Source organism: Hevea brasiliensis, chromosome 11, assembly GCF_030052815.1.
Source record: "Hevea brasiliensis isolate MT/VB/25A 57/8 chromosome 11, ASM3005281v1, whole genome shotgun sequence".
NCBI classification, from domain to species: Eukaryota; Viridiplantae; Streptophyta; class Magnoliopsida; order Malpighiales; family Euphorbiaceae; genus Hevea; species Hevea brasiliensis.
This window is the reverse complement of record NC_079503.1, coordinates 9,618,518-9,690,606: the sequence shown is the minus strand read 5'-3', so window position 1 is coordinate 9,690,606 and position 72,089 is coordinate 9,618,518. Positions and strand designations below refer to the sequence as shown.

The window sequence follows — 72,089 nt, the reverse complement described above, 5'->3', positions numbered from 1 at the left end:
ACTAGATTTAGAGGACTATAGCAATAGATCAATGGACTAGCATTTTCTAATGCACAGGATCTACTTAAGAGTGGCAAGTGTAAATCATACTCATGCCTTAGTAGAGAATTATATGAATAAGATAGAATTTTTTACTTTCAAGAGAGGAAGAGAAATTTAGAAAACTATAAGACAAAAAAACTGGAATGTTATTTCTTGGTAACTCTTATCACAAATGAAACCAAAGCTACCTTTACATAGGAGGAGAGCAGGAACTATTACAACCACTTTTACATAAAAACACATGTTTACCTAATAGTTAGGTAAATATATCTAACAATATAAGAACTAGTTAGGTGGACACATGACTCATACATAACTAAGTCATACATGAAGACAAATAACTTATCTGACTAAAATTAATTATACAGATATATATTTTTCTCTAGCTTCAAGGGGACAATCTGCTGTCAATTCGTATGGAGTTTTGACTTGGACTCAGATTATAATTATAATAGTATGAGCCATCAGAGTCATATTCCTTGTCATACAGGCTCTTGTATCAGGGACATGGACCATTTTTCTGTTCAGGAACAGATGCACTCTTGTTGGTTTCTTATTTTTCTGACTCAGTGAGGACTTGAGAACCTTGCCATATTATATTAGTATAATCAAGAAGAAAATCTGAAACTTTTTTTGGTTGGGCCTTTGGTTCGATACTAGTGGAAGTCATCATCTAGGCCTTGGGCTTGTAGTTGTTAATTTCACAGAGATGGGTAATAATTTCTTTTCGCAGTGTGAGGCTTTGTCCTGTCCTGATTGTTTTGGAATAGGTCTTTCATTCGTAGAATTGGTTTTAAGTCCATAACAATCCTTCTAAATTCCTGGAAAAAGGCCTGTGTAAGATGAAAAGAGAGCAGGCTGCTATGGTTTTTGATAGAGGCTTACGGTGGAGATTATGGTTCTCACTGGCTATCTTTAATCTTCTACACCATGATGAAGCAGGAGAAAACCATTCAAGGAAGCGCCATATCAGGCTTTGTTGATTTTTCATATCTCTAAGGAAATTATAGAGCCTTAGGGTAGAAACTTCAAAAGTGATGGCGTACAGGATGACCATGCACCATAAAAACAAAATTTTTTCATAAAGCAAATCTTCTTGGAGGTCTAGACAAAAGGTGGTGAGGAATGGAGCATCTAGTTGGAACATAGAGTGTATCTCTTACTTTTGTCTAAGAACATTGGCAAGGTTTTAAAAATAGAAGAGGTGATTTTTTTGTAAATTCAGTGATTGGGCTGAGTGTTATTGATGTATTGCATCTTGCTAGAAAACTTTTCAATTTAGGAATAAAAAATGAAGTAGTTTTAGAGCTAGAGTGTTTGGAGGAGCTAGCCAAACCAGTGTCTTATGAGATGGAATTTAAATTTTTTTATTTCATTTTTAATTGTTAGGATTTCTTTATATATTGTGTGGTATAAAATTTTAGATTTATTTAATTAAAAATAAAATAAAATTAGGCTTATTTAAACGTGAGGAAAAGTTGTCGGACTTGAGACTTTTAGCCGTTTAATATAATCTTACTTAAATATTAAAGACCCAATTAACTTTTTGCCAAAAATGACCATTAATCCCTTCTCTTTTTAACCTCATGTTCTCTGCAAAGTGCAAAGGAAGTCAAAGAGAAGATAACGCCATTGCTATAGCTTTAGTTCCTAGTAGCATAAACTCCTGAAAATGAAGGGCTTAATTCAGCTACCTTACGATGCTTCTGTGCGGCTTGCATTAGCTTCACTGGAACGAAATTTGCTGCCAGACACTGTCATTAGAAGCCTTACTCGACTGCTCTTGGCCTCCCGTCTTCGTTCTGGCTACAAGCCTTCCTCTGAGCTCCAGCTCTCTGACCTCCTCTACTTCGTTCATTGTAATGCTTTCTATAGCTATCAGGACGGAGGAGCCCAAAGCTCAACATTATGAATTGCCTACTTCTTTCTTCAAGTTGGTTCTTGGCAAAAATTTAAAGTACAGGTATTTTTTATTTTTAACGCATTGCAAACACAGTGGAATTAATCTATTTCCCTTTTCTCTTTGTGAATAGACACAAGTACTTTGTTTATTAGCAATTAGCAGTTCTATGGCCATGAATCATGCTAGTCTCCCCCCTCTTTTGGGATTTTTTTGGTTTGGGTGAAGAAATGAACAATAACAGCACAATCAAGGAAAAATAACAATGGGATTGAACTTTAAGACCTTTTGATTTCTAAGGAACTAGCTTTGGCTAGTTTACCACTAGATTAAGGTATTGGACATGTTTGGTTCACTTAGAAACGGAATGGAAATGAAAAACAAAAATTTGCTTGGATCTCCTAGTCTGGTCATACTCTAATTTTAATATTAAATTTAATGAAAATCTTAAAAAATTATTTTTATACTTAAAGGTCATTTTCACCTAAATTTAAGTTATTCTAATATAAAAATTTTGTAAAATGTCTAAAGTTGCTGTGTACCGAATAATAAGAAAATGGAATGTTGTTACAAGGACTGCATTTCATTATCATTTCTAATCAAAAGCTACTTTGTTTTGATGGAGCCCCTGATTACTCTCTCCATTTATGACTGCTATTTTTCTGGAAATTAGCTTTTGTTCAAATAAATTCAAGACTTAGCCCTCAACTATTGGTGGTGCTATGCAAGTACACAACAGAAGATCTCTTTATACATCTTCTCCTCAACATATTTATCACACGGTATTATTGTTTCTTTTGAAATCTTCAACATTTCTCATGTTATGTGAAAACTCATAGGCATTAGGCAGTCAACATTTCCACTGATATTAGTTTTTGGATGAACATTGGTCTTATAAAAAGCCTTTTGCTTTGCTATTATATGAAGTGATTTTGTTCATATGTGAACAAATGCAGTTGTTGTTATTTTTCTGATAAATCAAACACCTTAGAGGATGCTGAGAAAGCAATGTTGGAGCTCTACTGTGAAAGGTCACAACTAAAAGATGGCCACACTGTCCTTGATGTTGGATGTGGCTGGGGGTCACTTTCCTTATACATTGCCAAAAAGTACAGCAATTGCAGGATTACTGGGATTTGCAACTCAACAACCCAGAAAGCATTCATTGAGGAGCAGTGTCGGTATAATGCTTGATACATTAACAATATATCATTCACTTCAAATGGTAGATTTTGAGCCAGATATATAGCATTAATTATCTAATATAAAAAAAAATAAAAAAAATAAAAAAATTAAAAAAAACACATTGACCATTTTCTATTAATAAAGTAGCGTATTCTTGGTTTCTTCACAAATTAGTAGCTGAGGGTCAGCAGATGATCCAAACCATTTAATCACCCTTTTCTGTAGGGAACATCAGCTGAAGAATGTAGAAATCATTGTTGCAGATATTAGCACATTAGAAATGGTGGCATCCTATGATCGTATATTCTCCATTGAAATGTTTGAGGTCAGTGCTTTTCATGTCACACTACAGATGCTAAGATTAAAGTTGATATGATTTGATAATTGGTTTTGTGCTCTAATAGCATATGAAAAACTACAAAGATCTTCTTCAGAAGATATCCAAGTGGATGAAACAGGATAGTCTTCTTTTCGTGCATCATTTCTGCCACAAGGCATTCGCTTACCACTTTGAGGTATGGCTATTTGTTGAGCACCTGCACATGTATGTTTGATCTACTTGGTTTATTTGAAAGGCTAGCTCTAGCATATCCAATAACATACATTCCATCTTCTGTTTCTATTCAGCATATAAATGAAGATGACTGGATTACTAGGTATTTCTTCACTGGAGGAACAATGCCTGCTGCAAATCTGTTGCTTCATTTCCAGGTCAGCTCTGCATCTCTTATCAGCAAACATATCTTTTCCTTCTAAAGCATAAATTAATATAGGTTCAAATAGCGATGACTAGTCATGTGCCAGTGGATAAGAATACTAAAGCTAAAGAATTCATAAATAAAGATGTACAGCAAAGCCAAATCAGATCTTATCAAGACTGGCTTGCGAATGGGAAACATTATGCACAGACAAGGTGAGGATGGATAGTAATCCTGCAATTTATTGTACTTTTCAGATTTATCGTTCTCCTATCTTGAGGCAATAGACGTGCCTAATTTAATTTTATGATTTACTGAAAACTTGTAGTGAGGCATGGCTCAAAAGAATGGACGAAAACATGGCTTTGATTAAGCCAATAATAGAATCAACTTACGGCAAGGATCAAGCTATCAAGTGGACCGTCTGCTGGAGAACATTCTTTATCGCAGTTGCAGAACTTTTCGGATACAACAATGGGGAGGAATGGATGGTTGCACTATTCCTATTTAAGAAAAAATGAGCTTGAAAAAGCTCCTTTTAAAGTTTCTCTTGTTTGAATGAAATAAGCCACATTTGATGGTCAATTAAATAAGGCAAATTTGTGCGTAACTATCACTATTATTATTGTATAATTTCTAATATATTTTGACAAGTTTTTAACTTGGTCAAACCAATTCAATTTCAAATCCATAGCAATTACGGGTGCTATCGAAATGATTGTAGTTCTGGTTTTCCTTTTTTTCACTGCTTTTTCTTTTTTTCTTTTTTTTTTTTTGTCACCTAGAACAATGAGCATGGGTTGATTTTTTTTGGGAAAAATAACACACTAATGTGATTTTGCAGTCCAAGTGCTTGAAGTTAGTTTTTCAAGCAGCAAAAACCAAAAATGTGAAGTGTTACAAGAACAAGCCCTAAATTAATATGGAACAAAGTTTCTCAACATTACTCGAGGATTTCCTTGAACTAAAAATCTCACTTACCATAAATGAAACAATTCTACCATACCCATCTACAAAGAATCAACTGTAGGCTTCAATCTCCATCAACGCTACTCCAGGACACTTTCCTGCCTCACAAATTGCAGATAAGAACAGAACCAGGGGTAGCTTAGATGGACATACTGCTACGCAAAGCAAGCATAGGTAATTATCTGCAGCCAAATGTAAACATGATAACTCCAATAAGCTTTGCTAAATACTTTGAATTACCTAAAGAAAACATAGCAGTTATTACCAATCAATCGCAATCATTACCTAGTTTCACATAGCTATACATATAACAGAACTGTTGCTCAGGTGTCTCACTAATACCCTTGTTATGAGTTTCAAGATGCAAAAAATTGGGCAGACACAGCCAATCAAGAAGTAGTTTGGTTGGTTTCCCTCCACCTTTAAAGGTGCAGGAGTAAGAAGGTTTCAACTTTGAATGTTCCCATCTACTTATTCTAAGATTTATCACCTTCATGGTGAGAGTTGTTAAAAGGAGAGGGCCACCTCCTATATTGTGTAACTCATCCGTTATTCTTTGGCCCATTAGACCTCCACTGAATTAAAAAAACTTGGATAAACACAAAATACACGTACCATCACAATAAAGTTTCCAAGTATACAGGTGCAAGAGGACATATTAAACATGTAAGAGATATCAGAAGTCCACCTAAACATGTGAAAGAGATATAAAGTCATTGTTGGGCTCTTGCCAAAAAGCTTAAACTTTTAAGCCAAGTAGTTATTACACAGAGTACCAAAGCATACATTAGGTTTCTAAACTCTACAGCCATTCACCTTCTTTGTCATTCATTAGAAAGTGCTTCTTATCTTATTGTTCTCTTCTTTGTAGCCCAATAATATTATATTCAGCAAAAGATGGAAGTAAGCTTTTCTTTGTTTATACTTCAACCCATTGGCTTTTGCATAATGGGTGTCTTAGAGATATTTAAATCAATTCTTGAGCGTTCACCTACATGCTTTAGCCTTTAGGTTGAATGGATATTTTACAATGTGATATATTGCTCATGATTTTAAGTTGATGCTGAGTATGATCCCTTAGTCTAGACATACTTCAATTTGCAGTTACAAAGTATCTGTAACCAAGAAATATGGAAGAAATACAAGGGATCATCACACTTAACTTCAAATTAAGGATCTGTAACCATGAAATATGGAATGAAAATGCAGAAACCCAATGATTACATACACACAAACAGAAAGAATTTGTTCTGCGTGCAGTAAAGATTGACAACTAAACTTCCAAACCACTAGATGAGAGAAAAGACGAAATGGGACACCAACTCTTACAAAGTGTGACCAAATCAACCATGCTGAATTTGGAACAAAGAAGAGCATTAGACCTAATGGTAAAAAGAAATAGGCAGAAAACCTGCAACTACAATATATAGTCATAAGACAAATGTTCTACACTTCTATTAACCATCAATCCTCAAGGATTCCCCTGATGTTATGATTTTATGCACCAGGTAAAGCCCCCAACCTCTTGATTGTGCTTCTTATTATTATACTGACATCAAGAGAACATCATGCTGAATTCAAAATGAAGCAGACGATTAGACCTAATGGAGAAAACACATAGGCAGCAAGCCTGCAACTAAATTATATAGTCCTAACAGTTTCTCTACTATCCACAACCCTCAATGATTCCCTCAGTTACAACTTTATGATTTTATCCACCATGTAAAGCCCCAGACCTCTTGATTTATATTTCTTAAGCTTACACTGACATCCTGAGATTCTCTTGATATAAGGGCTAAGACATGGCAATTTGGCCAAGTGGCAACTCAACCTCTATTCATGTAGAAGAGAAAGCTTCCACCAGTTACCCAACATATTACACCTCAGCAACATGTAATGATCTAGAGCACAGCAGGCAAAGTGGTCCATTATTTTTTAGAGAATTGCTAGTATATCATGAAATAACATCGTTAAAAACAGCAAATTTCATATTAGATTTATCTTATTCTTTCAAAACCAGCTGATACTACAAATATCAAGACTTCAAGTTCCTTTCAGCTTTTATAGATAGTCATGAATAAACCAAGAAAGAAGAAGAGAAAGAAAGAAATGACCATCAAAGAGTAATGTTGTATGAATTACATACACAACCAACTGTAATCATCACAAGAACTTAATCCTATGCCGCACGAACCATAGCAAGCAGGAACCAAGAAGAATGATCAAAGGTGGGTGGGGGGTGGGGAGAAGGGAATTATGTTCCTTTTAACTTACAAGCTGTGCATCCTCTATGCATCTTAACGTGTCCCCTGTGGTAGCAGCATTATGCTAAAAAACAAATCCATGAGGGGGAAAAAAGACATAACTAAAACTAAAACTTTGACTTAAACAGGAGCCAAGAGGTACTAAACATGGAGCAACAGAACGAAGACAACAGTGCAACTGGACTGGGTACTAATATGAACCCAAAGAGAAATAAGTAAAAAATAATCAACCAGAACCGCAGCATGTTGCTTTTTTCTATGTTGTAGTCAATACACAGCTACATTTCCATTAACTGTTAGAGAAAAGTTTAAATCTTCAACCCATGCCGGGCATCAACAAACATTTCATTTAGAATCTTCATCACTTACCAGCTTGAAATTATTATTATTATTATTGTTTTGAAAAAAAGCTTGAAATTAATTAATCATTTGCAAATAAAATATCTAAGCGTTCTTTACAATGTCCCAATGAAACCACTCGCTCTTTTAAGTACCAGGTCAAGAAAATATATATAAAACGTAGTTTTAAAGACACCAGGTTAATCAAAGGCCAAAGACGTATGTGACCGAAAATTTAACCACTGAATCAATAAATTCATAAAAAGCTAAAGTAGTCACCTTTAATTTGTTCTATAGTTTACTACTTAGAGATAGAACAATGTAAGTTACTGGGGAACACCAGCAGCAGCACCATCAACTGGATTTGCCAAATCAGCTGGAATGATTTCAGCTTCCAAGAAGCGACTCAGATGTTTATCATCCAAATGTTCCTGAAGGAAAACTTTATCAAATTGCCAAGAATTACGTTCAAATGAAATCAAAAGAAGTAAAGGGGAATAGAATATACAGAGAGGCATGCTCTATATTTCTGCCACTCAGAAACGCATTCCTCCTTTTCCCATTTACCCTTCACAAACTTCTCTGAGTACCACCTGCACAACCCATACGAACAGGACATTTTAGAAAGAAAGATAACGAGTGCTAGGGTTTTAAAAAAAGGACGAGCCTAGATAATAAAAGGGGAAAAGACCGACCTGTTGAAGCAATTGTAGTAAGCAGCTCTGAGATGAGCACATGGCGATGTTGAAGAAGAAGAAGAAGAAGATGGAGCTTTCTTTTCTCTCTTAATAAAACCCATCTCGCATCGTTTCTTCAAAATTCTTCCGTTATCACAGCTCTTGGCCCGTCACGCCAATTGACCCGTCGCAGAGCTGATTTTGTACGTAATTAAGTTTGGGCAAATTAGTATTTAATTTTTAAATATTAATTTTATGTATAAATCTGTCTAGATATTTTTAAAAATTACATCAAATAGTCTCTAAAAATAGAAATGATAATAGGTGGATCGGGTTGGGGATTGCCCTACAAAGGTTCGGAGTAGGTGGGTCAGACCCATTTTTTTACAAAATTTTTTATTTTTATTTTTTATTTTATAATATAGATTTATTTATTTAAAATAAAGTATGAATTAAAAATATAAATTTTAAATATAATTTTAATAAAAAATTTATATTTTTTAAAATTATAATATTTAAATAATTAAAATATAATAATATATTAGTGTATTGAATAAATTACTAGAATTCGAAACAAAGAAAAAGATTTTTCTATTCTTGCCTGTACAAAATAGAGATGAAGAAATTGAACTAAATTTCAGAAGAGTCATATCGAATTTGAAAACTTTTACCATCCGTATCTAAAATTAGATTCCATCAATCATATAATTTTTCTCTTTAAATTTATTAGTCACATATTAATAATATAATCTCTCTATTACTCTCCTTTATATTTATCTTCTAATTTTTTTTCTCTTTCTCTATTTATGTCTCTCTTCATATCTCTATTTTATTCCTCCTCCAATTTCTTTCCATATCTTAGATTCATCAATCTATTCAAATCAATAAATTTCAACCTAATACTCCATTTCCATTGTTAATTGATGCACCATCGTTAGAACTTAAATTGAAGTTAGACAAAAGCATTGAGACATTTTGATGCTCTCAAACATAACCCAAATCACCTCATAAAAAAACAAAAACCAAAAAAATCTTCCTATGCTACCTTTTCCTTCTATATTTTCGCTATTGATAATAGGGCTGCAACCATGAAGAATCCGTTCAATTTTCCAACACTTGCATGGCTCTTTCACTAAACAATAACGATACATAGCGAGGGACAAATGGTTCACTTAACTTCCATGTTAGAGTTTAAGTCTAATCGGAATTAAAAAATATAATTAATTTAGAAAGTTTAGTAGAATTTAAATTAAAAAATTTAATAATTAGAATCTCAAAATAATTAGGTTTTAGTTGATTATATATATGATTAGCTGGTTAGTATTGTATTGTATTGTAGAGAGCTCACGATGTAAAGAGGTGCATTGAATTTCATAAACTTTGTTTGAGTGATTCTGAGGGTGAGAAAAGTAATTAGTAATTGTATAATTATTTTTTGTTGATAGTGGATTTATTGATGGAGTAGACTTACGCCGAACCACATTAAATTTGGCGCAGGTGTGAATTTCATAACAAGTGGTATCAAAGCTGTGATTTAAGATGTTAAAGATGATGAGCACAAAATTTGAGATGGAGTCATTTGATGAGAAAAATAATTTTAGTTTGTGATAAAGCACCGTGAAAGATGTCCTTGTATAATAAAGATTAATTAAAATATTAAAAGAGAAGCAACTGGCAACTACGAAAGATGATGATTGGGAGTAGCTTAAACAAAGGTGGTAAGTATGATTAGATTGACGTTAGCCCCTGATGTTCAGTATAATATTTTGGAGGAGACTTCGCCATTGTTTTGTGAAAGAAATTAAGGAGTTTAACATGTCAAAGTCACTCACAAATTATTTGTACTTGAAGGAGTTGTACTAACTTAGAATAGATGAAGATACTGATGTGAGGGATTACCTTAATATTTTCAATAAATTAATTACCCAATTAGTTAGTGTTGGTGTGAAGGTAGGTGATGAAGATAAAGTCCTCTTGGTTTTAATCTCTCTCTCATAATCTTATAAAAGTTTGGTAACAATTCTAACAATTGATAAGCGGATTTTGAAGGTAAAGGAGACTTCCGCAGTTATCTTGGGTGTTGTTAAGTTCAAGAAAATAAGTAGTAGCAATGAAGGTGAAGTTTTTATTGCTGGTTCTAGTCATAGTGGAATCAATTCATGTAAAAACAATTAGAGAAGGAATAGTAGATCTAACTCGAGACCATGAGTAGACCTTGAAAATAGAGAATGCTACTACTATCATGAGAAGGGTCACATTTAATACCATTGTATGAAGATGGAGTAAGATATTGCAAAGTTTAAGCAAATCAAGAAGAATAGCGAAAAAGAAAAAAAAAAGAACTGTTGCAATTGCAATTGATGATGGTATTGACAGTGAATGTTTGAATATAGGTGATGATAAGGAAAAGGCAAAAAATCCATTACAAGATGAGTGGTTAATGGATTTTATTTGCCCATTCCATATTTGCTCAAAAAAGTAGTGGTTTGATATGATTGACGAAAACGAATGAGAGAAAGTGAAGCTAGCCAATGAGAATAAGATGAAGATTGAAGGTGTTGGAAGAGTGGAGATCAAACTGCATGGTGATTGTGTGAAACTATTAGATAAAGTAAGGTATGTTCCTAAATTTAAAAGGAACTTAATTTCCTTAGGTAAGTTAGATTCTTTGTATTATAGGTGTTTGATTCATGGTGAAGTCATAAGAGTTAGTTGAGGTACTCTTATGATCGTGAAGGGTGAGAAGATTAGTACAAATAATCTCTACAAATTTGAAGGAAACACATTAATTAGAAAAATGCAAGTTGAAGTAAGAGACAATATCAACAATCAAACATGCAAGGAAGTATCTAAGAGGAAATTGACGTTTGCAGAAATTGTGAAGACTAATTCTATTTAACTTGGAGGTGGAGATTATTAGAGTTTAAGTCCAATTAAAACTAAGAAGTATAATTAGTTTAGAAAGTTTAATAGAATTTAAATTAAAAAGTTTAATAATTAGAGTTCCAAAAGACTAGGTTTTAGTTATCTATATATATGATTAGTTGGTTAACATTATATTATATTGTGGAGAGCTCACAAAGTAGAGAGGTGCATTGAATTCCATAAGTTTTGTTTGGGTGATTTTAAAGATGAGAAAAATAATTAGTGGTTGTATAATTATTTTTTTTTTATAATGAATTTATTTATTGAGTAGACTTACACTAAATAATGTTAAATTTTATATTCTTTATTTTATACGAGTATGATTTTCATAACATTCCAAAATATGGAGTTTGAATTATAATCTAACGATATATGTACTTGTTTAATTTGACTATTTAAACTTATAAGTAAAAAAAGTCATAAGTATATTGTATATTAATAGTCAATTGAGATTATAAGTTACAAAACTACCTTAAATAATTTAGAAGTAAGATATTCCTTATTTATAACTTATTACTTACTTTAAAATTACTCTTTGATCAAGTAAAATACTATATTATTCTAATAATTTTTAAAAATATCAATATTATCCTCATTTTAACAAATACAGCATTCAATTACATATATTTTTTCATCATTTTAATAAATAAAATTACTTTTAATCATTTTTAACAAAAAAAATTAAATTATTTAAAAGTTATTTTTAAATAATTTTATTAGGTAATTAACTATTTATTTTTAAATTAATTTATAAATTAAAAAATATATTTTAAATAAAAAATTAAAAATAAGTAATTAAATCAAATGCTTTCTAAATAATAACTTACCATAAAGGTAATAAGATGTTTTCATTAAGCACTATCTATAAATTATGAATTTTTAGATAAGGGACTCATTAGTTATTCGTTTATGAAATCAAACCTCATATTACCGATTATTGTAATTTTCAAAATATAATAAACTGACTCATGAATAATAGCAAAATTCAAAAATTAAATAACAATTCATCTTTGTAACACCCCTGATTTTTTATATATTATTATGGGGTTTCGTGTAGGTATCATCAATTCGCGGAAATTCGACAGTTGTCCGGATCTGTGAATTTCCGGCCAGACAGACCAGCTACCGGAAAAGTCTCCGAATTGGATCGAGGTTTTGGCTACCCCGCCATTGTCAGGCATCCCGAGCACGTGCCTGAAGTCGGAATCGGCAAAGGTAAACCCGAACTTTGCTTTTTCGTAATTTTCTAGTGCTTAAATAGGATTAAAAATCCATAAAATATTCGTGGTAACTTAGAAAATTACGATTCTTTTTGCAATAGCTTAGTAATATTTCTAAGGACCGCGGCGCAAAGTTTTATAATTTTTAGAGCCTGTTTGGGCAGTTTTTGCAAAAATGATCAATAATAAGGACTAAATTGAAATTTTGCGTATTGTGATGGATGACTGATTTGATGGGCCCAGGAGGGGCTGTGTGATATGATTGAACTGTGGATATATGGATTGTGAATATAGAAGTGTGTTTTGAGCCATTTTGCTGGTTGGGTAGGTCCTAGATATAGGGGAGACTCTGCCGGATTTTCGGCACGACTTAGGACGTATTGGTCTTTTTCTTTGTTTGTATTGAGTCAAATTTATTAAATGATTGTAATAAAATTGTCAGGTGAGCCGGGACAGCCTTCTTCCTCCGCCCAGCCTCCTCAGTGACCATCGTCAAGTCTGTGAGTAGAATATTAATTTTAATTGTAATTTCGATATTATTATATGTTCAAGCATGCCCATGCATCACTTATATGCATATATTTATGTAGTTAAACTCTAGGCACGATTTATGTTGCATTCATAACTGTTGATGTGCCATGGATGTTGTTGTGGTAATTTAGAGCAGTGTGCGTGCGTTGGAGTGCGTGTGATGTGGTGTGGACTATGGATAGGACGGGGTAGTCACGGCTTGAGTAATTCGCTGGGACCCGATCCTTCGAGGGGTAGTCACGGCTTGAGTAATTCGCTGGGACCCTCGATTTGGTTATTAAGTGGAAGTCCGAGCTTGAGTAATTCGCTGGCACCAGGTTGGATTTAAGAGAGCTGTATAGGGGATCAGCTCCCATATGTTATGATTGATACTACAGGGTGTGTGAGTGCTCCAAATTACCTTTTTGATGTTATGATGTGAAAATGTTGTTGATGTTGCATTTCACTCTACAGGGTGCATTAGTTTTAGATAGTTATAGGGATTATGGTTAAAATTGATATTTTACTCTCTGAGTCGAACGCTCACTCCTGTTCAAAAATTTTTACAGGCCACAGGAGGATATTTTTTTGAGGTTAACCTGCTTTCTCCCTCGCAGGTCAATTATTACTGTTTGTATAAACTTGTTAAATTTTAGAATTTCCGCATGTGTTAGAAATGTTTATTTGATTTAGGTCTGTAAACTAAATTATTATTTTGGACCTGTAAACTTAATATTCTATGCATGTTGATGGATTGGATGAGGGAGCTGAGCTCCCATTTATTTTTTTTTTTTTTTGCTGATGAGTATGTGGAGGGTGAGCTGAGCTCCCCAATTGAGTATTTATTGTGTTTACAGGTTGGGTGAGTCGAAAACTCCCCGTTGGAAAGTCCATTTTATGGCCGGACTCTGTCCGTTTGTTTTCTTGAATTTGGGCTCAAACGGGCCTTAGAGTTGGGTTAATGAACAGTTAGGCTTACTACGGGCCTCGGGGGCTTTAGGCTGGCCCAGGTCCTAGTGCCGGTCCGGCCCATAGGTTGGGTCGTGACAGATGTGGTATCAGAGCTTAGGCTCTAGATTCATGGGAAATAAAATACTTAGGAGTGTAAAAGGAGTCTTGTTAGGATGTTACATGCGGAGTATAGGATTCTGTTTTGTCTTTTTCTGTAATTCCTTGCTTCTAGATTCTGCGTTATACCTCGGGAAATATAAAAGTGCCTCAATTAGTGTCTTGATTTTCGTGGAGTACACAGAAATGTGAAATAGAGTTAGTAGACATGTGAGGTCTATCATGAGGATACGTACTCCAAGAAATGCTATGTTTCTGTCTGTATGGGTTTAAATGGTGTGCCCATTTCGTGCAAGGCACGAGTACAGAAAGGTGAGTCTTGAAAGTACAGTTGCCCTAGATAAGGATGAGGATACCACTGCAGGCAGTCATCAGTGGATGACCCCGTCAGAATAAGTTTATGATAATAGAAGATTCGAGAGAGATAAGAAATTAGGAGGCCTAGTCGGTCCGGACGTATTGTAGTAACTATACAATGTTCTCGATGTCTGCTCTGTAAGCTGCAGATTACAGTACCGACATGAGATTATTGTATAGAGCTGCGTGCATCCCCGTGGAGCTCCATAATGAGGGTGTTTGCAGATGGCTTCTGTTTTGGTACAATTATGCCAGAACAGAGTTCTATATCTGCAGAGGAGTTGGGAACTCCTGGTTAAGAGTCTAGAGCTAGAATATCGAAAGGTCACAGTTGGGTGGTAACTAGAGTTAGTGACTCGATTACCTAGCATGAGCTAGAGTTACTGAAGAGTTGCCATCGGACTGCAGGTTTCGGACTAGTTGCAAAGTAAAGTTGATACCTATAGAGTGAGACCATCTAGTCTTCGGTATGGAATTTTGGATGGTTTTTGCAGAACGATAGACGTTTTGCTTAGAACTTAGTGAGAATAGAATACCTTGTGTGTATTAGCAAGGTGTAAAGTGCAACCCTACTACCTAGGGAAGGTCGAAACTATGAATTGATGATTCACAGAGATATGATATGATAGGAGAGTCATTAATTTGACATGGTTTGGGCAAGGTGGTAAATGTAGTACCTTTGATGCAGCAAGTTAGGGTCAGTCCTATCTTTTCAGAAGGGATCGAAAGTTATTACTAATAATGGTGACCAACCAAATAGTGCCCAGATGGGACTGTAGAGTGTGGTAGAGAGTAGTTAGCTAGGGTATCCTGCAGATGATACAAGTTCCATTATAGGAATCATATATAATCAGATCATGATGGATGTAAATCCTTTGAATTGGATGACGGGTTTGGGTACCCGGAATCTTAAGTTTTGGCTAGTTGAGTAAACATGGAAAATAATAATAATAATAACAAATAAATAAAATTACTGCAGAATCAGTTCTCGAGGTAGTAAGGGTATTATGTAAGCTAAGAATATAAATCATACAAAAAAAGTATGACTGTAATTTCCTGAGTTCCTTTCTAACTTCATATCGTTCAAAACAATAGTATAATCTAATTATAATAGTGTCAAGAGTAATAAATTAGCAAAGATAAATTATAGAAGGCCAATGGATAGAGAAAGTGCAGAATGAAAGTTTGGACAATTGATTGCAGATGCAATATAATCTAAATGCTAGTGGAAGTACTAGCTAGAGTGGTCAAAGGACCAAATCTGAGTAGCATAGACATGTGATAACGTGGTAGAAACTCTGAAAGATATAGTTTGCAGGTACAGCTGTCATGTTAGGAAGAAGAATGGAACCAGGGATAGAATAGTTAAGTTCTATTTTGGGTAAGACAAAGGAGATAAACGGAAGGACAACCTGAAGAGCGCATAATAAAAGGAACAAAGTTAAGATATAGGGTAGGCTAAGTGTTATTCTTGGCAAGGTGAATGACAAGGATGGAAAACCCAAAATGGGACCACATTAGTGAGAATAGTGATGGAGGTATGGAATAACATAATAATGAGTAAATGCTAGAAGGTATGCGATGGTATTGCGGACTACCTAATTAGGTAGAGAAAACGAAGTTAGTAAGTAGTAAGTTGAATAAAGGTCAATCTAAGGGATCAAATAGGTATGATGAGTGGAAAGAATTATAGATAATGACACATAAGCTTTAGGTTAGACTTTTGAGATAGTAAGAAGGTAGTTAGAGGTTCGTTATGAATGTTAGGCAAACATTTTTAGTGTGATCAACCGAATCACTTTGCAGTGAAGCAATAACGACAGAACAACAGTAGGAGTAGAACGAAAAGTGACAAGTCTGGGTGGTTATAAATCACTAGAAAGTTCAAGGATCAAATTAATGACCATAGATAAGGGTGGAATTGGTGTTGGAAGAATTTATTAGTGAGAGAAATCTTTCAGGAATCAACAAAAGTTAATGGCACAATATAAACGATGATAGATATGAATCATTAGTCGAGTATAAGTAAAGTTAATAAATTATAAAATATTATGTCAGGAAGGACAATGGTACGGTAAAGTGTTCATGCAGATGATATCTTATAGGTAGAGCACAATTGTGCTAAGAGATGATGAAATTTGAAGAGAAATACCAAGAAACATAGGTTAAACGTTATTATATGGACAATTGGCGTAGTTGAATATAAGAGGATATTTTTCTTTCTTTTCAAGTTTAGCTTGTGCTTTTGGTTTTAGAAGGTTATATAAGGAATGCAATGAGTCAAGGAGACCTAGTTATTGAGAGTTTGGTAGGCACAAATTCATACATAATTTCTGATATGAGAATAAGATAAGTGCATACCTAGTATTAAGTATGAAAGGACGAGCAGTAATGACATAAGTTAAATTGAGTTAGCTACTAAGGCTTGCAAATTTGTTTTAAACTATGAAATTTGGAGGAAATACTAATTGTGGATGAGTTTCAATAGATGAAATTATTGCTAATGGGTAATTTGAGGTTGAAGTTTGGAAAGTTGTGGGCAGTATATGTGATTATATTAAGGAGAATAAACACGTGAAGTATCTTATTTAGAATTAAGGCATGACACACATTTCCCACAGCCGTGTTAGTTCAGATGGAACTTATAGTTTCTGAAGCTCCTATCCATCCAGGATGAGCAATTTCCTACTAAGGCTGGTAGGGAATGATAATGTTCTGATAGTTAAGTTGGGAAAGGGGTTACAAAAACGAATTTTCTATGGTTAATTATAAGTGTTACAAAAGGTGAAGAATGTGCTGGTAGGAGAAAATCGTAAGGTTAGAATTCCCGAAGTAATGGAACTAGTAATCAAGATAAGACTAAGAAATAAAAAGAAAGTTAAAGTTGATGATGGGATAGACATCTTCGAAGGAAAAGGTGTAAGGATGAGATAGGACTAAAATTAAGGAATAAATACAACAGGTTGAAAAGATACCAACAATACCAAAAATAGGAAAAGGGAAGTGGATAAGATGCAAAGGACAGGAAGAGAGCTCGATAGAGTCAGTTATAATGATGAGGATAAGGAGTGTCTAACCACTGCCCCTGTGTTGGCACTACCTGTGAGTGGTGAAGGATACACCGTGTATTGTGACGCCTCCAGAGTTGGCCTTGGGTGTGTTTTGATGCAGAATGGAAAGGTAGTGGCTTATGCTTCAAGGCAGCTGAAGAGGCATGAGCAGAACTACCCCACCCATGATTTGGAAATGGCGGCTGTAGTCTTTGCACTGAAAATCTGGAGACACTACCTGTATGGTGAAGTGTGCGAGATATACACCGACCACAAGAGTTTGAAGTATATCTTCCAACAGAGGGATTTAAACTTGAGACAGAGAAGATGGATGGAGCTTCTGAAAGACTATGATTGCACCATCGGTACCACCACAGGAAGGCCAATGTTGTAGCAGATGCCTTGAGCAGGAAATCTTCTGGCAGTTTGGCGCACATTTCAGCAGAGAAGAGACGGTTGATTCAGGAAGTACATGAGTTGATGGATCAAGGTTTAATCCTAGATCTTTCAGATGAGGGGGTATTGTTGGCTCGTTTTTCAGTGAGGCCAGACTTGAGGGATAGAGTTAGAGTTTCCCAGCACAGAGACCAACAATTGATGAAGATTATAGAAAGAGTACAGCAAGGTGAAGGTGGTGAGTTTGGATTTGCCAATGATGGTGCCCTAGTGCAAGGTTCTAGGATATGTGTGTTCGATGTGGATAATCTCAGAGATGAAATCATGCGAGAGGCACACTATACACTGTACAATGTCCACCCAGGTTCCACCAAGATGTACCATGATGTGAAAGATAGCTATTGGTGGAATGGCATGAAGAGAGACATAGCAGACTTTGTGTCCAAGTGCTTGACTTGTCAGAAGGTGAAGTTTGAACACCAGAGACCGTCAGGGAAGTTGCAAGAGCTCCCTATCCCAGAATGGAAGTGGGAAATGATTTCTATGGATTTTGTGACTGGGTTACCTCGTACCACGCGAGGATATGATTCGATATGGGTAATTGTAGACCGCCTAACCAAATCAGCTCACTTCTTGCTTGTGAAGACTATATATTCTGTGGCACAGTACGCCCGGCTCTACATTCGAGAAATAGTCAGATTGCATGGAGTTCCGGCTTCCATAATATCTGACAGAGGGCCGATTCACTTCTCGGTTTTGGAGAAAGTTGCGAGAGGCACTTGGCACCTGATTGAACTTCGATGCGGCTTTTCACCCTCGCATGACGGACAGTCCGAAAGGACAATCCAAACACTGGAAGACATGCTTCGCATGAGTGTTTTGGATTTTGGAGGTCAATGGGAAGAGCGGCTAGCTTTGGTGGAGTTTGCCTACAACAACAGTTATCACTCCAGCATAGGGATGCCACCCTATGAGGCACTATATTGAAGAAAGTGTAGGTCTCCTCTGTGTTGGACGGAAATGGGGGAAGCGAAGGTGCATGATGTAGACCTAGTGCGGTACACTTGAGGTAGTTCCTTTAATCGAGAGCAGAAAACAACTTTCGAGGCGTAAGAGTTATGCGGACCCAGACGGAGGGATGTGGAGTTTGCGATGGCGACTATGTATTTACGAAGGTTTCTCCAATGAAGGAGTCATGAGATTTGGAAAGAAGGGCAAGTTGGCACCTCGGTATATTGGACCTTTTGAGGTTACGGATAGAGTTGGAGCGATTGCCTACCGGTTGGAGCTACCACCCAACCTTTCTCACGTTCATCCGTGTTTCACATCTCCATGCTCAGAAATACATTCCCGATCCTTCTCATGTACTTTGCAAGGATGTGATAGAGCTAAAAGAGAATTTGACATTTGAGGAGCGACTGTAGCCATAGTGGACTACCAAGTGAGACAGTGAGATCAAAAGCAGTCCCTATGGTTAAGGTTTTGTGGAGAGTCGATCAGTGGAAGAGTGCACCTGGGAGTCAGAACGGGACATGCGTAGCAAGTACCCTTATTTGTTCAATGTATAGTCATGTGCTTTATTCTGCCTTGTGTAAAATTCGAGGACGAATTTTCTGTAAGGGGGGAAGAATGTAACACCCCTGATTTTTTATATATTATTATGGGGCTTCGTGTAGGTATCATCAATTTGCGGAAATTCGACAGTTGTCCGGATCTGTGAATTTCCGGCCAGACAGACCAGCTATCGGAAAAGTCTCCGAATTGGATCGAGGTTTTGGCTACCCCGCCATTGTCAGGCATCCCGAGCACGTGCCTGAAGTCGGAATCGGCAAAGGTAAACCCGAACTTTGCTTTTTCGTAATTTTCTAGTGCTTAAATAGGATTAAAAATCCATAAAATATTCGTGGTAACTTAGAAAATTACGATTCTTTTTGCAATAGCTTAGTAATATTTCTAAGGACCGCGGGGCAAAGTTTTATAATTTTTAGAGCCTGTTTGGGCAGTTTTTGCAAAAATGATCAATAATAAGGACTAAATTGAAATTTTGCGTATTGTGATGGATGACTGATTTGATGGGCCCAGGAGGGGCTGTGTGATATGATTGAACTGTGGATATATGGATTGTGAATATAGAAGTGTGTTTTGAGCCATTTTGCAGGTTGGGTAGGTCCTAGGTATAGGGGAGACTCTGCCGGATTTTAAACGACTTAGGACGTATTGGTCTTTTTCTTTGTTTGTATTGAGTCAAATTTATTAAATGATTGTAATAAAATTGTCAGGTGAGCCGGGACAGCCTTCTTACTCCGCCCAGCCGCCTCAGTGACCATCGTCAAGTCTGTGAGTAGAATATTAATTTTAATTGTAATTTCGATATTATTATATGTTCAAGCATGCCCATGCATCACTTATATGCATATATTTATGTAGTTAAACTCTAGGCACGATTTATGTTGCATTCATAACTGTTGATGTGCCATGGATGTTGTTGTGGTAATTTGGAGCAGTGTGCGTGCGTTGGAGTGCGTGTGATGTGGTGTGGACTATGGATAGGACGGGGTAGTCACGGCTTGAGTAATTCGCTGGGACCCTCGATTTGGTTATTAAGTGGAAGTCCGAGCTTGAGTAATTCGCTGGCACCAAGTTGGATTTAAGAGAGCTGTATAGGGGATCAGCTCCCATATGTTATGATTGATACTACAGGGTGTGTGAGTGCTCCAAATTACCTTTTTGATGTTATGATATGAAAATGTTGTTGATGTTGCATTTCACTCTACAGGGTGCATTAGTTTTAGATAGTTATAGGGATTATGGTTAAAATTGATATTTTACTCTCTGAGTCGAACGCTCACTCCTGTTCAAAAATTTTTACAGGCCACAGGAGGATATTTTTTTGAGGTTAACCTGCTTTCTCCCTCGCAGGTCAATTATTACTGTTTGTATAAACTTGTTAAATTTTAGAATTTCCGCATGTGTTAGAAATGTTTATTTGATTTAGGTCTGTAAACTAAATTATTATTTTGGACCTGTAAACTTAATATTCTATGCATGTTGATGGATTGGATGAGGGAGCTGAGCTCCCATTTATTTATTTTTTTTTTGCTGATGAGTATGTGGAGGGTGAGCTGAGCTCCCCAATTGAGTATTTATTGTGTTTACAGGTCGGGTGAGTCGAAAACTCCCCGTTGGAAAGTCCATTTTATGGCCGGACTCTGTCCGTTTGTTTTCTTGAATTTGGGCTCAAACGGGCCTTAGAGTTGGGTTAATGAACAGTTAGGCTTACTACGGGCCTCGGGGGCTTTAGGCTGGCCCAGGTCCTAGTGCCGGTCCGGCCCATAGGTTGGGTCGTGACAATCTTAAAAGTTAATTCTTATATTTTTAAAACCTCACTATTACATTCTGAAATTTGATGATTTTGTTTATTAAAAGGTTCTTCAATCCAAAATCAGTTGATTTTGCAGCTGGCTACAATGGAAAATGACAAAAATTGTTAAAATTGTTCATTTTAAAAGGATATATTATAATAATGAAAAATAAATGATTTCCAAATCTCTATTTAAAAATTATGATAGTTTGCATACAAATTTTTTTTCTTTATTTTCTTAAAATATTTGCTATAAAACAAGTCCAACTTTCTATAAATAAACCTATTTTTACACTAATTCTAACCTTTATCAATTAAATAATATGCAAAACTAGGCCTATTTAAATTTAGGTGCGGCAATTAGTAAAACATTAATTGGAGTCAGATAATTTTAACAGTAAAATTTTATTTAAATTTAAATTATAAATATATAAAAAATTTATGTATTTAATAAGTGAATCTTATTATATATTTTATAACTTAAATTTATGATAATCTAAATTTAAAAATTCAAAATTTTTAAGTGTAACATCTTCCTCTAGAATTAGTGGCATGTAAGTGAAGCCCGTGGCCTTCTCAAAATTTCTTTAAATAATAATGAAAAAAAATAATAATAATAAAATTTATAAATTTGAGATATTTTTATGTTGATAGAATTATATAGACTGAATAAAATAATAATAATTAAATAATTTTCGTGACTTAAAAGAGTGGCACACCTTTTTTTTTTAATGTGTTACATATGGTAATGGAGATGGTTTGCTAAGTTAGGTGTGTATATAGGTTTATTGACCTAAGTGTAATATTTTTTTTATTATTTAAAATTAATAAAATATATAATTATAAAAAATAAAAAATATTAATTATTATTTGATAAAAATATAATTTATAAATTTTAGTCCCTCACCATATTTAATTTTGTGGATAATAAATAGAAAAGAAAAATAGCCAAAAATACCTCAAACTTTAATATTTTTATAATTGTATCTTATACTTTTTTTCTTTTAACAATTGCACCCTAAATTATTGGTAGCAGTATAATTATATCATGCCATTAATTACATCATTAGAAATTAATAGAAGTGTGACTTCAGCTATTAATATTATTTAACAATTACATTCTGACAATTCTATTAATTTAGGAGAATTAATATAATTGATGTTATAATTATGTTCATTTTTAACTGTGTCAATAATTTAGAGTGTAATTATTTAAAAAAATTAAGATGTAATTATAAAAATAAGTAAAATTTGATATTTTTTTAGCCATTGTCCCAATAGAAAAAACTCTATGAAATGGAGAATAATAATAATAAAAAAAGGATTAAAATATTAAATTTTATAAAAAAAATAAAAGGGAAAGCTACTTGGTACTGAGGTGAAAATGATGGGTAACAATTAGATATTTTTTAAGAGAAAAGTTAAAAAAAGAAGAGGATGAAGGGGCAGGCTAAGAATACGAATATATTGAAAACCACTCCAAATCGATTCGTTACTGTAACTAATCACTTTGTGATTATTGGATTCCTCCATTAATTTATTGAACAAAATTATTTTTTTTATCGCCGTACGAGGTATCGAATTACTCTGAGCAAAAGAGAAAGTAACATGGCTGGCTGGTTCTCCCTCTTCTCTTCATTAGTCAACCGATTCTGGTTTTTACAGGTGACATTCCTGCAAAGTGATATTTTTATCAAGGAATATGTCTTATCATTAAAATATTTGAGTGCATGTGTATATTTTTAAGAAAAAAAAAATTAAAGTATTTGAGAGGATGAACCGACGTGTGTGCGGGTTACCCCTCAACACATGAGTTAGATACACGTGATTCTCTGTATGAATCGGCTGGTCTTTCGAGATCCCATATAAGTTATGGATAACATGTGTAAGTGATTTATATAGATTAATATGTCTTAATAAAATTATCATGATATTATGAAAGTCTGTATTCTGTCACTGAATCACCTGCATGCGTGTATATATTTTTGAGGAAAAAAAAAATACAAGAATGAAACCTGGAAATGAGTCCCACAAGCTAAAAATTAATTACATAATTACATTTTATCTAGAATAATTATTACACCTTTAATTCACAATAAATTTAATTAACTTAGGTGTTGTGTTGGCCTATTAAGCAAAGCATCCAATCTACTTTGAGTGTTTGCCTTTCTTTCTAATATTCTTATCTAGAGCATGTCATATATATATGATATGCAAATGCCAAGAAATTTCCATCCACTTTAAAGTTAATTGGTGATTCGAGAACAAAAAAAGCTGTGAAAGTGGGTAGTGATTTATCATGGAGAACGGTGTGATGGACAGGATGGTGATTTTGCTTGCGGGCGCAACTGTTGTTTTGGCTTGCTTGTGGATTATATGGAAATGGAATCAAAGGGCAATGAGGAAGAAAATAGAACAAATCCGAAAGAAAGGTACTGTTTTATTTATTTATTTATTTATTTTTACTATTTTATTTATAAAAATTTATTAAATATGTTTATTTACCAAAAAATACTAAATAACCTAATTATATATGTCTCAACTCTATCCCATTTAACTTTTTTTTTTGAATTTAGATTTAAATTCAGCTGTTTAGAATTTAAAGTTTAGAATTTAAAATTTAAATTTTTAAAGCTTAAAATATAAGATCAATTAAGGATTTGTGGATTTCGAAAAGAAAATGGACAACTACAACGTAAATAAAGCAGAGCTGTAGACATAACCGAACCAATGAAATGATAATATTTTAATTTGATTCATATTTTTATAATTTTAATAATTTAGTTTTTGATTTGGTTTGAAATCAAACTAACCGAATACTTATCCTTTATATCCTGTTTGATTCAATTTTATAGTAAAATTTATTTTATTTATAATAAAATTTTATAAAATTCATTTATATTAAATGTTGCTTTAACTTTAATTTATAATTTTTTTTATGGAATATGTTGATTTTATAACAAAATCTGCTTCTTACATCAAAATAATTTTATTAAAAAATTTGAGCACTTAAATATTTTTATAAATAAAGAATAAAATACATAATAATTAAGTTTTTCATTTAAGTCAACATTTCACATATAAAATTTAATTTTTAAACTTTAACTATAAAGAAAAACAACAATAATTAAAATAATTTCTTAAAGCTACAATAGAGTAGTCTTTTGCCTTTGTTGAATAATAAAACAGTATACGTTCTTTTAAAAAAAAAAACATAGCCTTTATTGGTCTTAAAAATACATGAAATTACATTTTACGTTCACTTGTTTGTGTGGTTTAAAGTTTTTTCATAGTGATTAAAAAGTAATTAAATCACTTAAATTTTAATTTTTTATTTTGAGCAAATTATTTTTTATTTAATACAATTAAGAGAATGAGATGGGTGGTGTTAAGATAAATTTTAGAAAATTATAGTAATAGTTAATATGTTTAATAGATATAAGGATAAAATTAAAAAAAATATTAATACTTATTAATATAAATTAGCAAATTGTAATTAATTTGTATATCATGTAAATTAATGATTTATTTAATTATTATAAATGATGTAAATTAATGCAAATTTGAGAATTTTGCTATAAGAATGGAGCATGAATAAATTTGTACAAATGAGTATAGATTTGAATTACATAATGATTTTTCAAATGATGATATGAGTATGGAAATGATTATGAAATTAAAATGTATGGATGAGATTTGAAATATGAGAAAATTATAAGAATGGTTGATGAGATAATTATGATTAGCATGGATGAAATTTTTTTTATTTTAAAATATTGTTGAATTTCAAACAGGTGAATATTGAAATACGCCAAACGATAATAAAATAGGGGAAACTCCACTGGTTTCTCCGTCGAAAAATAATTAATATTAAATTAAACGAATTCAAAATTATTAAAAAAAATAAAGTAAGATAAGTTAGGGTGCTCCGGCACCGATTGTAGCACGCCTTGCTCGGCTACACTGTAGTCGGGTGAGGGGTGTTACATTTATTGGTATCAGAGCCTGGTTTAGGCGTTCCTAGGCATAGATAGATAGAATAAGATTGTGTGCATAACATGCATTGCATTCATATGAGCTGAAGTGACACTAATGCAGATCTGTTTTCTTGGTTATTTTAGGTTAAGGTATGGACTCGAGTGCAGAGGCGTAGAAGAAGAAGTAGTAGGCCGTATCCGACCGGGAGTGATATTGGAAATCGGGAGATCTGCTCAACCAGTGCAAGAGGTGCCTGTACAACCCCAACAGGCCTTGTTTGAGCAGATGACTGGATTCTTTTGACAGATGACTGGGGTTATTCCACCACTGTCTCAGCAGAAATCACCTCTAGGAAAAATTAGGAAGTATGGAGCTGTAGATTTCAATGGTAGAACGGAAGGCGATTCTTCAGCGGCTGAGTATTGGTTAGAAAGGACTGAAAGAGTCCTGCAGCAGCTCCATTGCACACCAGAACAAAGTTTAGAGTGTGCAGTTTCATTGTTACAAGAAGTTGCATATCGGTGGTGGGATGTTGTAACCAAGGTAGTGCCACCGGTGATGTAACTTGGGAATTCTTTACGATAGAGTTCGAAAGAAATATATTAGCGTGTTCATGAAGAGGAACAGAAGAGGAGTGGTGATCAGCAAAAGAGGAAATTTGGACAGTCTAGTAATAAGAGGCCGAGAGAACAGTTAAGTCAGACATCTTATCAAAGTAGGAGATCCAGACCCAGACCTATACCCAGAAGAGATCAACCAGAAACACTAGTAGTGAGTGCGCCAGGATTAGCAAGAAAATGTGGCCATTGTAACAAGTGGCATAAAGGTGAATGTAGGGGATTGACTGGAGCCTTTTATAGATGTGGAGCCATAGAACATCGTCTGAAAGATTGTCCTAATAGGAATTTACCACGGACCTGCAGAGGCGTGGAAGGACCAAGTACAACAATAATACCACTTCCAAATGTCACCCAAGCCGGAGAGGAGCAAGAAGCCCTAGATGTGAATTTGAGGTAAATTATTTCCTTTATGATATGCTTAAGTGTATAATGATAGATTCGGAAAAAAAAAAAAAACTAAATAGTACCATATATATATAAAAGAAGTAGACAGAGGGAGCAATAGAAAGGTAAAAGAATTATCTCAGAATCCAAAACACCCAGTAAATTTCGAGGACGAAATTTAAATTAGAGGGGAAGAGTTGTAACACCCTCACTATAGCAATTCCGTACATTCTACTGTTCCGGTGATCGGTGTCGGTCCGGACAGCTAAAACGTCTGGAAAAATAATTAGACTAGAGTGAAGAGTCATAATAACTCAAATATTAATAAGAAAAATTTAGGAAAAATTTTAGAAATAAAATACAACCAAGTTAATGAGCCGGTGCCCTAGCGATGGGTAACCTAGTGAGAAGTTACGGTTCTCGCAACTAGGAGCCCTAGACCCAGGGGAAAAATTATAAAATAATTTTTGGGACTCCAGAGAAGAGTCATTGAGGTTTCTATGGCATTAGAATGCCAAGAAAAGGTTTAGAAAAATTTTTCAATCGGTACAGACAATTTTAGTCTGTTAAGCCAATCGGAGGGCATTTTGGTCATTTCACCTTCAGAGATGATTTTTGACCGACTTGTCTAATTAAGTAAATAATTATTATGATCTAAAATGTGAATAAATATTGTTAAAAATTTAATTGAAAATGAGTAGAAAAGAAAATGAAATAAAATATAAATTATGGCATCATTATTGTGTCATTAAAAGTCCTCCACCAATCATATTATAACACACACCTTATAAACTAATTAAAAAGGGATAAAATGAGTTAAAATGAAAAACAACAATCTGCTGCCCTTCTTCTTCAACCAGCCGAAACTCTCTCCCTCTCTATTCTCCATGGATGCTGTTACTTCTCTCTAAAAGTTCCTTGTAAACACACCATAAAATCACTTGTTGATTTCACAAAAATTGCTCCTTGCAACTAGAACAAGCCTAAGGCAGCAAAAGAAAAGGAGAGAAAGATTTTTCTTCAAGCTTGGGTTGACACACACAAAGGTTAGTGCTTTAACTTATAGTTATTTCTGTGTTTTATGAAAGAAATTCGTAAATCCTACAACTAGGTGCCATAGGAAATTATAGATGAGTGAAAATCTAGAATATGTACAGTATATGCGTGAACAGTAAAATTTAAAAATTCATAACTGGAGTTAGGGATCTCAGATTAGGGTGATTTTTATGTCAAAAGAAACCTTAAGGAATGTTCTAAAACTTTGTAGTTTTATGGCAGACCTGATTCTAATGTTAGGTTAGGGTTTGAGGACAAAACATTTTATTGCTCAGATGTGGACTCTGTTCTGCTGATTTCCTGCAACAGGACAGCCACCTTCAATAAATCATAACTAGAGCCACAAAACTCGAAATGATGTGATTCTTGAGTCCTTGAAACGCTTATTGAATGCTCTAAAACCTTGTAGTTATGGCCAAGAGCTAATTGTGGTAGCTGCTGGTTGATATTTTTGCATTTCCTTACTACTATCCTGCATGTACTGGATTCTGGACAGGTTGCACCTTTTTAATTAGTTCTGCAATTTCCGATCTGATTTTGATGTGATTCCAATTGGAGATTGAGTTAAACATATGAAGGTTGATTTCTGGAAAATATGGTCTTGAAATCTTGTTTCTATAAATTATGGTGATTATTTTTGCACCCTGTTTCTGCATGCTGATTGTGCACTGAGTGCACTATTCATTCTAGTAACATGTATATTGCATGAGCTAGAAATTTTAGAGGAAAAATGATTAAGCATGCTTTGATTTAATGAAGTTACATGTAGAAATTAATAAGGTGGAGGCCCATTTCTGGTCTAGAAATGAGTGACATGAGGAAATTGAGTGAATAGGCTGCCCTTGGTGACCTGCAGGACTGGGCATGAGTCCAGCAGGTTTGGGCAGCAATAACTTGAATTGTAGAGGTTCAATTGGTGCAAAGCCAATTGGACATGAAACTAGACACATAATGGCACAACTTTGGTGAAGAAACCCTACCCAGAAAACCCACCTAAGTTGACCTAAAAATTGCTTCAATCCGGGTAACACACAATTTGTCCCTGGAAAATGACTAAATGAACAGTATTCATTCATTTGGCCATAACTCAGTGTAGAAAGGTTCAATTGACCTGAAATTTTACCAGCAATAAGCTGAGATATAGACCAACAACTTTTATGAAGAACACAAATCCAAATTCTGACCATAACCTAGTCAAATTGCCAACTAAACTTAGGTCACCAAATCTGGCAGAACCAAATTGCCCAGAAAATCTGGGTACAGGTCACTCCGGCCAGTTATGGTAAAATGACCATAACTTGAGTTACAAAACTCTAAATGGGGTGATTCAAAAAAAGAAAATCAACTAGACAAAATAAGGAACAACTTTTATGTTGATCATTTTATCAAATTCCCACTGCAAAAATGACTAATGGAACAGTAAACATAGGGCATGAAATCTGAAAATTTTGAATAACATAAGATAAGCTTTGAAATGGTATTGGAAATCAATACCAACAGAAATAAAATACAAAATATGGTATCTTGGTAAACTTAGGTTCAATAAATTTATTATGTATTAAAAAGTCAACAATTTGAGTGAATAGTAATGTGATTAGTAATACAAAGACACAAAGTATAATAACTAAATTAGGATTTATGTTTCCATTACAAATAAAATAATAATACCTTGTATGAGTTATGAATTCATATAAATATTGTAATGAATAAATGAATCACATGAAAATATGAATGGAACATTAGTTTTCTTTATAAGAGAAAGGAAAAATGTTTTGAGTACAATGGTATATGAACACCATTGTTGTGAATTGTGATCAATATGAATGATGTAAGGAATGTATGAATATTATGATGAATGTATAAATTATGAAATTTATCATGAAATAATAAAGTCATAAAACACAATATATTAATATTTAATGATATTATGTGCCCTTGTATTGCCTAGACACGTGTGTCAGATTGGATAGTTTGGCATGCCAATAGGGTATTATTTTAGCAGTACTGTGAAAGGCTTTATGCCTGTATTCATGGCTTTATGCCCGTATTCATAGCTTTATGCCCGCATTCATGGCTTTATGCCCGCACTCATGGCTTAATGCCCGATTATGTGTTATCATGGCTTTTTAGCCATACTGACTGCATACGTGGTTGACGTTCTGCGTCCCATGGTATGACGGCCCGAGACACCACGGTGTCCATTGTCAACGACCCGTTATCCAGTTTAGTCAGCTTGTCATAGGTTACTTGGGCAGTGAAATTTATTGAGATAAGTTAAGAATATTAGCAATTTAAAATATTAGAAATTAAATAAAATAAATGAGTAAGATGACCTAAAATAAATTAGAATAGTTATTTATTAGAAAGAATCGAAATGAACTGGACCGATATCAAAATTTACTTATTATGAAATAATCTGAGACAACCCAGAAGTATTGAGAAAATGCTAAAAGATTAGCAAAGAAAATTATAATATACATAAATATTGCAAATGTGACTTACATAATAATATAAGAATGAATTTATTATTTTTATATCATTTTTCTATGTACATTATTATTGTACATTGGCGAAATAAACACTTCCAAAGAAGACTAAATTATGATAAAACATATTAAATTTTAGAAACCGCATGTGCAATATAAATAAATCTTAATTATTTGAATTATGTTTTATTTCTATTTTTTTTATATTATTTTCTTGTTATATTATTGCAACACTAAGCAGCAATGCTTAGCGCGATGGAATTATTTCCTCGCACAGGTACGGAAGGTAAAGCCCAGATAAAAATACTAAATAGAGATTTTGGAGTTCTGATCTGCAGAGCGTTCAAGGTTGTCACCTCCTCAGCAATGCATGTAGATAGGGCTCACATTAAGCATATCATGTATTTTGTGTATGTTATTTATTTCTTATATTGTAATATAAATTAGCAAATTGTAAATAATTTGTATATCATGTAAATTAATGATTTATTTAATTATTGTAAATGATGTAAATTAATGCAAATTTGAGAATTTTGCTATAAGAATGGAGCATGAATAAATTTGTACAAATGAGTATAGATTTGAATTACATAATGATTTTTCAAATGATGATATGAGTATGGAAATGATTATGAAATTAAAATGTATGGATGAGATTTGAAATATGAGAAAATTATGAGAATGATTGATGAGATAATTATGATTAGCATGGATGAAATTTTTTTTATTTTAAAATATTATTGAATTTCAAACAGGTGAATATTGAAATACGCCAAACGATAATAAAATAGGGGAAACTCCACTGGTTTCTCCGTCGAAAAATAATTAATATTAAATTAAATGAATTCAAAATTATTAAAAAAATAAAGTAAGATAAGTTAGGGTGCTCCGGCACCGATTGTAGCACGCCTTGCTCGGCTACACTGTAGTCGGGTGAGGGGTGTTACAACTACTGCCATGCGAAGGGTCACATTTAATACCATTGTATGAAAATGAAGTAACATATTGCAAAGTTTAAGCAATTCAAGAAGAATAGCGAAAAAGAAAAAAAAAAGGAACTGTTGCAATTGCAATTGATGATGGTATTGACAGTCAATGTTTGAATATAGGTGATGATAAGGAAAAGGCAAAAAATCCATTACAAGATGAGTGGTTAATGGATTTTATTTTCCCATTCCATATTTGCTCAAAAAAGTAGTGGTTTGATATGATTGACGAAAATGAATGAGAGAAAGTGAAGCTAGCCAACGAGAACAAGATGAAGATTGAAGGTGTTGGAAGAGTGGAGATCAAACTGCATGGTGATTGTGTGAAATTATTAGATAAAGTGAGGTATGTTCCTAAATTTAAAAGGAACTTAATTTCCTTAGGTAAGTTAGATTCTTTGTATTATAGGTGTTTGATTCATGGTGAAGTCATAAGAGTTAGTTGAGGTGCTCTTGTGATCGTGAAGGGTGAGAAGATTGGTACAAATGATCTCTACAAATTTGAAGGAAACACATTGATTAGAAAAATGCAAGTTGAAGTAAGAGACAATATCAACAATCAAACATGCAAGGAAGTATCTAAGAGGAAATTGACGTTTGCAGAAATTGTGAAGACTAATTCTATTTAACTTGGTGGTGGAGATTATTAGAGTTTAAGTCCAATTAAAATTAAGAAGTATAATTAGTTTAGAAAGTTTAGTAGAATTTAAATTAAAAAGTTTAATAATTAGAGTTCCAAAAGACTAGGTTTTAGTTATCTATATATATGATTAGTTAGTTAACATTGTATTATATTGTGGAGAGCTCACAAAGTGGAGAGGTGCATTGAATTCCATAAGTTTTGTTTGGGTATTTTGAAGATGAGAAAAATAATTAGTGGTTGTATAATTATTTTTTCTTGATAGTGAATTTATTTATTGAGTAGACTTACACTAAATAATGTTAAATTTTATGTTCTTTATTTTATACGAGTGTGATTTTCATAACATTCCAAAATATGGAGTTTGAATTATAATCTAACGATATATGTACTTGTTTAATTTGACTATTTAAACTTATAAGTAAAAAAAGTCATAAGTATATTGTATATTAATAGTTAATTGAGATTATAAGTTACAAAACTACCTTAAATAATTTAGAAGTAAGATATTCCTTATTTATAACTTATAACTTACTTTAAAATTACTCTTTGATCAAGTAAAATACTATATTATTATAATAATTTTTAAAAATATCAATATTATTCTCATTTTAACAAACACAGCATTCAATTACATATATTTTTTCATCATTTTAATAAATAAAATTACTTTTAATCATTTTTAACAAAAAATTTAAATTATTTAAAAGTTATTTTTAAATAATTTTATTAAGTAATTAACTACTTATTTTTAAATTGATTTATAAATTAAAAAATATATTTTAAATAAAAAATTAAAAATAAGTAGTTAAATCAAATGCTTTCTAAATAATAATTTACCATAAAGGTAATAAGATGTTTTCATTAAGCACTATCTATAAATTATGAATTTTTAGATAAGGGACTCATTAGTTATTCGTTTATGAAATCAAACCTCATATTACCGATTATTGTAATTTTCAAAATATAATAAACTGACTCATGACTAATAGCAAAATTCAAAAATTAAATAACAATTCATCTTAAAAGTTAATTCTTATATTTTTAAAACCTCACTATTACATCCTGAAATTTGATGATTTTGTTTATTAAAAGGTTCTTCAATCCAAAATCAGTTGATTTTGCAGCTAGCTACAATGGAAAATGACAAAAATTGTTAAAATTGTTCATTTTAAAAGGATAAATTATAATAATGAAAAGAAAATGATTTCCAAATCTCTATTTAAAAATTATGACAGTTGCATACAAAATTTTATTCTTTATTTTCTTAAAATATTTGCTATAAAACAAGTCCAACTTTCTATAAATAAACCTATTTTTACACTAATTCTAACCTTTATCAATTAAATAATATGCAAAACTAGGCCTATTTAAATTTAGGTGCGGCAATTAGTAAAACATTAATTGGAGTCAGATAATTTTAACAGTAAAATTTTATTTAAATTTAAATTATAAATATATATAAAATTTATGTATTTAATAAGTGAATCTTATTATATATTTTATAACTTAAATTTATGATAATCTAAATTTAAAAATTCAAAATTTTTAAGTGTAACATCTTCCTCTAGAATTAGTGGCATGTAAGTGAAGCCCGTGGCCTTCTCAAAATTTCTTTAAATAATAATAAAAAAAAATAATAATAATAAAATTTATAAATTTGAGATATTTTTATGTTGATAGAATTATATAGACTGAATAAAATAATAATAATTAAATAATTTTCGTGACTTAAAAGAGTGGCACACCTTTTTTTTTTTAATGTGTTACATATGGTAATGGAGATGGTTTGCTAAGTTAGGTGTGTATATAGGTTTATTGACCTAAGTGTAATATTTTTTTTATTATTTAAAATTAATAAAATATATAATTATAAAAAATAAAAAATATTAATTATTATTTGATAAAAATATAATTTATAAATTTTAGTCCCTCACCATATTTAATTTTGTGGATAATAAATAGAAAAGAAAAATAGCCAAAAATACCTCAAACTTTAATATTTTTATAATTGTATCTTATACTTTTTTTCTTTTAACAATTGCACCCTAAATTATTGGTAGCAGTATAATTATATCATGCCATTAATTACATCATTAGAAATTAATAGAAGTGTGACTTCAGCTATTAATATTATTTAACAATTACATTCTGACAATTCTATTAATTTAGGAGAATTAATATAATTGATGTTATAATTATGTTCATTTTTAACTGTGTCAATAATTTAGAGTGTAATTATTTAAAAAAATTAAGATGTAATTATAAAAATAAGTAAAATTTGATATTTTTTTAGCCATTGTCCCAATAGAAAAAACTCTATGAAATGGAGAATAATAATAATAAAAAAAGGATTAAAATATTAAATTTTATAAAAAAAATAAAAGGGAAAGCTACTTGGTACTGAGGTGAAAATGATGGGTAACAATTAGATATTTTTTAAGAGAAAAGTTAAAAAAAGAAGAGGATGAAGGGGCAGGCTAAGAATACGAATATATTGAAAACCACTCCAAATCGATTCGTTACTGTAACTAATCACTTTGTGATTATTGGATTCCTCCATTAATTTATTGAACAAAATTATTTTTTTTATCGCCGTACGAGGTATCGAATTACTCTGAGCAAAAGAGAAAGTAACATGGCTGGCTGGTTCTCCCTCTTCTCTTCATTAGTCAACCGATTCTGGTTTTTACAGGTGACATTCCTGCAAAGTGATATTTTTATCAAGGAATATGTCTTATCATTAAAATATTTGAGTGCATGTGTATATTTTTAAGAAAAAAAAAATTAAAGTATTTGAGAGGATGAACCGACGTGTGTGCGGGTTATCCCTCAACACATGAGTTAGATACACGTGATTCTCTGTATGAATCGGCTGGTCTTCCGAGATCCCATATAAGTTATGGATAACATGTGTAAGTGATTTATATAGATTAATATGTCTTAATAAAATTATCATGATATTATGAAAGTCTGTATTCTGTCACTGAATCACCTGCATGCGTGTATATATTTTTGAGGAAAAAAAAAATACAAGAATGAAACCTGGAAATGAGTCCCACAAGCTAAAAATTAATTACATAATTACATTTTATCTAGAATAATTATTACACCTTTAATTCACAATAAATTTAATTAACTTAGGTGTTGTGTTGGCCTATTAAGCAAAGCATCCAATCTACTTTGAGTGTTTGCCTTTCTTTCTAATATTCTTATCTAGAGCATGTCATATATATATGATATGCAAATGCCAAGAAATTTCCATCCACTTTAAAGTTAATTGGTGATTCGAGAACAAAAAAAGCTGTGAAAGTGGGTAGTGATTTATCATGGAGAACGGTGTGATGGACAGGATGGTGATTTTGCTTGCGGGCGCAACTGTTGTTTTGGCTTGCTTGTGGATTATATGGAAATGGAATCAAAGGGCAATGAGGAAGAAAATAGAACAAATCCGAAAGAAAGGTACTGTTTTATTTATTTATTTATTTATTTTTACTATTTTATTTATAAAAATTTATTAAATATGTTTATTTACCAAAAAATACTAAATAACCTAATTATATATGTCTCAACTCTATCCCATTTAACTTTTTTTTTTTGAATTTAGATTTAAATTCAGCTGTTTAGAATTTAAAGTTTAGAATTTAAAATTTAAATTTTTAAAGCTTAAAATATAAGATCAATTAAGGATTTGTGGATTTCGAAAAGAAAATGGACAACTACAACGTAAATAAAGCGGTAGTAGACATAACCGAACCAATGAAATGATAATATTTTAATTTGATTCATATTTTTATAATTTTAATAATTTAGTTTTTGATTTGGTTTGAAATCAAACTAACCAAATACTTATCCTTTATATCCTGTTTGATTCAATTTTATAGTAAAATTTATTTTATTTATAATAAAATTTTATAAAATTCATTTATATTAAATGTTGCTTTAACTTTAATTTATAATTTTTTTTATGGAATATGTTGATTTTATAACAAAATCTGCTTCTTACATCAAAATAATTTTATTAAAAAATTTGAGCACTTAAATATTTTTATAAATAAAGAATAAAATACATAATAATTAAGTTTTTCATTTAAGTCAACATTTCACATATAAAATTTAATTTTTAAACTTTAACTATAAAGAAAAACAACAATAATTAAAATAATTTCTTAAAGCTACAATAGAGTAGTCTTTTGCCTTTGTTGAATAATAAAACAGTATACGTTCTTTTAAAAAAAAAAACATAGCCTTTATTGGTCTTAAAAATACATGAAATTACATTTTACGTTCACTTGTTTGTGTGGTTTAAAGTTTTTTCATAGTGATTAAAAAGTAATTAAATCACTTAAATTTTAATTTTTTATTTTGAGCAAATTATTTTTTATTTAATACAATTAAGAGAATGAGATGGGTGGTGTTAAGATAAATTTTAGAAAATTATAGTAATAGTTAATATGTTTAATAGATATAAGGATAAAATTAAAAAAAATATTAATACTTATTAATATAAATTAGCAAATTGTAATTAATTTGTATATCATGTAAATTAATGATTTATTTAATTATTATAAATGATGTAAATTAATGCAAATTTGAGAATTTTGCTATAAGAATGGAGCATGAATAAATTTGTACAAATGAGTATAGATTTGAATTACATAATGATTTTTCAAATGATGATATGAGTATGGAAATGATTATGAAATTAAAATGTATGGATGAGATTTGAAATATGAGAAAATTATAAGAATGGTTGATGAGATAATTATGATTAGCATGGATGAAATTTTTTTTATTTTAAAATATTGTTGAATTTCAAACAGGTGAATATTGAAATACGCCAAACGATAATAAAATAGGGGAAACTCCACTGGTTTCTCCGTCGAAAAATAATTAATATTAAATTAAACGAATTCAAAATTATTAAAAAAAATAAAGTAAGATAAGTTAGGGTGCTCCGGCACCGATTGTAGCACGCCTTGCTCGGCTACACTGTAGTCGGGTGAGGGGTGTTACATTTATTGGTATCAGAGCCTGGTTTAGGCGTTCCTAGGCATAGATAGATAGAATAAGATTGTGTGCATAACATGCATTGCATTCATATGAGCTGAGGTGACACTAATGCAGATCTGTTTTCTTGGTTATTTTAGGTTAAGGTATGGACTCAGAATTGCAGAGGGCAGTAGAAGAAGAAGTAGTAGGCCGTATCCCGACTGGGAGTGATATTGGAAATCGGGGAGATCCTGCTCCACCAGTGCAAGAGGTGCCTGTACAACCCCAACAGGCCTTGTTTGAGCAGATGACTGGATTCTTTTGACAGATGACTGGGGTTATTCCACCACTGTCTCAGCAGAAATCACCTCTAGGAAAAATTAGGAAGTATGGAGCTGTAGATTTCAATGGTAGAACGGAAGGCGATTCTTCAGCGGCTGAGTATTGGTTAGAAAGGACTGAAAGAGTCCTGCAGCAGCTCCATTGCACACCAGAACAAAGTTTAGAGTGTGCAGTTTCATTGTTACAAGAAGTTGCATATCGGTGGTGGGATGTTGTAACCAAGGTAGTGCCACCAGCTGATGTAACTTGGGAATTCTTTCTGATAGAGTTCAGAAAGAAATATATTAGCTGTGTTCATGAAGAGGAACAGAAGAGGAGTGGTGATCAGCAAAAGAGGAAATTTGGACAGTCTAGTAATAAGAGGCCGAGAGAACAGTTAAGTCAGACATCTTATCAAAGTAGGAGATCCAGACCCAGACCTATACCCAGAAGAGATCAACCAGAAACACTAGTAGTGAGTGCGCCAGGATTAGCAAGAAAATGTGGCCATTGTAACAAGTGGCATAAAGGTGAATGTAGGGGATTGACTGGAGCCTTTTATAGATGTGGAGCCATAGAACATCGTCTGAAAGATTGTCCTAAGAGGAATTTACCACGGACCCAGACAGAGGCTGTGGAAGGACCAAGTACAACAATAATACCACTTCCAAATGTCACCCAAGCCGGAGAGGAGCAAGAAGCCCTAGATGTGAATTTGAGGTAAATTATTTCCTTTATGATATGCTTAAGTGTATAATGATAGATTCGGAAAAAAAAAAAAAACTAAATAGTACCATATATATAAAAGAAGTAGACAGAGGGAGCAATAGAAAGGTAAAAGAATTATCTCAGAATCCAAAACACCCAGTAAATTTCGAGGACGAAATTTAAATTAGAGGGGAAGAGTTGTAACACCCTCACTATAGCAATTCCGTACATTCTACTGTTCCGGTGATCGGTGTCGGTCCGGACAGCTAAAACGTCTGGAAAAATAATTAGACTAGAGTGAAGAGTCATAAATAACTCAAATATTAATAAGAAAAATTTAGGAAAAATTTTAGAAATAAAATACAACCAAGTTAATGAGCCGGTGCCCTAGCGATGGGTAACCTAGTGAGAAGTTACGGTTCTCGCAACTAGGAGCCCTAGACCCAGGGGAAAAATTATAAAATAATTTTTGGGACTCCAGAGAAGAGTCATTGAGGTTTCTATGGCATTAGAATGCCAAGAAAAGGTTTAGAAAAATTTTTCAATCGGTACAGACAATTTTAGTCTGTTAAGCCAATCGGAGGGCATTTTGGTCATTTCACCTTCAGAGATGATTTTTGACCGACTTGTCTAATTAAGTAAATAATTATTATGATCTAAAATGTGAATAAATATTGTTAAAAATTTAATTGAAAATGAGTAGAAAAGAAAATGAAATAAAATATAAATTATGGCATCATTATTGTGTCATTAAAAGTCCTCCACCAATCATATTATAACACACACCTTATAAACTAATTAAAAAGGGATAAAATGAGTTAAAATGAAAAACAACAATCTGCTGCCCTTCTTCTTCAACCAGCCGAAACTCTCTCCCTCTCTATTCTCCATGGATGCTGTTACTTCTCTCTAAAAGTTCCTTGTAAACACACCATAAAATCACTTGTTGATTTCACAAAAATTGCTCCTTGCAACTAGAACAAGCCTAAGGCAGCAAAAGAAAAGGAGAGAAAGATTTTTCTTCAAGCTTGGGTTGACACACACAAAGGTTAGTGCTTTAACTTATAGTTATTTCTGTGTTTTATGAAAGAAATTCGTAAATCCTACAACTAGGTACCATAGGAAATTATAGATGAGTGAAAATCTAGAATCTGTACAGTATATGCGTGAACAGTAAAATTTAAAAATTCATAACTGGAGTTAGGGATCTCAGATTAGGGTGATTTTTATGTCAAAAGAAACCTTAAGGAATGTTCTAAAACTTTGTAGTTTTATGGCAGACCTGATTCTAATGTTAGGTTAGGGTTTGAGGACAAAACATTTTATTGCTCAGATGTGGACTCTGTTCTGCTGATTTCTTGCAACAGGACAGCCACCTTCAATAAATCATAACTAGAGCCACAAAACTCGAAATGATGTGATTCTTGAGTCCTTGAAACGCTTATTGAATGCTCTAAAACCTTGTAGTTATGGCCAAGAGCTAATTGTGGTAGCTGCTGGTTGATATTTTTGCATTTTCTTACTACTATCCTGCATGTACTGGATTCTGGACAGGTTGCACCTTTTTAATTAGTTCTGCAATTTCCGATCTGATTTTGATGTGATTCCAATTGGAGATTGAGTTAAACATATGAAGGTTGATTTCTGGAAAATATGGTTTTGAAATCTTGTTTCTATAAATTATGGTGATTATTTTTGCACCCTGTTTCTGCATGCTGATTGTGCACTGAGTGCACTATTCATTCTAGTAACATGTATATTGCATGAGCTAGAAATTTTAGAGGAAAAATGATTAAGCATGCTTTGATTTAATGAAGTTACATGTAGAAATTAATAAGGTGGAGGCCCATTTCTGGTCTAGAAATGAGTGACATGAGGAAATTGAGTGAATAGGCTGCCCTTGGTGACCTGCAGGACTGGGCATGAGTCCAGCAGGTTTGGGCAGCAATAACTTGAATTGTAGAGGTTCAATTGGTGCAAAGCCAATTGGACATGAAACTAGACACATAATGGCACAACTTTGGTGAAGAAACCCTGCCCAGAAAACCCACCTAAGTTGACCTAAAAATTGCTTCAATCCGGGTAACACACAATTTGTCCCTGGAAAATGACTAAATGAACAGTATTCATTCATTTGGCCATAACTCAGTGTAGAAAGGTTCAATTGACCTGAAATTTTACCAGCAATAAGCTGAGATATAGACCAACAACTTTTATGAAGAACACAAATCCAAATTCTGACCATAACCTAGTCAAATTGCCAACTAAACTTAGGTCACCAAATCTGGCAGAACCAAATTGCCCAGAAAATCTGGGTACAGGTCACTCCGGCCAGTTATGGTAAAATGACCATAACTTGAGTTACAAAACTCTAAATGAGGTGATTCAAAAAAAGAAAATCAACTAGACAAAATAAGGAACAACTTTTATGTTGATCATTTTATCAAATTCCCACTGCAAAAATGACTAATGGAACAGTAAACATAGGGCATGAAATCTGAAAATTTTGAATAACATAAGATAAGCTTTGAAATGGTATTGGAAATCAATACCAACAGAAATAAAATACAAAATATGGTATCTTGGTAAACTTAGGTTCAATAAATTTATTATGTATTAAAAAGTCAACAATTTGAGTGAATAGTAATGTGATTAGTAATACAAAGACACAAAGTATAATAACTAAATTAGGATTTATGTTTCCATTACAAATAAAATAATAATACCTTGTATGAGTTATGAATTCATATAAATATTGTAATGAATAAATGAATCACATGAAAATATGAATGGAACATTAGTTTTCTTTATAAGAGAAAGGAAAAATGTTTTGAGTACAATGGTATATGAACACCATTGTTGTGAATTGTGATCAATATGAATGATGTAAGGAATGTATGAATATTATGATGAATGTATAAATTATGAAATTTATCATGAAATAATAAAGTCATAAAACACAATATATTAATATTTAATGATATTATGTGCCCTTGTATTGCCTAGACACGTGTGTCAGATTGGATAGTTTGGCATGCCAATAGGGTATTATTTTAGCAGTACTGTGAAAGGCTTTATGCCTGTATTCATGGCTTTATGCCCGTATTCATAGCTTTATGCCCGCATTCATGGCTTTATGCCCGCACTCATGGCTTAATGCCCGATTATGTGTTATCATGGCTTTTTAGCCATCTCGATCATACGTGGTTGGCGCTGCGTCCCATGGTATGACGCGGCCCGAGACACCACGGTGTCCATTGTCAACGACCCGTTATCCAGTTTAGTCAGCTTGTCATAGGTTACTTGGGCAGTGAAATTTATTGAGATAAGTTAAGAATATTAGCAATTTAAAATATTAGAAATTAAATAAAATAAATGAGTAAGATGACCTAAAATAAATTAGAATAGTTATTTATTAGAAAGAATCGAAATGAACTGGACCGATATCAAAATTTACTTATTATGAAATAATCTGAGACAACCCAGAAGTATTGAGAAAATGCTAAAAGATTAGCAAAGAAAATTATAATATACATAAATATTGCAAATGTGACTTACATAATAATATAAGAATGAATTTATTATTTTTATATCATTTTTCTATGTACATTATTATTGTACATTGGCGAAATAAACACTTCCAAAGAAGACTAAATTAGGATAAAACATATTAAATTTTAGAAACCGCATGTGCAATATAAATAAATCTTAATTATTTGAATTATGTTTTATTTCTATTTTTTTTTATATTATTTTCTTGCTATATTATTGCACCACTAAGCAGCAATGCTTAGCGCGATGGAATTGTTTCCTCGCGCAGGTACTGAAGGTAAAGCCCAGATAAAAATACTAAATAGAGATTTTGGAGTTCTGATCTGCAGAGCGTTCAAGGTTGTCACCTCCTCAGCAATGCATGTAGATAGAGCTCACATTAAGCATATCATGTATTTTGTGTATGTTATTTATTTCTTATATTGTAATATAAATTAGCAAATTGTAAATAATTTGTATATCATGTAAATTAATGATTTATTTAATTATTGTAAATGATGTAAATTAATGCAAATTTGAGAATTTTGCTATAAGAATGGAGCATGAATAAATTTGTACAAATGAGTATAGATTTGAATTACATAATGATTTTTCAAATGATGATATGAGTATGGAAATGATTATGAAATTAAAATGTATGGATGAGATTTGAAATATGAGAAAATTATGAGAATGATTGATGAGATAATTATGATTAGCATGGATGAAATTTTTTTTATTTTAAAATATTATTGAATTTCAAACAGGTGAATATTGAAATACGCCAAACGATAATAAAATAGGGGAAACTCCACTGGTTTCTCCGTCGAAAAATAATTAATATTAAATTAAATGAATTCAAAATTATTAAAAAAATAAAGTAAGATAAGTTAGGGTGCTCCGGCACCGATTGTAGCACGCCTTGCTCGGCTACACTGTAGTCGGGTGAGGGGTGTTACAACTACTGCCATGCGAAGGGTCACATTTAATACCATTGTATGAAAATGAAGTAACATATTGCAAAGTTTAAGCAATTCAAGAAGAATAGCGAAAAAGAAAAAAAAAAGGAACTGTTGCAATTGCAATTGATGATGGTATTGACAGTCAATGTTTGAATATAGGTGATGATAAGGAAAAGGCAAAAAATCCATTACAAGATGAGTGGTTAATGGATTTTATTTTCCCATTCCATATTTGCTCAAAAAGTAGTGGTTTGATATGATTGTGAAAACGAATGAGAGAAAGTGAAGCTAGCCAACGAGAACAAGATGAAGATTGAAGGTGTTGGAAGAGTGGAGATCAAACTGCATGGTGATTGTGTGAAATTATTAGATAAAGTGAGGTATGTTCCTAAATTTAAAAGGAACTTAATTTCCTTAGGTAAGTTAGATTCTTTGTATTATAGGTGTTTGATTCATGGTGAAGTCATAAGAGTTAGTTGAGGTGCTCTTGTGATCGTGAAGGGTGAGAAGATTGGTACAAATGATCTCTACAAATTTGAAGGAAACACATTGATTAGAAAAATGCAAGTTGAAGTAAGAGACAATATCAACAATCAAACATGCAAGGAAGTATCTAAGAGGAAATTGACGTTTGCAGAAATTGTGAAGACTAATTCTATTTAACTTGGTGGTGGAGATTATTAGAGTTTAAGTCCAATTAAAATTAAGAAGTATAATTAGTTTAGAAAGTTTAGTAGAATTTAAATTAAAAAGTTTAATAATTAGAGTTCCAAAAGACTAGGTTTTAGTTATCTATATATATGATTAGTTAGTTAACATTGTATTATATTGTGGAGAGCTCACAAAGTGGAGAGGTGCATTGAATTCCATAAGTTTTGTTTGGGTATTTTGAAGATGAGAAAAATAATTAGTGGTTGTATAATTATTTTTTCTTGATAGTGAATTTATTTATTGAGTAGACTTACACTAAATAATGTTAAATTTTATGTTCTTTATTTTATACGAGTGTGATTTTCATAACATTCCAAAATATGGAGTTTGAATTATAATCTAACGATATATGTACTTGTTTAATTTGACTATTTAAACTTATAAGTAAAAAGTCATAAGTATATTGTATATTAATAGTTAATTGAGATTATAAGTTACAAAACTACCTTAAATAATTTAGAAGTAAGATATTCCTTATTTATAACTTATAACTTACTTTAAAATTACTCTTTGATCAAGTAAAATACTATATTATTATAATAATTTTTAAAAATATCAATATTATTCTCATTTTAACAAACACAGCATTCAATTACATATATTTTTTCATCATTTTAATAAATAAAATTACTTTTAATCATTTTTAACAAAAAATTTAAATTATTTAAAAGTTATTTTTAAATAATTTTATTAAGTAATTAACTATTTATTTTTAAATTGATTTATAAATTAAAAAATATATTTTAAATAAAAAATTAAAAATAAGTAGTTAAATCAAATGCTTTCTAAATAATAATTTACCATAAAGGTAATAAGATGTTTTCATTAAGCACTATCTATAAATTATGAATTTTTAGATAAGGGACTCATTAGTTATTCGTTTATGAAATCAAACCTCATATTACCGATTATTGTAATTTTCAAAATATAATAAACTGACTCATGAATAATAGCAAAATTCAAAAATTAAATAACAATTCATCTTAAAAGTTAATTCTTATATTTTTAAAACCTCACTATTACATCCTGAAATTTGATGATTTTGTTTATTAAAAGGTTCTTCAATCCAAAATCAGTTGATTTTGCAGCTAGCTACAATGGAAAATGACAAAAATTGTTAAAATTGTTCATTTTAAAAGGATAAATTATAATAATGAAAAGAAAATGATTTCCAAATCTCTATTTAAAAATTATGACAGTTGCATACAAAATTTTATTCTTTATTTTCTTAAAATATTTGCTATAAAACAAGTCCAACTTTCTATAAATAAACCTATTTTTACACTAATTCTAACCTTTATCATTTAAATAATATGCAAAACTAGGCCTATTTAAATTTAGGTGCGGCAATTAGTAAAACATTAATTGGAGTCAGATAATTTTAACAGTAAAATTTTATTTAAATTTAAATTATAAATATATATAAAATTTATGTATTTAATAAGTGAATCTTATTATATATTTTATAACTTAAATTTATGATAATCTAAATTTAAAAATTCAAAATTTTTAAGTGTAACATCTTCCTCTAGAATTAGTGGCATGTAAGTGAAGCCCGTGGCCTTCTCAAAATTTCTTTAAATAATAATAAAAAAAAAAAAATAATAAAATTTATAAATTTGAGATATTTTTATGTTGATAGAATTATATAGACTGAATAAAATAATAATAATTAAATAATTTTCGTGACTTAAAAGAGTGGCACACCTTTTTTTTTTTAATGTGTTACATATGGTAATGGAGATGGTTTGCTAAGTTAGGTGTGTATATAGGTTTATTGACCTAAGTGTAATATTTTTTTTATTATTTAAAATTAATAAAATATATAATTATAAAAAATAAAAAATATTAATTATTATTTGATAAAAATATAATTTATAAATTTTAGTCCCTCACCATATTTAATTTTGTGGATAATAAATAGAAAAGAAAAATAGCCAAAAATACCTCAAACTTTAATATTTTTATAATTGTATCTTATACTTTTTTTTCTTTTAACAATTGCACCCTAAATTATTGGTAGCAGTATAATTATATCATGCCATTAATTACATCATTAGAAATTAATAGAACTGTGACTTCAGCTATTAATATTATTTAACAATTACATTCTGACAATTCTATTAATTTAGGAGAATTAATATAATTAACGTTATAATTATGTTAATTTTTAACTGAGTCAATAATTTAGAGTGTAATTATTTAAAAAAATTAAGATGTAATTATAAAAAGAAGTAAAATTTGATATTTTTTTAGCCATTGTCCCAATAGAAAAAACTCTATGAAATGGAGAATAATAAAAAAAAAAAAGGATTAAAATACTAAATTTTATAAAAAAAAAAAAGCTACTTGGTACTGAGGTGAAAATGATGGGCAACAATTAGATATTTTTTAAGAGAAAAGTTAAAAAAAGAAGAGGATGAAGGGGCAGGCTAAGAATACGAATATATTGAAAACCACTCCAAATCGATTAATTACTGTAACTAATCACTTTGTGATTATTGGATTCCTCCATTAATTTATTGAACAAAATTATTTGTTTTTATCACCGTACGAGGTATCGAATTACTCTAAGCAAAAGAGAAAGTAACATGGCTGGCTGGTTCTCCCTCTTCTCTTCATTAGTCAACCGATTCTGGTTTTTACCGGTAACATTCCTGCAAAGTGACATTTTTATCAAGGAGTGTGTCTTACCATTCAAATATTTGAGTGCATGTGTATATTTTTAAGAAAAAAAAAATTAAAGTATTTGAGAGGATGAACCGACGTGTGTGCGGGTTACCCCTCAACACATGAGTTAGATACACGTGATTCTCTGTATGAATCGGCTGGTCTTTCGAGATCCCATATAAGTTATGGATAACATGTGTAAGTGATTTATATAGATTAATATGTCTTAATAAAATTATCATGATATTATGAAAGTCTGTATTCTGTCACTGAATCACCTGCATGCGTGTATATATTTTTGAGAAAAAAAAAATACAAGAATGAAACCTGGAAATGAGTCCCACAAGCTAAAAATTAATTACATAATTACATTTTATCTAGAATAATTATTACACCTTTAATTCACAATAAATTTAATTAACTTAGGTGTTGTGTTGGCCTATTAAGCAAAGCATCCAATCTACTTTGAGTGTTTGCCTTTCTTTCTAATATTCTTATCTAGAGCATGTCATATATATATATGATATGCAAATGCCAAGAAATTTCCATCCACTTTAAAGTTAATTGGTGATTCGAGAACAAAAAAAGCTGTGAAAGTGGGTAGTGATTTATCATGGAGAACGGTGTGATGGACAGGATGGTGATTTTGCTTGCGGGCGCAACTGTTGTTTTGGCTTGCTTGTGGATTATATGGAAATGGAATCAAAGGGCAATGAGGAAGAAAATAGAACAAATCCGAAAGAAAGGTACTGTTTTATTTATTTATTTATTTATTTTTACTATTTTATTTATAAAAATTTATTAAATATGTTTATTTACCAAAAAATACTAAATAACCTAATTATATATGTCTCAACTCTATCCCATTTAACTTTTTTTTTTGAATTTAGATTTAAATTCAGCTGTTTAGAATTTAAAGTTTAGAATTTAAAATTTAAATTTTTAAAGCTTAAAATATAAGATCAATTAAGGATTTGTGGATTTCGAAAAGAAAATGGACAACTACAACGTAAATAAAGCAGAGCTGTAGACATAACCGAACCAATGAAATGATAATATTTTAATTTGATTCATATTTTTATAATTTTAATAATTTAATTTTTGATTTGGTTTGAAATCAAACTAACCGAATACTTATCCTTTATATCCTGTTTGATTCAATTTTATAGTAAAATTTATTTTATTTATAATAAAATTTTATAAAATTCATTTATATTAAATGTTGCTTTAACTTTAATTTATAATTTTTTTATGGAATATGTTGATTTTATAACAAAATCTGCTTCTTACATCAAAATAATTTTATTAAAAAATTTGAGCACTTAAATATTTTTATAAATAAAGAATAAAATACATAATAATTAAGTTTTTCATTTAAGTCAACATTTCACATATAAAATTTAATTTTTAAACTTTAACTATAAAGAAAAACAACAATAATTAAAATAATTTCTTAAAGCTACAATAGAGTAGTCTTTTGCCTTTGTTGAATAATAAAACAGTATACGTTCTTTTAAAAAAAAAAACATAGCCTTTATTGGTCTTAAAAATACATGAAATTACATTTTACGTTCACTTGTTTGTGTGGTTTAAAGTTTTTTCATAGTTATTAAAAAGTAATTAAATCACTTAAATTTTAATTTTTTATTTTGAGCAAATTATTTTTTATTTAATACAATTAAGAGAATGAGATGGGTGGTGTTAAGATAAATTTTAGAAAATTATAGTAATAGTTAATATGTTTAATAGATATAAGGATAAAATTAAAAAAAAATATTAATACTTATTAATTTTACTTATTAATTTTCTTTAACAATAAATAAATATAAATAAAATAATTTTTAAAAAATAACAGATAAAAATAAATAATGAGAATATTAACTTATATCACTATGTAATGATTTATTTATTACTTATTAGTTTAGTGATTTTTTTTAAATATAAAATTTTCATTTATGAATAAAAATTATATTTTAATATATATGTAAAATAATGTAAAACAAATAAAAAGAAAAATTTTACCATCATTCTCAGTAAACTCCTACACAGAATTTAAATCTCACAACAGTTATAAACCCACAGGAAATAGGCATCTAGCCATCTAGGGCTTATTTATTTTGATAAATGCTATTAATTGATTAAATTAAGGGTAATTTACTATTAGATTCTTGTAGTTTATTAAAATTAATTATTTAGTTTATATTCTTTCAAAACTTAATTAAAACGTCTATGCATATTAAAAAACTAAACTCTTTAGATTTATATTTTTGTCACATAAAATATTATTTAACTTATTTCAACTTTAATTGAAGGGACTAAACAATATAGATAATTAAAATTATAAGGACTAAACATTAAGAATAATTAAAATTTTAGATATTAAATAGTATAAATATTCAAAATTAAAATAAATAGACTAATTTTTATAATAAAAGAATTAAAGAGTTTAATTTTACAAAATAGAATGAGATTGTAATTAAATTTTTTTAAAATAAGAATTAAATAATTAATTTTAATAAATTTTAGGGACTTAATAACAATTTATCAATACACAATTAAAGGATTAAAAATTTTTAGGATTACAATTATAATTTTTAATTATTAATAAATTAATTTTTTTTAAAACAGTTTACACAGTGCTAAATAAAAAACCTCTGCTTAAGGTCTTCAATGTGAAAAAAAAAAAAAAAGTACATAAACGGCGTCGTATAATTCACAGTATATATATGCCTATCCCAAACACTTCTATAATTCACCTCTCTGACAGACTTAGCTCACTCTCACTCTCACTTTCTCAACTCTGGAATAGAAATGGATCAATTCAAAGGACAGCCTCGCCTCCCCAAATTTGCTGTGCCTAAACGCTACGACATCCGCCTGAAACCCGACCTTTCCGCCTGCACATTTGCCGGTTCTGTCTCTATCGACCTCGACATCGTTGCCGATACCAAATTCATTGTCCTAAACGCTGCTGACCTCTCCGTCAACTCCGGCTCCGTTTGCTTCACTTCCTCTAAGGTATTCGCTCTATCTAAACAACTCCTAGCTTTTACTTAAGATTCGAAGTTTCTGTTAACTGAAACAAACTGTCATTTTCAATCAGGTGTTTCAGCCAGTAAATGTTGAATTGGTGGAGGCAGATGAGATATTGGTGCTGGAGTTCGCTGAAACACTTCCAATAGGAGAGGGAGTTCTCTCTATTGACTTCGACGGAGTTTTGAACGAAAAAATGAAGGGATTTTACAAAAGGTATTGTAGCTTTTTAAATTTTCGAATCCCACTAGTTCGATTTAAAAAAAAAAATTTATTTTTTGTAATTTTTTTTTCCTGTTCAGTACTTATGAGCATCAGGGTGAGAAGAAAAATATGGCAGTTACTCAGTTTGAGCCAGTTGATGCTAGGAAATGCTTTCCATGCTGGGACGAGCCTGCTTGCAAGGTCTCTCTCATAACTTAGGTTCTTGCTTTTGTGTTACTATTTATCATTTTCCTCTTATTCTTTTATTTAGTGGCTTCAACTGTTGGTTTTTCAGGCTAAATTCAAGATCACTTTGGATGTGCCATCTGAATTGGTGGCTCTTTCAAATATGCCAGTCATTGAGGAGACGGTGGATGGACCTCTGAAGACTGTTTCCTATCAGGAAACACCTATCATATCCACTTATTTGGTAGCTGTTGTCGTTGGTTTGTTTAATTATGTTGAAGATCACACATCTGACGGTATCGTTATCCTCTCATTCAGTTTTTTGTGTTAATGATGGTGCAACCCTGTTCTTGATGTTGTGTAGTTTTGTAAAATTTACACAGGGATCAAAGTACGAGTGTATTGTCAAGTTGGGAAGGCAAATCAAGGGAAGTTTGCATTGCATGTGGCTGTGAAGACACTTGAATTATACAAAGTGTATGTTTTATCATCACTATAGCATTGATCATTTCCCAGTCTTCTGGTTTGAAGTATATGCATGTAAATCAGTACTCATTTTTAGTATCACTTCATGTGCAATTTTGTTTGACATTTAGTATCATATAACTATTCCACATCACGCAGATACTTTGCTGTTCAATATCCTCTTCCCAAGTTGGATATGATTGCGGTCCCTGACTTTGCTGCCGGGGCCATGGAGAATTATGGCTTAGTTACATATCGTGAGACAGCTTTGCTCTTTGACGATAAGCATTCTGCTGCAGCTAACAAGCAGAGGGTATGTGCATTTCCTAAGTTCTGGTTTTGGCTACCACAATTGACTTTTTAATAAGTATTATTGAAAATATGGGATGCATAATTGCAAATTATTTTTTGGCTGCTGTTAAGGTTGTTACTGTTGTTGCACACGAGCTGGCACATCAGTGGTTTGGCAATCTTGTAACAATGGAATGGTGGACGCATTTATGGCTTAATGAGGGTTTTGCAACATGGGTATGTTGTTTGATTATCATGTCTACTTTTACACTTGTTCAGCATATTTCATGTAACAGTTCATAAATAAAGGAATTTTATTTGTGCAGGTGAGCTATGTAGCAGCTGATAGCTTGTTTCCAGAATGGAAGGTGTGGACTCAGTTTCTTGAAGAAACTACTGAAGGTCTTAGGCTTGATGGCCTTGAAGGATCCCACCCCATTGAGGTAAATACACACAGGTTATGTTTCATTTTCTGTCTTGCATGAGTAGAAGTATCATACAGTTGTAGCATTTTTTGTTCCAATTAAAATTTTCTTTCCAGGTTGAGATAAATCATGCTAGTGAGATTGATGAAATATTTGACGCAATTAGCTATAGAAAAGGTGCCTCTGTTATCCGAATGCTGCAAAGCTATCTTGGTGCTGAATGCTTTCAGGTTCGTGCTTTAATATTATCCAAGTCAAAATCTCTTCATGATTATAGCAACCTTGTATATTTAGTATATTTACACACATTCGCACACTCAGAGAGAGGGAGAGAACTGTCAAAATGATATGCGGTGATGTTACTGTTACTGTCTGGGTTATTTAAAGTAACCTTTAGTTTTACTTGTTTTTTGGCAAGACATTGCTTAAAATAGTAAAGTCATTAGCGTCTTTTGTTTTGCATTTCTAATCAATCATCTCCTGGATTTACATGATTGGGATTTGGGAATCACATGATATGAAGTATTGAGTCTGCCATTACTTTCTTCTTGATAACTAATGATTACCAAATCCATGCATGAGACTAACCTGTGTAGTCATAGTTTCTTGTTGAGAAATTATGATATTGCAACTAGCATAGTATGTGTCTTCTTGTTGCCCTTTTAAGGCTATTCTCTTCAACACTCTCTTAATATTTTCTCTCTCTCTCTCTCTCTCTCTCTCTCTCTCTCTCTGTCATGTTATGGAAAGTTAATATGGATTTTATATATTCATATTTAGTTGATATATTTTAGATATCCCTATTTAGTATAGGATTTATATTCCTAAATAGGTAGGATTTATATTCCTAATTAAATAGAGTAATTGTCGAAGATTTGTATATAAATATGTAATTTTATATTTTATAGAAATAATGAAAATCAAGATGTAGCCTTTCAGTTATTTTCTCTTCTCTTCCCTTTCTTTCTTTCTCTCTTTATTTCTCTCTTGTTCTTCTAATTCTTAAATTCTTCCACTTTGTGAAATTAACATGACTTGTAACACTTCACCTATTTATAATGTCAGAGGTCTCTTGCTTCATACATAAAAAAATATGCTTACTCAAATGCAAAGACAGAAGACTTATGGACTGCCCTTGAGGAAGGATCTGGTGAGCCTGTGAACAATCTAATGAATTCATGGACGAAGCAAAAGGGGTACCCTGTTGTATCTGTGAAACTCAAAGATCAGAAATTGGAATTTGAACTGGTTTTCTTCTGGGGTCCTTCACTCATCTTTCTGCCAATGTTTGATCTATAATCATTTAAACTTTGAAATTACACCTTTAGTTTGAATGTGTGGAGATCTGACATTTATATTTTCTTCGGTTTTGTGATAAGTTACAATACTCTTACAAGTTAATGTGATAAATGGCAGTCACAATTCTTTTCAAGTGGTTCTCATGGAGATGGGCAGTGGATTGTCCCGATAACTTTATGCTGTGGCTCATATGATGTGAAGAAGAATTTCTTATTGCAAACAAAATCTGAAACTCTTGATGCTAAGGAATCCAGTCTTGATGAGATCAGAAGTGCTTGGGTAAAAGTTAATGTGCATCAGACTGGTTTCTATAGGGTGAAATATGATGACGACCTTGCAGCTAGGCTTAGATATGCCATAGAGAAGAAATATCTGACTGAAACAGACAGATTTGGTAAATAGTAGATTGGACTTGCACTTGCTTGTGTCTTTGATATTTAAGAAGAAAAGTTAACATCTTGTTGTACCTTTGACAGGCATTTTGGAAGATTCATTTGCCCTTTGTATGGCTCGTTACCAGTCTTTGACCTCCTTGCTTACTCTGATGGGTGCTTACAGGGAGGAACTTGAGTATACTGTGCTGTCAAACTTGATTAGTGTAATGTTCACCTCTGTATCTTATTTGCTTTTTTATTTCTGATATTATTCCATTTCCATTTATGGTAATTCTACCTCCCTTTGTTCACAGATAAGTAACAAACTTATGAGGATTGCAGCAGATGCAACCCCTGAATTATTGGACTACATTAACCAATTTTTTATTAATCTTTTCCAAATTTCTGCAGAGTAAGTTATTTTGACTACAATTTTTTGCACATGCTGATTCTTCTTCGTTTTCTTTAAAAAGAAAAAAAGATGATATTATATTAAGTTGTGAATTCACTTCAATTGTTTAAGTAAATGCTGTGATTCTTGCTCTAAGAATTGTGTGTAATGCCTAGTAGCAAACTTGTAAAATTGATTGTTTTCAAAAAAAAAAAAAAAATGTAAATATCAATCTAAAAGAGTTTATCTGAACTTTTTCAAGTTCAATTCCTTTCTTGGAATCATACCTGAAATTTGTTCAAGTTTTGTGTAGAAAACCTTAAATTTCCCCATGATATAGAATGTTGGCATTTATTGCATTTAAGTTCCTGGCAAGAAAACAACTTTCATGCTTTATACTTTTTTTTGTCTTATGCCACTCAAATTTCGCATTTATGATAATTTAAACACACTTTTTTTAATCAGAATCACTGAATAGATCTGATGTCGTCAACCTATAATCTGCTAGAAATTAGGCACGGGGGTTATCGAATTGCCACAGGATTTAGGACTGAAGGTACTCTAAAAGATGATAGCAGAATATCAAGTTACCCGAGACCTTCATGACTAAAGAGTTATCAGATATATGCGTATGTCCAAATAGCAAGAAATTTCAATTTCCTTAGTATTCAAAAAGCCAACTTTTCCAATTTCTATAAGCAACATGGCACTTTTCTCTCCCTCTCTCTCTGTTTTAACACTTATCCTTCATCTTTTTCCATTGTTTAAATTCTGTTTATAGGAAACTGGGTTGGGACCCTAAACAAGGTGAAAGCCATCTCGATTCAATGTTGAGAGGAGAAATTTTGACTGCCCTCGCTGTGTTTGGGCATGATCCAACAATAAATGAAGCAAGTAGGAGATTTCATGCATTTGTAGATGACAGAAATACACCACTCCTTCCACCTGATATAAGAAAGGTTGTTAGGCAATATATCTATTAAATATCAGTGTTCCTCTACTTACAAGCCCCTAATGTTACGGACAATGAGTGCAGGCAACATATGTGGCAGTAATGCAGAGAGTCAGCACGTCAAATAGATCAGGTTGTGAATCTCTCCTGAGAGTCTATAGGGAGACCGATCTAAGCCAAGAGAAAACTCGCATTCTGGGTGCTGAACTATTTTTTGAAATTTTTGTAGAATATATGAATTTAATGAGTTTGTGGTAATTATATATCCATATATGCCTTGTGCAGGTTCATTGGCATCTTGTCCAGACCACAATATGGTTCTTGAAGTTCTTAACTTTGCGTTGTCTTCTGAGGTAGAACATAGTTTTGTACATTCACCTTATTGATGTCAATGTTAACATTTAAGTGAGAGACAAAAGTCTTTTGAAGAATAATGATCCTTAAGTTTATATATCACTTGATCTAGGTTCGGAGTCAAGATGCTGTTTTTGGACTTGCTGCTGTTTCCAAGGAAGGACGAGAAACAGCTTGGACGTGGATGAAGGTAATGCCTCTAAAGCCATTAAACACATTGTCCTCATACAAATAAGAGTTCTTTGCCTGACACTTCCATCTTTCTTTCCTTATTTCTTTCAGTTTTTAATATTTAAGTAGAACCAATAAACAAAAAAAAGCTAAAACATTTAAATTATTGGAATACAGGATAAGTGGGATCACATTTCAAAAACCTACGGTTCTGGATTTTTATTAACTCGCTTTATCAGTTCAGTTGTCTCACCGGTTAGCCTCCTCTCTCTCCTCTCTTTTTATAGGTCTCTTCAGTTTCTGACTTGCTATTATCATTATTTTTGGCCTTCTGCAAATACATTGGAGAAATTGTTACTAATGTTTGTTTCCCTTTTAACATTGTCCCCTTCCTGCAGTTTGCTTCATTTGAGAAGGCTAAGGAAGTAGAGGAGTTCTTCGCAAGCCGCATTAAGCCTTCAATTGCTAGAACCTTGAAGCAGAGCATTGAGCGGGTCAACATTAATGCAAAGTGGGTTCAGAGCATTCAGAAAGAGAAGCAACTGGCCGAGGCTGTGAAAGAATTAGCACAGGGGAAATACTAAGGATGCAGTCACGTTCCATAAAGTTCTTTGGTTGAATATCACGGTTCTTTGTAAAAAATCTGCTTTAGCAATCCTCGATCATGACAAATATGTCATGAACTTTTCAATGTGTTAGCAATCTCTCCAGCCTTTCGGTTTGCAAGGGTGCGGTGTCCAAGAATTTCAAGGCGTTAGATAAATACCTCGCAGAGCCTCTTTTTCAACTCGGAGGCACAATGAATACAGCTGCTCATATAGTGGAAGCATGCAATTCTCACAATCCTAATCCCTAAAACAAATAGCTAACCATTTACATAGGGATATCTTCTCATCCCCAACACAAATATCTACATTTACATAGCGAACTCTTCAAATCAATGAATCGAGTTCTAGGACGTCGCATGCCCCTATGAAAAACAAATGGGCAGAACTCTATTGTACCGTAACTGCATGAAACCTAACAAAATGAAGTGCTGCAAGGAAAATGTAAAGAATCTGTCATGTTTTGTTCTTGAGCTTTCAGATCTACCACAATAACGGTTATGTTGTCTTTGCTTCCTTTTTGAAGAGCACGGTGTGAGAGGTACTCAGCTGCTGCCTGAGCTGCAGGATCAATTCCCTCACCCCTTTGAGTAGGTTAGTGCAGCACCATTCTTTTTATGCCAGACAAGTATTCGTCTCCGAGCCAGGTCACATGCTTCTTCGTTTGACATGACATTCCATAGACCATCACTTGCCAGAATCAGGCATTCATCATCTTTTGCCCGAGGAATAAACATAACTTCTGGTTCTGGAATAATCCATGGTTTTAAATATCTATCACCTGCATCCAGGTAAGGTGAGTTTCAAAGTTACCACTTCACTAATCATAATCAAATCCCAACAAATTTACATGTACATGGTCAATCATAATCAAATCCTAACAAATTTACATGTACATGGTCAATACTACAGAGTCAATACCACACAAACAAACATGTGAACCAATGCAGTGATATGAGATGACAAAACTACAAAAACACATTACCTGCACAATGAAGCTCGTCTGATTGTCTTTTGTATATGTTTATTCCTCAAACACACGCATTGCAAAGGAAATCGTTTTCAAAAATTCAACACACAAATAACATGTCCCTTCCGATGGGTTGTTTACAAAGAAAGGAATGACACAATAAGTTCCGTGTCACTTGATGAGAAGAAAAGTAGATTCCCCATCACATTTTGAAAGGGATAAAATTGTTTCACTAAATGAGCACTGGTCCGTGAATATTTTGCAATTACAGTTGAAACAGATATAGGATACCATTAATAATTCAACTCTTTCACTAGATGCGTAAAAATTTCATATCATACAAGTATCAGTATCTTGCACAAACACTTGAGATCTAGCATACAATTGATTTCCCCATCAACTAGTCATTTTTGGGCGAGGCAGGGTCAAAATGAATTTAATCCAATTGATATATTGAATTCATTGCTCACACAGGTTGTGGTATCAGCATCTCAAGGTCAAACTATGAGAAACAAATATACTTCATCTCATACTGCAAAATTTTATAAGCAAGCAATAATGGCGGTATTACTTATCTTTGCAGTATACACATTGATTTTTTCTGTTTACTCATCTTTGATGACACAGCCAAAGAAAGAATCTGTTAAGTTTCAGTTATATTCTCTGGAGGTCCTACTCTCTTGTCTAAAGCCAACATTAAAAGTTTATGACCACAGGCAGTCAATGTAGAATCATCTCAGAGACTCCAACTGGAATGCAGAATTGTTATCTCTGCACACCACAAAAATTTCAAAGTAACAATATTAAGGGTGAAAGACATGACACAATGTTCATTGGACAACACCTCAAGGCAAGTCCATGCAAATTGAATGTACTCATTCTGAACAAGACAGTAACTTGCAAATAAGAGAATCCTGGTGACAGATGTTGATGATGCTGTGGTTAAATTTGAAAATAAGAAAACCAGGAAAATGGTGTAGAACACGTACCAATTGACCTTGACATTGCAAGTACGCCAAAGACACGATGCCCATTCCATTGTATAACCTTGCCTCCAGCTGCTTCTATCCTTGCATATTCATCTTCCCGGTTTGGCTGAAACAACAAAAACAAGATGAAACAAGTGACAACAGAAGAAGAAGGCTTATTGTTTTGAGGAACTCTTACTTTATGATCCACTGATAAAGCCATAGGTTCTTTCCCACGATATAGAACTGCTCATGAGTCCCCGCAGTTCGCTACTATAATGTGTGATGAACAAATAATGGCAACAACGGCAGTTGAACCCACAGTTTCAGGTTCAACTGGCTCAGCACTGCCTTTTCCTCCAACTTCAGCATCTACCTTAAGAAAACAATTGGTGAATGTTTTCTTCCACTACTCTTGGCAACTATCTTCCGTACTTCCATCACACAGGCCATTCTTAACATATTCTATCTCCTCAGCCAAAGTAGAATGGACATGATCACAGCAATAGTTTGCAACCTGAGCAAAGCACCAAACTCATTTAATACATTCATCTGCAGAAGGAAAAAAAATACATATGGTTTGTTGATATGAAGAAACTAGTAAGGAAGAAAAAGGAAATGCTACCTGTGAGCCTCCATGACCATCATAAACCCCAAAGAAATGAGCAGCTTGGTGAGTTATATACTTGCTCATACCATCAAGCACCCGGTCCCCAATTAGCATTTGTATAGGAATTTCCAGAAAATAAGGCACAGTTGCAACTGCATCTTCCATCTCAGGTCTCCTTCCACATATAGATGTAACTTCCCAAAGGGGCACATAGTCAACCTCAAAGACACTGCGTGTGACTGTTCCCCTCACTCCTTTTCCCAGAGCCAACTGAAGTACAACTGCATATGGCTTTGGGTCAGATCCATCTCCAATCTCTTCCTCAAGGCTCACTGCCACAGAAACAGAATCTCTCACGACCTCTGTCTCAACATTTGACTCCAAATCCGCGGCATTAGCAATAATATCAACACTGCAAATGCTCTTCCCAATATCCACAGAACCTGGCGTTCCTATCTCAGAGGTGGCCTCAAAACCCAGGAATTCCTCTCCACATAAGCTGCTAGGCTCACTAGCCGCTGAAAGAGAACAAGAGCTATCAAAAATAGGATCACCCTCCAAAGAAAAGGAATCATCTTCTTCTTCACTTTCCTGGTTTATCACATCATCACTGCCCACCCAATTATTTTTATTTTCAGAGACCATATCCAACAAAGGGACTCCTCTCTGCTTGTCCTGTTCTGGAACTGCAACTGTTGTGTCACTAACTTCATTATCCAAATCACAAAAATGACAATCCTTATCCCCAACAGTAGCAACCTTAGTTACAGAATCGGATAATAAGCCAGCCGTGTCTTCCATTAACTTAAGTCTTGTGATATCCAAATGGGTATCTACGGTTGGGTTTTCACATACTGAATTACCTACCCTAAATGGCACTGCAACCGTCGGAGGCATCTCCTCCATCAAAATCCTTATCTAGGCAGCACAAAAAGCTACCCTCCGACCCCTCTAAAATCATACCTGTCACTATTCAACTAAATGATCAACCCTCTCATCAAGAACGATTTTTGAAAGTAAAGAGCGGGTTTTGGACGACCATTTTCCATTCCTGAAACAACGTAAAACAAAACTCAATATTCCTAAATCAGGAAGCAAGTTCAGGAGATGCAAGATTTAGGTGAGCTAAAAGGTGGTGAAAGGGAAATGGATAGTAAGAGCCCGTCAACAAGAATAGACACAAACTTCCATTTATGGAAATTACAAGATTAATAAGTAATAAAGGATAGGCTAAGCCTGCTTAGGCTTTATCAGCTTCTTCTTCTCCAGACTCTTCTCTATCTACTTCCATCAACTACGGTAAAAGAGAAATAGCCAGAAAGCAACTTTAAATCCACAAAAAATAGAACAAAATTTCGAAAAATTATATAAACAAGAAATTAAACTAAATATGAAATCAACCCTTTATCTTGAAACACAAGAAAGAGGCAGAAAAAGGACTCGTAAAAGAACCCAGGAAAGCTGTAGTCCCAAGAATCACAGGAAAACCCTAAAAAGATAGCACTCATTTTCACAAGTTTTCTTGAGTTCCCTGGAACCAAGGCAATGCATCTCAGCCTCTTATAAATTCATTCTTCCTCTCAGCTTCGCCTTCTGCGTCTCTTTCTAATAATTATCACAATTAATCTACAAAGAAAGCGAGGAAGCCCAAAAAGAAACAAATGAAAGAAAAAGGAGTCACTACCTAATACTGTTGTCAATGCCTAATACTGTTGTCAACTGTAAGAAAGCGTTCCTGTCGTTCCCCTTCCTATCTTCAGAACCAAAGACTACCTTCCTTCCTAAATTCTGAAAGCCATGGAAGAATCAAGAAACAAGATATAGAGGGGTTTGCTTACCATTTAAAAACTAACGCCTCAAGTGTGATCACTAAAGACTTGTTTTCTTGATTCTTGTATTAGTCTTGAACATAATTTAATCATATGCGGGCGTTTAGACATGGAAGAACAAGAAAGGAAGTGGAGAAGAAAAGAAAAATTAACACTGGAAAAGAAAAGGAAAAGGAAAAAAAAAATTAGAAAAAGACATTGCAAAGTGAGTGAGACTGATGGACAGGTGTCAAGTAAGAAGAGCAGACAACAGCATCTCTACCCATCCCATGCTCCTGTCCTTCAGTTTGCTCCCCATTTCATAACAGTAAGGGCCTGTTCAATATTTGTATTAATAAAAAGGTTTTCATTCTGCCTAATTCTCTTTCTTATCTCCTTTTCTACTCAAACAACCAGCCACTTTCCCCTCCTTCCTTTACTTACTAATTGAGAACTCACCGGTCTCCCTTTTACAAGAAATTTAAAATAAAATTGTAATAAAAAAGTCACTTCTTACAAAATCAAAAAATTGTAAATCCAAACCCTTTTCTTTTTTTTTTTTCTTTTTTTTAACCTCTCCTCCATAAATCTAAAAAAGAATTAGTAAATTTTCTTGGACCATTAAATACAAATTCTTAAGAGAAATTCAAAAAATCTAAACAACAGAACATGCCTATACTTGACTCCATCAACAAAGTAATGTTCATTCTTAAATCATTTCCTCTTAAAAGAAGAGTTAATTACTAAAAAAAATCTTGAAATTTGATAATTTTTATAATTAAATTTTAAAATTTATATAATTATCAATTAAATCTTAATATTTAATTTATGTCTCAAATTAACTTTGTTAGTATATTTGACGGAAGTTCTATATCAATTGTCCTGTCATCACTGGAGAAGTCACATTAAAAATTTTAAATTATGATTAATTACTAAACAAATTATAAAATTTATTAATTTTTATAATTAAACTCTGAAATTTACATAATTATTAACTAAACTCTCATATTTGATTGATGTCTGGTTAATGAACTATTAGCATACTTCAACAAACTAAAAATTACAAGCCAAATTCTGTTTTATAAATAAAACTATCCAATTCTATTCTAATCAACTTACACATTCAAGTCATCTTAATCAGTTTACACATTCAAGTTAATATTAGCAAAACTTATTTACCATTACTATACATATGTATAACAATATAATACAATCCTAGATACAGAGTAAAATAAAATGAAATCAAATTCTTCCTCCACCACACAATTAACTCTTTTTTCAAATAATCTATTTCATCCTTAATTTTTTTTTTTTGTCAATACTTCAACTCTACTTTATAAATCATTAATTATTACATTATTTTAATCACACTTTTTACTAAGTTACATCTATTTTTCAGTAATTTTATTATTAATCTCCTGCAACTTTGTAACTTTCTCCTAAAAAGTATTTCTTTATCAAAGCATGTAACAACCCAGGAAAAAAAAAAAAAAAAGGTTGATTTGAGTTTGGCGTGTGACAGTGGATTTCCGCTGTCACTGCCAACATTTAAAAAGAAAAAAAAAAAAAAGGTTGAAAATCGGGAGGAGGAACCCCCCCCCCCTCCCCAATTTTCTCTTCTCTCCTCTCCTTCCCTCTCTTCTTCTTCTTCTTTCTTTCTCCGGTGACCGGCCGGCGACCTCCCAAGCGGCTCCCCATCCGGCCGGCGACCCTCCGGCGACGGCCAGAACCACCAAAAACGGCGGCAAGAGAGGGAGAAGAGAGAGAAAGCAGCGCCTGATGGGCGGCTTTCCGTATGATCTGGTTTCATCCAATATTCGATCGAGGCGATTCAGGTGGCGTTGGAAAGCTTGTTCCGAGAGCTTTCTTTTGATACCAATTTTGTAGCAAATGGAGGTCGGATGAGTGAGATATGGAGGAGAAAAGTTTCGGGTTTTTTAAGCTTTTTCGTCAGATCTACGACTATCCGACCGTTGGATCGACGATCCGAGACCACCTATGGACTGAGGAAGAGGAGAGGAACATGGTGGTATGATCAGATCCTGCAAATGTCGTCGGCGGCCGGCCATCGTGCGCGGTAGTTCCGGTGGGCTATGGAGATGATTCAACTTCCAGAGGCTTCCTCATAAATTTTTAGAATTTTTGAGACACAGATAAACTTTGGGTAAGATAATTTTTATTATTTCTCTGTCTGTGGAGCATAAATACAGTGTTTCTTAAACATGAAAAATTGGAGAAAAATTCTAAGAAATATATATGATAAAAGTAAAATTATTTGGAGATATTCTATGGTGTTTGTTGAATTTTTGAGTGATTGTAGAATATTTTTGAAAAATATAGATAGATTTTAGTTAGATTTTTAGCATATGGGCATATAAGATTATTTGAAATTAAGATAATTAAATTTTATATAATTGGTTGAAGCTTGAGGATGGAGGTTTAAATATGTGAATATTTAATTGGGTTGAATTAAGAATATGTTAGATCTTGGAAACTTATGGAATCGAGTAAAATTCTTGAATAAAATATTCATGGGTGATTAGAAAATTACAATTCATTTTGCAATAGCCTTATAATATTATTAAGGACCGCGGGGCAAAATTTTAGAATTTTTAGAGCTTGTTTGAGTGGATTTTTGAAAAATGACAATTATAGGGACTAAAACGTAATTTTTAAGATTTTGAGTATTGTCTGATTTGGAGGGCCCATGAGGAGCCATGTGATATTGATGAGATGTGATTGTGGAAATTGAGAATTTAGAAGTGTTATTTGAGCCTTTTTGCAGGTTAGTTAGGTCCCAGGTATAGGGGAAACTCTGCCGAATTTTCGGCATGAATTAGGCTGTCTATTGCCTCTTTAGAGTTTTATCTTAACTTAGTACTAATAAATTTATAATTTAATTATTAGGTGATCGAGGTCAGCTATTTTTCTGCATCCAGCAGCCACAATAGTCATCGGTGTACTGTGAGTAAAATATTAATTTTAATTGTAATTTCGATATTATTATATGTTCAAGCATGCCCATGCATCACTTATATGTATATATATCTATGTAGTTAAACTTTAGGCACGATTTATGTTGCATTCATAACTGTTAAAGTGCCATGGATGTTGTTGTGGTAATTTAGAGCAGTGTGCGTGCGTTAGCGTGCGTGTGATGTGGTGTGGACTATGGATAGGAGGGGTAGACACGGCTTGAGATCTTCGCTGGAACCCGGTCCTTCGGGGTAGACACGGCTTGAGTTCTTCGCTGGGACCCTGATTTGATTATTAAGTGGAAGTCCGAGCTGAGTTCTTCGCTGGCACATGTTGGATTTAAGAGAGCTGTATAGGGGATCAGCTCCCATATATATTATGATTGATATTACTGGGTGTGTGAGTGCTCCAAATTACCTTTTTGCTGTTATGATGTGAATTTATTGCTGATGTTGCATTTCACTATGCAGGGTGCATTAGTTTTAGATAGTTATAGAGATTATGGTTAAAATTGATATTTTACTCTCTGAGTCGAACGCTCACTCCTGTTCACCATATTTTTCCAGGCTACAAGAGGAGATATTTTTCAGAATAACCTGTCCCTTTCCTCTCAGGTTTTGAAAAGATTACTTGATTGTATTATTATTCTCTAAATTTGTAATTTATGACTCCGTATGTACTAGTAGTAACATTAATTCTGTCAGAAACTGCATGAATTTAAGTTTTTGTATTAATAAAATGAAAATTTTTATGAGTTTTAAATAATTTGTAAATGATGTAACAGGGTTGAGCTGGGCTCCTCTGATTTTAGTTTCTGATAATTACTGGGCTAAGTTGGCCAGAAATAAAATTATAACAGTTTAATTTAAATTATTTCATATGCATATTGGGCCTAAATTATGTGCCTACTCATGGGTTGAGGAATAGTTAGGCTTATTACGGGCCTCGGGGGCTTTAGGCTGGCCCAGGTCCTAGTGCCTGTCCGGCCCATAGGTTGGGTCGTGACAAAGCAAATGTATTAGTAACTCATTCTCTCGGCCATTGCAAAGTGTTCCCCGAGTCACTTGCTTGTTAATTTTAACTATCAACGAATTTATAAAACCTAGCTCCCAACTAAAATAGTGAAAACAAAAGCCACTATAATGACTTTCTAAGTACCATATATTATTATTTTGTTAACAGTTTAATCAATTTGAGATATCAATCAAACGTAGAGATTTAATCGATAATTATATAAATTTTATTGTTTAATTATAAAAATAAGTAAACTTTATAGTTTTTTTTTTTTGATAATTAACCCTTAAAAGAATTCAAAACAACATATTTAATTATCTATTATAGGCATACTAATCATTGTAGGCAGGGTCCTAATTGACCCTAATTAAAATTTAAAGGAGTTGATTGATTGCAATTAAAAACCAATTACTTATTTAACTATCAAATTAAAAAGTTAATTTGTGCTTTTTAAATTTTATTATTCATTAAAATTAAATTTATTAACTTTTAACACTGATAGTTAATTAATGTTATTAATTTAGACTTATTTGACTGAAATTAATAATTAAGTGGACTATTTAATTGTAAAGTTTTTTAGGAATCAAGAAAACTATTCAGTATTGTTTAAAAGGTCAAAATCAACCTTTAGACATATATCAGAGTTGTTGAGAAAAATAGGAGAGAAAAAAGAACTGATTGGAATTAGCAATAAGCCCAGGAATTTGGCTACTTTGGTTATTAAGTGATTTCTTGGTTAAATAATCAAATCAAAAATCGAAATTTCGGTAAAAATATAACTGAATCGGTTAAATTAAAAAAAAAAATAAAATTAAAATACTTCAATTCAATTTTTCAATTATAATCGATTTTCATTTTGATTAAGAATGTATATTATTTGATTATAACAAAAAAATAAAATTGAATCAATCAAATTTATTATTTTAATAAAAAATAATTCCGTTATCAATTCATAATTTTTAAGAAATTTTCGTTTCAATTATCTATTCAATTACTTTAAAATAGCAATCCAACTAACTAAAATAGCTCATCTTTTAATTAATAAATATTAATTATAATTACCAATGACGAAGTCAAGAATTTTTTTTTATGGGACATCATATCATTTAATTTATATCTATACTTATAATTTTTTTTTATTTAACAAAATACATGTGATATATTCAATGTCAAAATAAATAATATAAATATATTAATATTAATTTATGTGTAGTTATATAAAAGGCTAAATAATAAAAAAAATTAAAACTTTTATATCAATTATTAATTTTAACTAAATCTTTACTTTTATCAATTTAATTATAAATATTTTTTTATTATTTTGAATTTTAGTAATAAATTTAATTAAAAACAATTATACTCATCAATTGAGAAGTTATTCAAATATTTTCATTTTTATATCGTCAATTTTAGCAAATTTAATTAATTTTATTAATTTATTTAATTATTTTAATATTTTCATTAATTTTAATAAATTTTCTATTAATAAAAAATATAATATGTGAATAATATATTTAATATTATTAACTTAATTTTAATTTTTCTTCATTAATTTTATTTTATCATAATCATCGATTTCTATTTCTTAAAATTTAAATTATTGAAAAAAATTATCAAACTAATATTTTTTACATAAATTAAAATTTTTAATGACTTTCTTCTCATAATTTCATTGTTATTATTATAATCTTTTACTAGCTATAATTTCATCATACACAAATTTAAAAAAAATTATACTTCATAAATTAAAATTATGTCATTTATTTTATTTAATCTATTATTTTTTTTAAATTATACTGATTTTTTAAAAAAGAAAATTTAAAACATATTCAACTTTGATTAAATCAAAATCAATCAAATTGAAATAAAAAAACTAAAACTGGAACAAGAGAAATGATGTGATTTTAGTTTTAGTTTCCTTAAACCTTGAATTGAAACACTCCATTTCAAACCGTTGACCAAATCTATAAACTCCAACTTATATTAAATGATTCAATTTAATATCCATAAATTAATTGACATAAAAAATTATTTAATCTTAATTATTATAAATTAAAAATGTACGTATTATATTTTAAATTTAATGGTAAATAGAATCTAAATAATATTTTCCTTGATATCTGGTGTTGAATAGATGCACGTGTCCAATAGCTATGCTTCTTTTGTTCCCGTCAAGCACGTGTCAAGCCTTTTTTTTTTTTTTTTCATCCTTTGACCTTTCTCATTGACGAGCTGCAGACGAGAAGCTTAACCCACTCGAACTCGATGGACGCTGAATTTTGATGAGTTGATCACCAAACGAAGCCCCTTTTTCATATGCAATCTCAGTTTTCAATCCTGTTTTGCGTAAGCATAATTCATGGTTTTTCTACTCAATATATTTGAGGGTAAGATCTGTCTTGGCTGAAAATCAACCCTTCTTCACAGCCTGCGATATCCAAATGTAATTCGATAACAAACCAGCAGCCCCTTGTTAAATAAATAGTTGAAATTTCATTGCTCAACGTACAATCACTTCACTTTTTTTATTATATTTTAAAATTTTCAAGTGTTTTATCATAAAAGATAAATTAATATTTAATCTTTTTTATTTTAATTTAACAAAATTATTTAATTTTTTTATTTTAAATAATATATTATTTAATATCTTTAATGAATTATTTAATCCGATCATTATTTTAAAATAATTTCTTTATTAATCAAGTTTGTCAGGTTATTTTCTATTCGTAATTTTCGTACAAATGGATAAGTCATAAAATTAAATAAAAATTATTGGAACAATCATGCGAAACTGTCTATTAATTGTTTGATTTAATTAAAAAATACATTCTGGTTGTCCTTGGAGCTAATTGGAGGGCTTCAAAGAAGGTAGCAGTGGAATTATCATGAACTAAATTAGTCTTTAAAGACTAATTAATTAATTACATACTGTATCTGATTGAAGTATATATATTAATTAATTGATACACAAATATAATATCATACAAAAGTTTTGAGTTCAATCTTCACATCGTAATGTCCTACAAGAAAAAAGGACTAATTATAATATCATATGATCTTAAGAAAATGATAAATAGCGGGACTTTGGCCAGAAACCCAATAATGAACTGAAAGCAACCTGATGCTTAAGAAGAACTTGGGTGATTGTGGATACCCTCATACGTTGTTATTACATATCTTATATCCTCTCTATCTCTTTCTATTCTCTTCTTCACAGGGCAGCCTTCAACTGAGCATCGATAGTAATTTCTGCTAATCACATACAATATAGTCATCACAAAGATGGAGCTATGTGTGTTTTTAACGATTGATTCTTATTAAGATTTGAATTTGAGACTTCATGGCCCTGATGATGAATCGGGTACCACTATGAAAATAAAATCATTATATACCTTGGGTTTGGACTATTCTTGACCATCTTCTTGCCATACTTCCTCCACTTGAACCCATCATCTAGTATCTCAACATCTGATTTTGTCTTGAATGCTACCCTTTCTTTAACTTCCTTTTTCTCCCTGCCCTCACCTAGTAAAAACAATACAAGACAGAGAGACAAGTAACCAAGGTTATACATGCAACAGTAAATTAATGAAAAAGTTTTCAGGATTATGCAATTATCAAGTCATTAACATCTATTAATATGGCTAGAGTTCTGTCATGCATCCTGCTTAGTGACAACGTTTTGCTCACCGATACTAGGCCCTCCATGAGGGCTGGTAGCTCCACCTGACTCACCGATTACATGTGCTCGATAAACAGGATTCTGGGTAGAACCAGAAGCCAGAAATGATTGATCATCTTCCTCCCACTCATCAAACTTCAAGAATTCTGAGAGCTCAAAGTTCGTCGGATCGCCATAGTCGCTGTCAGGAGTACCAGCAAAATTAGAGCCAGACTGAGACATAATCCCAATCTTACGACTGTAATTTTCCTTCCAATGTAATTACTATCTATATATACAAATAGTTAGGCGGCTTCTCTACGACCTTTCCTGCGACATTGAAGGAAACTTCAACGTTAATGCCAAGCGACCTGGAATAGGGAATAGAGACTAAAGGCCCAGCATTATTTACCTTTCATAAACTTGTGAAGGATGGGACACATCATGGAAGACTTGACTTAAGGGTAGACTTTTGCCCTTTATTCATTGATTTTGAGTATTTATGTTTTACAGCTAGAGCGGTGATTTGGACAATTTACATAAAATGATAAATTAAAAGTGAATTTAAATAAAATAGTAATTATTTATGTTAGAACGATGATTTTATACAGAATATCTTACACAAAATGATAATTACTAAATAATTATCACACAATTTTTTTGTCAAAATACAATAATTGAAATTGTATGTTTATTTTCTATTAATTTGATATAATTTTTTATTTTTTTAGGGTAAATTTAACTTTAGTTGTCGTGGTTAGACCAACGGGCAAAAGATAGTTGAGTTGCGGCTTCGTGCTAATGAGTGGTTCCAATATTAGTTTACTGCTACAATTAGGGTTGCCTGTGTCTTTCTCTGCTTGTTTGGTTTATAATTTGTGAGCAGATGGATTTCCCAAAAGAGAACATATATATATATATATAGACAGAGAGACCATGACTGTATATATTATTGGTTCAAATAAAAAATTAGTTTTGACATTGACATAATATTTTCAATCATAATCATGAAGGAAGTCAGTGCACGTTGTTGAGAAGTCGAGAATTAAATTCTATAAAATCTTATTTCTTAGAATTTTTAAGGTTTAAAAAAATAACATTAGAAAAATATTTTTATTTAAATTAATTTATTTCATAGAAAATATTTTTTTAAAGATATATATTTTTTATTTTTTAGTTTTTATGATATTAATAAAATAAATAAAAAATTAATTTTAAGAAAAATATTTTCTAAACAATTATATTATAAACTTTAATAATTTTATTAAAATATAAAAAATACTTATATATGTATAATATAAATATATATTATTAATTTAATATTATAAAAAAATAATAAAAAATATTTTTTTAAAAAATAATCTCCATAAAAATATTTTTCTTTTATATTTTTCTTATATAAGATTTTTTTTAAATAAATGAAACTTTAAATTTAATTTATTTGAATTCGAGATATAAATATATAATAAAATTTATGTATAAAATAAGTAAAATGTAGATATTTATATTTTAAATTTATATGAATTACGCTTAAATAAATTTATTTTAATAATTAAATTAAGTAAAATAGATTTATCAATAAAATTTCCTAGGGTTTGCTTATTTAAAGCTCTTTATTTTTTTTAATTATTTGAAATTCAAATTATATTGGTTTTTTTTTATTGGTCTGAATATATGTCTGAAAATTAAGATTCAAATATGCAATTTTTTCCCCTTGTGTATACTTAAAAAAAATAATGAGGCCCATAAATTGAATAAAGGTTTAACCCTAAAAATCTGTTAAAAAAAAAAAAAAAACTCTCCTCTTAGTCTCTCCTCCTCTCCTCTCTTCTCTTTTTTTTTTTTTCTTTTAATTTCTCTTTCAAAAATCTCTTTTTTAGGTAGACACAAGTGAGTTTCTCACTAGTGGCTACCCTAAATCAATTGTTTTTAAAATTTTTTTAATAAATTCATAAATTTATATTGCAACAAATTTAAATTTCCCTTCTTATATTTATATCTGTTAAGAATATATATGAGTTCTTTCCTCGATATTGCAACGGTAGTATTATAAAATTTTTCTTTTATTTTTCAAAATGAAGAAAAAAATAATTATTACTCAAAAATTTATTTTGTTCTACTCAAATTATTTCTGAATAAAAAAATTTAATTGTTTATATTATATTTTTACTCTTATGAAATAATTAAGCAATACTTATTCCTATATTATTTTTATATATAATTATTAAATTAGACTCATAAAAAAGTTATAAAATTGAATAATGGCTAAAAATTATAAAATTCAATTTGAGTTTCCAAATCCACGTAGAACTTTTATTTTTTCTTTAAAAAAAAAAAAATTCAACTTTTCTAAGAAGTCGACCTCTCCAAAAATAACACTCTTGCATGCACACGTGAATGTCTAATAGTAGCCTGTTGATAGTACGAAACAAGTAATTCGCAGAACCATTCAACTTAAAGCTTACCAGTGTCAAAGAATTATTTAATTTTAAATTTTAAATTTATTGGTAATGATTCAATTTATAATCAATAACTGATTAAAAAAATCCTTATTTCTTCCATTTGCTCCACTGCTTGCCACTTTGTCTCTAATAATGGTAGCCTTTTCTTGCAACCTACTAACTAGGCAGGGTGGTTGTCATGCCATGTAAAAAAATTATTCAAATTAAGTATTAGATATTTATAAATTAATTTAAATTTATAAATATTTAAAATTTTAAATAGTTATATATTTAATTAGAGTATGTATTTAATAAAACATAATTTTTAAAAATATTTATTATTAAAATTATTTAAAAAATAAATAAAATTTATAATAAATTTTAAAATTAAATAAGAATAATATAATAAAATATTTAATTAAATTAACTTATAAATATATTATTTATAACATAAAAGCATCAATATTGAAAATTGATATCTTTACTTATTTTTTTAATTTATAAATTAAAAAAAATTTATAAAATGATTTTTCTGTTTTATAATCTACAGCAAATATTTTATCTATACAATATTATTTTAATAAAAAAAATTAAAAAATTAAAAATTTAAACTTAAATCTATCAAATAATTAAAACGCCTTAGCCTTTGGATCATATCATATTATTACTGTATTTTAAAATTCAAGCTAATCCAGCCATGAGCAGCTAACTTTGTGTAGTCATATCCTTAATTACGGAAAAGTAACGAAATTAGATTAGTCAAAGGCTTTTCTCATTGATCCAATCCCATAGAGCCAAGTACACAAACGTCCATTAAATGATGACAGAGAGGAGATGGCATTACCAATCCAAATTAACAATGGAATCTTTGACAGTGAAGTCTTAGGACCAGACCTTCTCTAGTAGGAGGAGGTTAGATGGGACAACCTTGACTTAGTTCCCTCGAAATTCATCAGTAACTTCGAGAGGTTCTGTTTTCTTGTATGTCCATTAGCTCCGCTCGAGTGTGGGCCCTGGCTGTAGATTTCTTATTATTATCTTCTAGAAATACTGTTAATAAAGTAATTAAGAAAGCTGAAAAATTTAAGACAAATAAATTAATAAATATATTTTTTTAAATTAAAATAAAAAAATAAATTATTTTTAAAAAAAGAGAAGTTATTTTTTCGTTTTTAAGTTTTGATAATATATTTATATATACATAATATAAATATATTATAATTAAATAATAAAAAATATTTTTATAAAAAATATTAATATTTTTTTAAAATATTATATATATATATATATATATATATATATATATATATAAATTATTTTTCACAAAAGATATCCTCTTCTGTGAACTAAATCAGAATTCTGGCGGGTGACAGTTTGAGGGGAGGAGGGTAACTATGAGAGTCTTGGTTTCATAAGATCCTAATTTAGGCATACATCAACATCAGTTGGTTCCCTTTCAAATATGCCTTAGTTAAGGAACTCGTATGCAAAGTCAAACTTTATTTCTTTTTCTAGGTACAAACTCTATATGTTTAAAACAATTGGTTTTAGCCTAACCATGTTATAATTATCTCGAGAGTTATGAAATTTCAAATTCGATTTTACTCAATTATAATAAAAAAAACTTATTTTTATGAAATCTTAATATAAATGTGGCCGTTTATTTTAATTTTTATTTTTATTTACTTATTAAATATAAGTTTTCATTTCCTTTTTACTCATAATTACACTCAAAATTATTACGTACTTATATATAATTATTGAAATATCTTAATTATCCATATCAATCCAACCACTACCATAATTAGCTAGTTTGGCCATAATTCGTGCAAATTAGGAAGCATTGTCATGCTATGTTGGTTTTGAATACAGCCGATGATGAGACGAAGTCATAGAGCCTAAAAAATAGTGGTGCTTTTCACTAGATTTTTTCACTCTCTTTTTGAGAATTAAAATAAATCCAAGAAAAAATTATGAAGGTCTAGAATAATATTTAACCATAAAAAATCATTTAAAGGATGTCGAATGGTTTTTAAATAATTAAAAAAAATTAAAATCAAATACGGTAAAAATTCAAAAGTGAAAAATTAAATTTCAGAAAAATTGCATTCACTATTCACCCATAATTACTCCAAAAAAAAAAAAAAAAATTACCTTCATAATCGTTACATATTTATACGATACGGGTACCTTAGGGGTTATACGACAACCTCAAGGTATCATGGCAAGGGATAAAAAGAATTTTGGCTGCTCTCGGGTGTTCTAAATGAGGGTGAACTAGATCCGACTGGTACTCCTGCAAGATAATAAGGGTTAGAGAGCCAAAGTGAATTCGCACTTTAGCACTTTAATGCTTAAATTAATATATACCAAAGAAAAAAAAAGGAAAAATTTTAGAGTTAAAGGGTTGTCCATCTACACTATATGAAGCAATTAGTACTTATTTATACCATAAGAGACTAATAATAAGTATACACATGTGAGTATATGTCAAATGGGTTGTCTTAGTCATATAGATTTAGATGTAAAATTAGACCATGTCATACTTAATGCAATGATGACTCTGATATATCTTAAATGACAATTATGAGTGATATAGAGGTAAACTTAAGGGTAATCAATATAAAGCAGGTCAGAAATAAGTTTAGATTATCTCAAAATAGTGTGACGTTTCTTAATTAAATTTTACTAAGTCGTATAACCAAGAATCAATGGATACAACCAACTACATATGAGAAACCTGATATTACAAAGACTATTTCGATTTAATTATAATTAATTCAACGGTCTCACATCCTAAATGAATCTATTTGGTGAGAGTGTCTCCCCCAAATTAAGTGAAATTCATTCCTATGCTGCTTTGAAGAGTATTGTTAATTTGATAACTGATGAATTTATAAGGGGAGCTATTGTTATTTTTATACATTGAGATAATATAGCGTGTACAACTTTTTTTCTTTCTAATGATGGATGGTATTGGCTAAAGTGATCGGATGAATATAATGTTGTGTAAGATATCTAAGTGGTATAATAATATGACCTCTTTTTATATTGAGACATGTGACGCTCATCTAAGAGTTTGGCTAAATTATATTATATCACAAATAATATGTAAATCTAATATATGAATATGACATTTCATTCACACACTGTAAATCTAAATAATGAAATAAACATACACTGTTTTCCATCCATGGCATGAATAATTATATAACAAAAGATATATATACGTCATCATTATTTAAAAAAAAATGAAATTTATCGATAAATCTAAAATTTAAATACGAGGCATTTTAAAAAAAAAAAATAATAAGTAGATTATTCTACAGAATTAATATAGAAAATACATAAAAAAATATGTTGGAATGCAAATGTTAGAATAAAATAAATAAACAAACAAAGAAATTTAAGGCTTTTTTTTGGAAAAAAAAGCTAGAGAAGGAATATAATGTATGAGAAACGATGTCGTTTCGTTGCAGTACAACGATTTCGTTAAAATTTAGACCTGCGCATGGCCTTAGCAAGTTGCGTGATAAAAAAACGACATCGTTTGAATGAACCTTAATAAAAGGACCAAATTTCAGCTCTCCCGGACTTCACTGGGTTGCCACTGGTACCTTAGAGCCAAATGGTGCGAAAGAAGGCGCTTTCGTCTAAACCAAAGCCATCGGCTGCAGCCGAGAAATCGGAAAACCGGCGGCCGAGCAACGCTGAGAGGTCGGCTTACTTCGCAAGGAGGGAGGCGGCCAAGGTCTTGAGGAGCGTTCTCCAAGGCGACGCCCAGCGCCACGCTGTTGGCTCCATCAAATCCCTCGTCTATGGCCCTTCCGTTAAGAACAAAAAGGCGACTTTCGCTCTCGTCTGCCAAACCCTTAAGCGTACGTT

General features: G+C 31.5%; 4 protein-coding genes and 2 pseudogenes across 9 annotated transcripts in view; 3 read left to right on the top strand and 3 right to left on the bottom strand.

Annotated features, from left to right (window-relative positions):
* Positions 1 to 1,605: 1,605 nt before the first annotated feature.
* On the top strand, positions 1,606 to 4,509 carry LOC110646948 ((S)-coclaurine N-methyltransferase-like; annotated as a pseudogene).
* Positions 4,510 to 4,661: 152 nt separating this feature from the next.
* On the bottom strand, positions 4,662 to 8,300 carry LOC110646946 (uncharacterized protein At4g33100-like). The gene is made up of 4 exons (XM_021800575.2): positions 8,093 to 8,300; positions 7,906 to 7,990; positions 7,677 to 7,828; positions 4,662 to 4,976 (listed from the first exon to the last, which is right to left on the bottom strand). The coding sequence occupies exons 1-3, from the start codon at positions 8,194 to 8,196 to the stop codon at positions 7,724 to 7,726; spliced, it is 294 nt and encodes a 97-aa protein (XP_021656267.1). The 5' UTR covers positions 8,197 to 8,300; the 3' UTR covers positions 4,662 to 4,976; positions 7,677 to 7,723.
* A 39,448-nt stretch (positions 8,301 to 47,748) lies between these two features.
* LOC110658008 (aminopeptidase M1-like) lies at positions 47,749 to 53,849 on the top strand. 2 transcript variants are annotated; one of them, XM_058129832.1, is made up of 19 exons: positions 47,749 to 48,024; positions 48,110 to 48,255; positions 48,342 to 48,444; positions 48,539 to 48,725; positions 48,813 to 48,906; positions 49,054 to 49,207; positions 49,318 to 49,422; positions 49,512 to 49,628; positions 49,727 to 49,840; positions 50,676 to 50,858; positions 51,027 to 51,303; positions 51,386 to 51,507; positions 51,598 to 51,695; positions 52,456 to 52,633; positions 52,711 to 52,759; positions 52,912 to 52,979; positions 53,093 to 53,170; positions 53,329 to 53,406; positions 53,550 to 53,849. In XM_058129832.1, the coding sequence occupies exons 1-19, from the start codon at positions 47,818 to 47,820 to the stop codon at positions 53,733 to 53,735; spliced, it is 2,544 nt and encodes an 847-aa protein (XP_057985815.1). In that variant the 5' UTR covers positions 47,749 to 47,817; the 3' UTR covers positions 53,736 to 53,849. The 2 variants fall into 2 exon arrangements, with proteins under 2 accessions (XP_057985815.1, XP_057985814.1); XM_058129831.1 differs by having other exon boundaries at positions 52,711 to 52,825.
* Positions 53,850 to 53,887: 38 nt separating this feature from the next.
* On the bottom strand, positions 53,888 to 58,445 carry LOC110658009 (protein phosphatase 2C 53-like; annotated as a pseudogene).
* A 5,782-nt stretch (positions 58,446 to 64,227) lies between these two features.
* LOC110658014 (probable WRKY transcription factor 50) lies at positions 64,228 to 66,150 on the bottom strand. Of its 4 annotated transcripts, none has more exons than XM_021815459.2 (4): positions 65,793 to 66,147; positions 65,495 to 65,627; positions 65,221 to 65,351; positions 64,228 to 64,530 (listed from the first exon to the last, which is right to left on the bottom strand). In XM_021815459.2, exons 1-3 carry the CDS (start codon positions 66,004 to 66,006, stop codon positions 65,228 to 65,230), a joined length of 471 nt encoding a protein of 156 aa, XP_021671151.1. In that variant the 5' UTR covers positions 66,007 to 66,147; the 3' UTR covers positions 64,228 to 64,530; positions 65,221 to 65,227. The 4 variants fall into 4 exon arrangements, with proteins under 4 accessions (XP_021671151.1, XP_021671152.1, XP_021671149.1 ...); XM_021815457.2 differs by lacking the exon at positions 64,228 to 64,530 and adding an exon at positions 65,038 to 65,122; XM_021815460.2 differs by lacking the exon at positions 64,228 to 64,530 and having other exon boundaries at positions 64,952 to 65,351; positions 65,838 to 66,150.
* A 5,640-nt stretch (positions 66,151 to 71,790) lies between these two features.
* Positions 71,791 to 72,089, top strand: part of LOC110658015 (25S rRNA (cytosine-C(5))-methyltransferase NSUN5) — a 5,663-nt gene continuing 5,364 nt past the window's right edge. For both annotated transcript variants that reach the window (XM_058129830.1, XM_058129829.1), the window contains exon 1: positions 71,791 to 72,082. In XM_058129830.1, coding sequence (XP_057985813.1) covers positions 71,833 to 72,082 — 250 coding nt within the window. In that variant the 5' untranslated portion in view covers positions 71,791 to 71,832. The remainder of the gene's footprint in view (positions 72,083 to 72,089) is intronic.

What these genes read in the sequence shown, in the direction of transcription:
- LOC110646946 (XM_021800575.2), bottom strand. Translation starts at nt 8,196, where the DNA reads ATGGGTTTTATTAAGAGAGAAAAGAAAGCTCCATCTTCTTCTTCTTCT. An exon ending in TACTACAATTGCTTCAACAG is followed by an intron (nt 7,991 to 8,092) that starts GTCGGTCTTTTC and finishes TGGGTTGTGCAG; the next exon opens with GTGGTACTCAGAGAAGTTTG. An exon ending in AATATAGAGCATGCCTCTCT is followed by an intron (nt 7,829 to 7,905) that starts GTATATTCTATT and finishes GTTTTCCTTCAG; the next exon opens with GAACATTTGGATGATAAACA.
- LOC110658014 (XM_021815459.2), bottom strand. Translation starts at nt 66,006, where the DNA reads ATGTCTCAGTCTGGCTCTAATTTTGCTGGTACTCCTGACAGCGACTAT. An exon ending in TCATGGAGGGCCTAGTATCG is followed by an intron (nt 65,628 to 65,792) that starts GTGAGCAAAACG and finishes TGTTTTTACTAG; the next exon opens with GTGAGGGCAGGGAGAAAAAG. An exon ending in AAGAATAGTCCAAACCCAAG is followed by an intron (nt 65,352 to 65,494) that starts GTATATAATGAT and finishes TGTGATTAGCAG; the next exon opens with AAATTACTATCGATGCTCAG.
- LOC110658008 (XM_058129831.1), top strand. Translation starts at nt 47,818, where the DNA reads ATGGATCAATTCAAAGGACAGCCTCGCCTCCCCAAATTTGCTGTGCCT. An exon ending in GGGACGAGCCTGCTTGCAAG is followed by an intron (nt 48,445 to 48,538) that starts GTCTCTCTCATA and finishes TTGGTTTTTCAG; the next exon opens with GCTAAATTCAAGATCACTTT. An exon ending in TGAAGATCACACATCTGACG is followed by an intron (nt 48,726 to 48,812) that starts GTATCGTTATCC and finishes AAATTTACACAG; the next exon opens with GGATCAAAGTACGAGTGTAT.